The sequence below is a fragment of the Protopterus annectens genome, chromosome 15.part0, assembly GCF_019279795.1.
Source record: "Protopterus annectens isolate FY-2018-M chromosome 15.part0, PAN1.0, whole genome shotgun sequence".
Taxonomy (NCBI): domain Eukaryota; kingdom Metazoa; phylum Chordata; order Ceratodontiformes; family Protopteridae; genus Protopterus; species Protopterus annectens.
Window position 1 is genome coordinate 829,995,314 of NC_056749.1, and position 72,089 is coordinate 830,067,402.

Genomic DNA, 72,089 nt, shown 5'->3' on the forward strand with positions numbered 1-72,089 from the left:
GATCTGCTCTGAGATACAACAGAATGGCATTAAATATACTGACCCAAGGATATTGCCAATATCCTGGCAGATCGATTCAGTGCCAACTTTACCCCCCTCTCACCCCATAAATGGCCCATCTCAATACTGGAAGATTGCCAAATTCTGGTAATAATGGCCACACAAAAAAAAAACGCACTCTCCCAAGCTAAGAATACAGCATCCATGGGACCAGATGACATCCCGGGCTGTGTACTGTATGAACTACAAAATGAACTGGCACCTCACCTAAGTGTCATGTTTAATCATACCCTCACCTCAGGCTTCGTGTCCACTGAGTGGTGCACAGCTACAGTTATCCCACTCCACAAGGGGGGATCCACCTTGGATCCTGGGAACTACTGCTGCATCAGTCTGATGAGCCTGATCTGCAAGGCCATGGAACGTATTATCATGGAACTTATAAACAAAGACATTGGCAACCTTAAAACACTGGACCCCACCCAGTTTGGGTTCGTGAAGGGCCGATCTTGTCTCCTGAACCTGATTGACTTCTTTGAATCAGTCTCCAGAACCGTGGACAAGGGTAAGGCAGTCCACACGGGCTATCTGGACCTCGCCAATGCCTTTGACACCATCCCCCACTCTGGAATCATAGATAAACTTACTAATCTGGGGATTAATCCCTATGTCACTCGATGGGTTGCCAACTGGCTTACTGACAGAACCCACACTGTAAAAGTAGCTGACTCCAAATCCAGCTCCAGACAAGTGACAAGTGGAGTACCTCAGGGTTCAGTCCTGGGACCTCTCTTGTTTGGCATCTACTTCTCTGAAGTACAGGCCAACTCTAAGGGACTCTGGCTAACAAAGTTCGCAGATGACTGCAAACTGGGAGCTATTATTGAATACCCAAATGATGTGGATACTCTACAAAAGGGCCTTACAGAAACAGATGCTTGGTGCCAGAGCCATGGGCTCAAGCTCAATGCCAAGAAATGTATAGCTATCCCCTTTGGGAAAAACATGTACCAGTGAATTACCACATAGGTGGCAGTACACTAAACACCGGAAGTGTGATAAGAGACTTAGGGACACAAGTGGACAGTGGTCTCACCTTCAATAACCACATCGCCACAACAGTCAGGAAATCCTATGTGGCACACCTCATCACTAAGGGCTTTTCATCCAGGAAAAAGGAGGTAATTGTCCCACTGTACTCATCCCTCATTAGACCCATTATATAATACAATGCCCCATTTGGTATGTACCTCTCAAGACATCTGCAACAACTGGAAAGGCTGTAGAAATACCTCACTAAAAGAATCACAGACCTAAAGCAGATGCCCTATGCTGACCGCCTTAAAAAACTCCAGCTATACTCTGTCGCATATCGTCTACTCCAAGGTGATCCCTGCTTAACATACAAGGCCATGTCAAATCCAGAGCTGTTGGACATGCTACACTTAAAGAAATCCCAATCCCTCAGAGCCACACGCTCCAGGGATCTAAATCTTATCATCACAATAAATAAAACATGCTGGAGGGATAGGTTCCTGACCCAGAGACTCCCCAGACTCTGGAATAGACTGCCCATACATGTCAAGCAGAGTGCCTCTTTGGCCCTCTTTAAAAGGAACCTTGATGATTGGATGGGAGAAAGGAAATTCACCCTGGGGATCACGTCAGTCACCCTGCTAGACAGGGGTTCAGGGAAGTAAATAGTGTGGGAAGAAATAGCCAGGGAATTGTTATTGCTAGGCTTGTATAGGCCCTAGGGCCGATAGCCTAGTACCAACCTATGAACCTATGACAAAATCCGTCATGAACTACGATACCGACCAATGAACAGCTGTGAGAAAATCCATCATGCCATCTTCAGAGAGATAAGGCCTTGGCATGAGACCAGAGGGCTACAGGTGGTTTGCCGTTTAATGTAACACCACTTATAGTGATGGAGGAATTCCTGGCTTTGCTCAAATGCAGTACTACTTACTGAGACTTACATATTGAATGCATCTGTTATCAAGGTGCAACACCCACCTGCAGAAGGTATGTGCATAGTTATCCTTATTAATAGTTGTACTGCTATCACTTTCATGTGTAGTTGCCATGGTTGGACTTACTTATACTGGATATGTTTTATTTTGGTATGTTCACAGGTCCTTATTAATAGTTGTAATGCTATCACTTTCATGTGTAGTGGTGGTGGTTGAACTTACTTATACTTGATGTGGTTTATTTTGATATGTTCACAGGTGAAGCATTCTCTAGCACCAGCACTGTGGAATTACTCCATCTAATGATAGCAGGGATAAGCATGCAGAGTCCAGGGCTGCAGAGTGTGTGTCCAGAATGGGAAGTGTGATCCCCACATATCCTCCGCAGACTGTGGGCACAGTCTCTCTGCCTGTGCATACCCAGGACATGCTACCATCTGAGAGTGGACAGGTTGATGGGGACATTGTACATCATACAACAATGGTGGGCCCAGGTACAGACATGTCAGAATCTGCCCCTTGTCTTTGTGGGATTGAGGCTTCACACAGGAGGATAAATAGCAATTCTCATGGAGGTATGGTTACCACACACTCCTTAAAGTTGGTGTGTCAATAGTTCCCACCTGGAGTATGTGCAAGGTCATCATAGAGTCACAGGCAAGTTCCATCAGGGCCTTGGCAGAGGTTGTGAGGGTTATTCAGACAGTACATGCTGAGTTATAGGACTGCCTGAACCATGTGCCTGACGTATTTGACTATTCATTGTCTGTTCTGGATTATCTGTCTGGATTAAGGGACCATCCTCAAGACCAGTCATCTGCCACATCCTCAGATGTTAGCCAGCCTGGTCATGGATGGATGAGGCCCCACTCCTGCAATGGTAGGACTTCTACTGCTACATCATTTGTGAATGTATCTACACTCAGTAGAGGCTATCCCTGTGATTATGGCCATACTGACACCTCCAAATGCAAATGTCGGACATATTCAAGTAAAATGCTGGCATTTGGCCAGGGTCATTGAACAGCCAGTGTAATTCCTGGCAGAGTCACTTCTCATGGTTGGAGGCATGTACAGGAAGTTCAGTCCTCTGCCATGCATTCCTTGGGCCTGTCCAGTATGCCACAGTACAGTGCTGCCCACATGGTGATGCTGTGTCCCTGCAGACACACACAGACAAACCACCACAATGCATAGTACATCCCCAACCTCACACACACACACACACACACACACACACACACACACACACACACATGCCCTTCAAACCATTAACCTCCCCCACTCAACCTCTATACCTTCCCAGCAGTCCACCTATTATTTTTTTTAGACCCCAGCACTCACACTGACATACTTCGCTGTGAATGAGTTGCACTCCTGTACCTCCTCACTCACCTGTGCTGATAACAATTGTGCCCTACCATTTGCATACTTTGACTTGGGCTGCATATGTCTAATGCACAGAATGACCAGCCTATGCATGTGTATATATAGTATGGCATGTCTGTATGCATACCTTTTACAGTTTAAATCTGCTTAGGTCTTGTATAGCTATGTAGTAATGCCTTGTGCAATCTGCTGCTTCTTAACTAGTGCCATAAGGTATACCTTTATCTGGCATGGTCATCCCCTGTCTCTTCTCCCAGCTTCTCATTTGTCTATCATGCTGTTACCGTTGGTGCTGGAACTGCAGCATCTGGCTACTACCAGTTCTTCTATGTGTTTCCTCAGTATTATACTATATAAAATGGCACAAATAATATTTTTGCCCAAGTGATGGATTGTACTGCAGGGTTCCACCAGATGTATCCAGGTGCTGGAATAATGACTTCAACAGCCCAAACACACTCTATATGATGTTTCTGGTGTGTGATAGGGCAAGATTGTATCCTTGCTCTTTTAGGTAGTACGGATTTCTCACTGGGGTCATGAGCCAAGGTTCAAGGGCATATCTGGCACACTGCACTAGATGTCCCTGTGGAAAGGGACCTCTTGCAGACTGTCAGTGCATACACATTGCAGATGATAACTTGTGTATTAGAGACTACCTGGCATTGTGGTTCACCTACCTACTTCCCAGTTCACCAGGCGGGGCCTTTATTTTGATGTGGCTTTAAGCTATGGCCCCCCAATGTATCAGTGAAATGGGCTATAACAAGCAAATTCTGCAAGGTCTTGGCTCCATCCTTTGGGTTATGCTCCCCCACATATTGAAGCATGACCTTGAGGAATTGGTGGAGCATTGTCAAGGCAGATGCCTGAGATACACCAACTGTGTTCCCAGTTGGTCACTGAAAGGTCCCTATAGCTAATATATGTAAAGCCACACATATCTTTGTATCTACTGGGATGTGTCACCATGCCTCCCATGGGGCTGCATATAAAGCTGACACATATCCACTATTCATTGTATAGTGACCCTGTACACAAAGTAGTGTTCCATTATATCAGTGGCATGGGCAGCAGGAACGGTTAAATGTGCTCAGAAAACCCTGTGCACCTGTAGTCACATCTTGCATATACATGTTAACAATTGCTGTGACAATCCTAACATATAGGTTCATAGGTTCATAGGTAGGTACTAGGCTATCAGCCCAAGGGCCTACGTAAGCCTAGCCAACAAGGTTCCCTGGCTTATGCCACCCAAGAAAGTTATTTTCCTGTGCCACTGTCGAGCAGAGACACAGAAATGATCCCCAGGGTGTATTTCCTATTTCCCATCCACTCACCAAGATTTTTCGTGAAGAATGCTAATGAAGAACTTTGCTTGACATAGATGGGTAGCCTGTTCCAGAGTTTGGGAAGTCTCTGGGACAGGAATCTATCCCTCCAGCATGTCCTGTTTATTCTGGTAACAAGGTTTACATCCCTAGAGCGTGTAGCCCAGAGGGATTGGGATTTCTTTAGGTGCAGCATGTCCAACAGCTCTGGGTTTGACATAGCTTTATATGTTAGGCAGAGATCACCTCGGAGTAGGCGATATGCTATGGAGTAAAGCTGGAGTTTTTTGAGGCGGTCAGTGTAGGGCATTTGTTTGAGGCCAGTAATCCTCTTTGTGAGGTACTTCTGTCGCCTTTCCAGCTGCTGCAGATGTCTTGGGAGGTACATTCCAAAAGGGGCATTGCACTCTATAATGGGTCTAATGAGTGTCGAGTAGAGGGGAACAATGACCTCTTTTTTCATGGATGAGAACCCTTTTATGATGAGGTGTGCCACATAGAAGGACTTCCTGACTACTGTGGCGATGCGACTATCAAAGGAGAGACTACTGTCTACCTGGGTCCCAAGGTCTCATCACAAATTCGGTGTTAAGTAGATTGCTGCCTATATGGTAGTTCATAGGTACAGAGTTTTTACCAAAGGGGATGACACTGCACTTTTTGGAATTGAGCTTGAGGCCATGGCTCTGACACCAGGCATCTGTCTCAGCGAGGCCCTTCTGTAGGATGTCCACATCATTTGGGGACTTGACTATGGCTCCTAGTTTGCAGTCATCTGCAGACTTCGTTAGTCAGAGGCCTTCTGTGTTAGCCTGTATATCAGAGAAGTAGATACCAAACAGGAGAGGTCCCAGGACAGAACCCTGTGGTACTCCCCTTGTCACTGCTTTGAGGTCAGATTTGGAGTCTGCAACTTTTACAGTGTGGGTTCTATCAGTGAGCCAGTTGGCAACCCATCTTGTGATTTGTTATTTGAACCTTGCCTAAAAAAGGCTCTATAGGGGCAGCAAGAGCCTTAGCCAGTATCTGGAATCCCAGGGGCGACAGGTGCAGGCCATGTGTGGCAAAGCATCGTGGTCTGTCGGTCATGTCATCCCAAGCAGACACATACTGGATCCCCTTAGAATGACACCAGAAGCTTAGCCAATTGTTGAAATCAATCATTTTGTCCTTGTACTGCGATATCATTCTGGGTGATGGCAGAATGCTACTCAGGGCTAGGGTCATACCTGCCTGGGCTACAAAATTGGAGAGCTCTTCCATGTCTCTTTTCATTTAGTCCAGGGAGGTACATCTCAGGTCAGTCACACCAACATGGACAATGACAGAGTCCTATCTGTACTTGTTGTGGAGTGACCTGAGTGCATGGGTTATGTGGCGGATCCTGGCACCCGACAGGCAGCTGACAGTAACCTTCTCCTTGTTTAGCCTGGTGAGTGAGACATCAGTGTGTCTGACTATAGAGTCACCTATGACTAGTGTGTTGGGTACGTTGTTTTGCCTTATTGGCTGTGGTTGAGTGGCACACTGAGTCTGTAGGCTATGTGTCATTTGGGTTGTGTTGGGGGATGGAGGTTGCTTGCGTTTCTGCTTTGGCGGTCTCTGTTGCTTAGACAGATTATTATTGAGAGCCTCCACGAATGTTTTTGTGTTACTATGTATGGATTTTGGTGGTGTAGATTTAGTGAGACTATGTGATGAATGTGGTGTGGTGCAAATGTTTACCTTCTCCTCATGACTGTCAAGTTCAGTCTTGGTTGGAGAGAGCTTTACCTCCAGTTTGGCTAGATAAGTGCATCTCTCACAGGTTGTAGTGTTGGGTGGTGGAGAGGGTTGTCTGTGTACATGAGGCAATTTCTACATTGCCTCAAGATGCCCAGATTCATCAGACAGACAGGAGAGAACACTGGGAGCTGACCCTTGGACATGCCTGAATAAAAAAATATATTCCTCTAGATAAGTCAGGAAAGTGAGTACAAGAGCTGTGTTTCTCTAAGCAAGTGAGAAAAGTAAGTACAACTGTTTTCCTCTAGGTAATGAGGAAGGTTGAGTGCTATAGTAATTAGTAGCTTATTTAGTGCTTACAAGTTCTGAACAAGTGCTAAGCACGAATGAGCAAATTTAAGTGCTAAAACTAAGAATCTGTATCTGCACTAGACAAGTTACAGGACAGAAACAAGTTCAAATGCAGGCTTTCAAATCAGAAAGTTGAGAGATATGGAAGAGATTGCCCAAACGGCCAATAACTACAATTTCTGGGCCAGAACCACTCCTTATGTGGTAGACAGGTTACCTAGTGCTTACCACTCCCACTGATAAGCTAGAAGGCTTCCCTCCAACACAGAAAGGCTTGGGGGCTCAGAAGCTTACACACAGTCCTGGATATAGCAAATCTGTATCTGGAACACAAGTTACAGGAAAGGTCGGAAACAGGCTTAGAGTTTTTTTTTTTTACAGAAAAGTTGTAAAAACAATTCACATGCAGTGCAAGCTAGCACACTTGAGTATGTAGCAATATTAGACCAAACACAGTTTAAAAACGCAATTAAATTAAAAAGGACTAAAAGCAAGTGCAGAAAACGTTTATTAGGTAGAATGTGGTAAAGAGATGGGACTGGGGGAGTGTCCCAGATCAAATCTACAGTGGAGCGGACAACTGTAAAAGCCACCAAATTTAAACTACAAACCAGAAATAGGGAGAGTGAGTGGAACAAATCAGTTTCAACAGAGATCTATACAACAATTAACAGTACAAACTAAAACCAAAAAAATATACTCAGCTCTGTATATTTGCAGGCAGTCTCTCAGAACACAGGTTCCAGCAATTAAATGCAGGCTGTTACTAACAGGTCTAATTTTATGCAAGTGATCCTTGCGTTAGATAAAACACAAGCTGTAAAAAACAGTTATACTAACTGAAGACATGTCAGAAAATAGGGGTGGAGGGTGGGGAAAACAGTTTCAACAAAGATCTAAGCAACAATTAACAGTACAAACTCTAAAACCAAAAAATATATACTCAGCTCTGTATATCTACAAATAGATTGGAAGGCAGTCTCTCAGAACACAGGTTCCAGCAATTAAATGCAGGCTGTTACTAACAGGTCTAATTTTATGCAAGTAATCCTTCAGTTAGATAACACAGAAGCTGTAAAAAACATTCATACCAACTGAAGATATGGCAGAAAATGTGTGTGGGGGCAGTATCAACAGAGATCTAAGTGAAAATTAACAGTACAAACTCTAAAACCAAAAAAATGCCGATAGATTAGAAGGCAGTCTTTCTTTACTTGAACACTAATGCATCAGTATTATGGATGTACATCATTTATACATTTTTAAAATGCTCCACTATGTTTTTAACTGCATTAGCATACAACACAGGTCATTATATACTAATTAACATATCTCAGGTGTGTCCTTAGTTCTAGCAGGTCTGAATGTGTAGGTGTGTTTCCTGAATCACGTACATCCTGTTTCTCCACCCTCATCACACAAGATTGCTTAGCAAGACATGATGAGATCTTCAAAATGGTTCAGTTTATATTTATGGATATTTCAAGGATTGTTATTGACATATTTGTCAAGAAACTTCATTGGACTGGGCTCCTACATTTAAAGACAAAACAAGAATTTTATCTTAAATTTGAATGAAAAAGCAGTTTTAATACAATATTTACGCTTCAACACATTCAAACAATGAAAGTATCACTTTTATACAGAAACATGTTTATTTTAGGTCTGAAATAACGCCACTATATATCTCTTTCTTGATAGCTTTTGTTTATTTTATTCTGAATAGAACTGAAATTTATGCATTTGTTTTCAGCTGACTGTTTTGTAACAGGTGCACTCTGTCAGTTTACAATGGCCATCCTACCCTAAGTTCAAATGCCAATATCTCTTTCCTACTTCAAGATATTTCCATTTTTATTTTGCTTTCCACACCCTAATAGATTTTAGGAAAACAGACAGCAAATTTTAAAATGTGGGCATGCCTCTTAAAGCATGGAAACACGTGTATTTTGCTATAACATATGACAATGCTAAATCTTCAGCTTTGTCTTAGCAAAAAATATTATTTGTGGTTATCCTTTTATAAGAACACACAAATAATAGATGATTAAGATACATAATGAGTGCATCAGATAGAAAGAATGCAAATTATACATTATTTTATGTGAAATAAATGGCAAACCAGTGCATCCAAGTTGTTATTTAAGATTATTGGTGGTACCTAATAATAACAGACAATTCTTTCTATAAATATAAAATCCATTACAGCAAATTTCTCAGAATAATAGGCATGCGTCTGGAACATTTCTACCTGGCCTTTCACAGAAAATGGGCTCTGTCCCAGTTAAGACTTTCCAGGTGAACAAAAGTTAAGTAAATAAAAAATATGACTGTTATTAAATGTACAAAACTGGTGGTTTCAGTTGTAAAGACGTACACAATGTTATTTTCTTACTGTATTGTGCTTTGCTGCACAAGCATTTCAATCACTCAGCTCAACTACATTGAATATTTTCAACATTTTACACAACCAAGTTATTTCAATTTCTTACACATTTCAATAAACATTTAAGGTGAAACATTAATAGCATTTTAATTAATCCACGTAGAACAAAACTTTGCAGTTGCCATCTTTTCCATGTGAAATGTTCACCTTGTTTAACACATCTTGCTTGATTTTCTTTGATACTGAAAAGTTCTCTAATTGCCTGCTTTAACTCAAAATTCATGTGATCAGGCTATAATGTATAGCCTGAATGATGAAACTAGGCACAGTATTATCACTTAAAAAATCAGTGACTCTCTCTTTCCTTACCATATACTACAACATTTTGTTAAACTGTGGCTGTTCTTTGTTTGATTTACTCAAATATATCATTAGTTTCAACATTTTAATTAAATGTGTAATGTTACAAATTGTAAATCAAATGTCAAGAGCAAGACAAAGACAGCAGGGATAATGGAAAAACTTTGAGTTCCAATATCTAGTCACCCAGTTTATGAAATAATAAGAACATAGTACACATATTTTGAGCATTAGTTTTATCCAGTCTTATGTGCATCTGTCAAATAGCCCCTTTGGTGGAAAGCAAGCACAGTGCCTGACTGTGACAACAAAAGCCTTTGAAACATTGCATTTACTAGCTGGAATCACATCAGTTGCCTGAGACCAGTCTAGAAAAATGTGGGAACGTTTAATACAATACCTGGGTATAAAGACACACACACACACACACACACACACACACACACACACACACACACACACACACACTCTGTCCCAGTGAAATAAGCCCCTTCTGAAATGGTGCACTGCCTTTTACTGAGAATGAGTCACATAAATATAATAGTCTTGTCATTCTTTGGTAGATGCTGTTTCCATAGCAAACCATATTAATAGTCATTCAGATATGATCATGTGATTCATTTTGCTTTCATTTACAGCCTCTTCCCTCATCCACACAAACAGCCAGGCAGCCATTTCTAGCGATCATCTTTCATGTGCTATTACCAAATGTGGCACAATACCAACTACTATGATTCATTTCCATCTGCTGCTACAGTGTACCCCACTCTCATGTCAATTACTACAAAACTTAAATAAAAAAATGCAAATATGTGGTGCTACAGACAATGTGTATAGTTGCCACTGCCCATAGATATATTTAGTTTCCTGCCAAGAAAAAAGTGAAAAAAAAATAATCAAAGCAAATTATCATAGCAAATGTATTTCATATTTTGGATTTCAGAAACTATGGCTTGTCATACCCTCATCCACTCCAAGTCACAATAATGACCACTTTTTTGTGAACACTTAACTGCACTTTGCTTTTATCCATTGACTGCCTCAAATAGATAACTGACATCAAACAAATAAGCACTTGTGGTGATTGCATGTGAACTCTAAACATGGTAATAAATATAGCCCTAATAATATATTTCATCTTGCTGATGGAATAATTCCTCACCTCCCAAAGATACACATTGGTTATGGTAATAATAGACATGAAAATGAAAAAATGCACCTGTTTTCCACAGTGGTCAGTGTTCTTTATTGCCACATCCTAAAGGTCTGTCTGGTTTTCTATTCAAAATTAAAAGGAAAAACTTCCTTGAAAAGGAAAAAAATCCTGAAGATGCATATATCTACAGCTGTCTGTAGTATACAGTCATATAATTAGAGATAGTCAGTCAAGCAATCACAGGTGCTCTGAATGCATAGTCATGGGTAATAGGTAAAAGTTGGATCTCTATGTCCTATTACTATGTTTTTGGGGTAGAAGTGAGAAATTGTGCTAATAAATAGTCTCTCACTTACATCACTTATGGGTTAAATGTTGCATTGATTTTTTTGGGAAGCCATGGGGCAATTATTTGGTTAGTATACTGAATTAGTAAAATAATTACTTTGAAAATGTTCTGCAAAAAGTACAGTTGTGTACACCTACCATAAATGTAGATGTTCGAGTGTCTTCACTGTTGCACTCATGACTGTTGGGTTCTCCCCTGCCGGCAGGCAGCCCTCGGTCGGCCAGAATCCCAAAGTCTGGGTCCGGCGTCGGCTGTTCAACCATGCTCCCTGACATCAGAGCACCAGGAGTACAAAGCTGACAGCCGACACCATCTTCTCCAGTTTTTCTTGCCCCAGATGTCAGGAGTCCCAAAATGATAAAGGTCCCATACCCTTTGCAAATACACCTCAGAAGAATGGTGAAAAAAGGAACCATAAAAAAGTAAAAATAAGAGGGGACAGGTGGGAGGGAAACCCAGACTGCAACAGTGAAGACACTCGAACATCTACATTTATGGTAGGTGTACACAACTGTACTATGTTCATCGTGTTTCACTGTTGCAGTCATGACTGTAGGGTAGAATCCCAAAGCTGAAAGAAAGGAAGGTGGTCATAAAGAAGAAGGGGCGGCTAAAAGGCCCTGCAAGACTGCAGAGGCAAAGCCTGCCCTAGACTTAGAGTAGAGAGGTAGATTGTAGTGCTTAGAAAAAGTATGCACTGAACTCCAAGTTGCAGCTTCCAAAATGTCTTTGGTAGGAACTCCCCTGAGGAAGGCCGCAGAAGTTGCAGCAGCTCTGGTGGAATGAGTCCGTATACACCCTGGGATTTGCTTTCCATGGTGTGAATAACAAAATCTGATTCCATGAGCAATCCATTTAGAAATGGTCTGTTTAGAAATGGCTTTACCTTGGGAACTTGAAACATAAGAAACAAACAATTGTTCTGATTTTCTGATGTCCTTGGTTCTGTCCAGGTAAAAAAGTAATTGTCTGTGTACATCCAAGGAATGTAAGATCCTTTCCCCTTTATTTTGAGGAGTGGGGAAAAAGGTTGGCAAGTGGATAGTTTGATTTAAAGCCACTTTGGAAACCACCTTAGGCATGAAGGTAGGATTAGTCCTCAAAGACACCCTGTCCTGATGAAAAATAATATATGGTTCCACAGCCATAAGAGCTTGTAACTCTGAAACTCTCCTGGCAGAGGTTAGGGCTAACAGGATAGCTGTCTTCCAAGATAAAAACTTGATGTCAGAAGAGGCAGCAGGCTCAAAAGGAGGCAAGGTTTGTTTTTCCAAAACATAGTTGAGATCCCAAGCAGGAATGGGAGGAGATCTAAGAGGTCTTAAATTCTTAGCTCCTCTGAGAAACTGTCTCATGAGCTGGTGGGAAAAGATTGGAGGGTGTAGAACCTGACCCTGATGTTGGGACAGAAGGTTCGGAGACTGAGGTAAAATCCAAGGGGGCTCCAGACATAGGTTTTTTAGAGTTGGGTACCAAAACTGCCGAGGCCAATTTGGGGCCAGCAAGATTATCATCTTGGGCTTGTCCTGTTTTATCTTTAATAATACCCGTGGAAGAAGAGGAAGAGGTGGAAAGGCATATCCCGAGAGGTTCCTCCAACTGAATGATAGGGCATCCACTTTCCAAGCTTCTTTGTGGAAAGTCCTGGTGCAAAAATTCTGTAGTTGATGATTGAGATGGGATGCAAAGAGGTCTATATGAGGACATCCCCAGACTGCTGTTATCATCCTGAATATTTTGGTGTCTAGCATCCACTCGTGTGGATCCGAAAGGTTTCTGCTCAGACTGTCTGCCAGGATGTTTTGCTTCCCTGGTAGAAACTGAGCTTGAAGGTCCAGATTGTAAGCTAGAGCTGTGTTCCATCGATCCATGGCTAGTCTGCAAAGAGGGTAGGAATGAGATCCCCCCTGCTTGTTTATGTACCACATAACTGTGGTGTTGTCTGTCCGTATTAGTAGTTGTCCTAGTTGTAGAAGATTCCAGAAAGCCATTAGGGCTTTCTGAACGGCTAACATTTCCTTTAAATTGATATACAGGTGCTTGTGATCCTTTGTCCAAAGGCCCTGCAGACAGTTGCCCCAAAAATGGGCTCCCCAAGCATAATCCGACACGTCCATGGTTAGAGTCTGAGTGGCAGGAGGCAGACAGAAGGGTTTCCCTTTGTTTAGAGTACACGTCCTGGACCACCAAAGAAATTCCTTTTGAAGGCAAGGCAGGACGGAGATCAGTATGTCTAAACTGTGGCAATGCTGAGACCATACATTTTTTAGGTACCACTGTATTTTCCTCATGTGTAGTCTTGCATATGGTATGAGAAGGATGCAGGAAGCCATGTAACCCAGAGCCTGCAGGAATTTCCTTGCAGATAGTTGAGTTAAAGTTGCCAAGGTTTTGAAAGTTGAAGCCAGCTGTAATTGTTTTTTGGATGTCAGAAATGCCATCTGGGTTGTGGTGTTTAGAAGAGCACCCAGAAAGGTTATCTGCTGTGAGGGTGTCAAATTTGACTTTTTTATGTTTACAGAAAATCCTAAGAACTTGAGGAGGTTTTGTACAAACTCTAGATGCTGGAGTAAGACATCCTTGCTGTCTGCCTGAATTAGACAGTCGTCCAGATAAGGGTAAATTTGAATCCCCTTGAGTCTGCAGTAAGCTACTACTGGAGCCAAGCATTTGGAGAAGACCCTGGGTGCAGTAGACAATCCAAAGGGCAGCGCAGAGAATTGAAAGTGCCTCAATCCGGCCTTGAACCTGAGGTACTTTCTGCATTCCTGCCTGATGGGAATGTGTAAATATGCCTCCTTTAAATCCAAAGTTACCATCCACGCATCTTTGGATAGCATTGGAAGTAGCTGCTGTAGAGTAAGAATCTTGAATTTTGGAATTTCTAGAAAGGTGTTCAAGACTGACAGATCCAGAATGGGTCTCCATGAGATTTGCTTCCTGGGAACTAGAAAGAGCCTTGAGTAAAACCCTTGTCCCATCTCTGAAAGTGGAACCAGTTCTATGGCTTTCATAGCCAAAAGAGCTTCCACCTGGTTTAAGGCCTCTGTCCATTGATGTTTTGGAAGGTCTGGCCATCTGCTTGGTCTTGGCAGGGTATGAAAATGGAATTTGTAACCTCTTAAAACCACATCCAGAACCCACTTGTCTTGGGTTATACGAGTCCAATTTTGATAAAAAAGAGAGAGTTTTCCTCTGAGGGGGGCTTGCAGGCAAGAAGTTCCTGCAGCCCAAAAGAGGGAGTCATTGAGTTTGTTTCTTATGAGTTTGTGACCTATCCTCTCCCCCCCTAGGGGTGGAAGCAGTCCACTGTCTTGGTCTATAAGAGGCTTGTGTTTGAGGCCTTCCTCTGGAGCGTCTATATCTACCCCTTTGAGACCTGTCTGAAGTGGGAAAGGACCAATTTTTAGAAGGCCAATTCCTGCTAAATCTTGGTGGCTCCACTTGTAAGAAATCTTTAACTGTTTGCATGGATTTTGCCTTATCCTCCATCTTTTTAATCACCTCTTCAGCTTTTGATCCAAACAAAACATTATGCTGAACAGGAGCATCCAATAATTTAGCTTTTACTTGTTCTGGCAAATTTTGTTTCTTTAGCCATGCATGCCTTCTAATGACTGTACCAGCGGCAGCAGCCCTACAAGAAGCCTCCAAGGCATCAAATCCACAGTGTAAACCATGCTTTCCAACTTGTTCAGTAGCATGCAATAAGTCATGTAATTCCTTATCATCTGCACAGGCAGAAATGGAAGTAAGCTTTTGTTTTAAAACAGACAAGAGAAATTGCTGGTATTTCAGCATATGAAACTGACATTTTAAAGCCCTAATGGACAAAGTAGCAGAAGTGTACACTTTTTTGCCCCATCTTTCTAAAGATCTAGAATCCTTTTCAGTGGGAATGGGGTTTTTGGCAGAAGCGGCCTTATCTCCCTTAGGACCCTGAGAAATGGTTTCAGGGTCAGCCGAAGGGTTCTTGTATAAAAACTGGTGGCAATCAGAAATCCTGTAATATCTATCAGTCAGGGGTTAAGTTAGCCTCCGAAAAGGCATCATCCACAATATCCAAAACAGGAGGAATAGCCAGGGGTCTACGTTGGGGAAGAAGAAGAAAATCCCTTAGTCTTTTCTTAGATTCTGAATACTCTTGTCCTTCCCAGTGGAAATGTTCCCTCATTTCATGCAAAGTTTCCCCAAAAGAGAAATCCTCAGGGGGATAAGCTGAAGGAATGGATTCCTCAGCATCAGAATCCTCATAAGGAGGGAAAGAATATTCCTGGTCAGAAGAAGAAACTGAAGAAACAGAAGCCTGATCAGAGGAATCATAATAAACATCCTGCCTTGTCCTTTTATCTGGTGGGGGCTGTGAACCCCTAATCATAGTAAGTAAATCCTCCGCCATCTTGAGTAACTGTTTCTGTGACTTGGGAGCCGGTTCAGAAGAGGCCTGTGTTGCAGTCTTTGATTTAGAAGGAGTCTTTGCCTTTGTCTTCGGCTTTGCCTTTATTAGAAGCTGAGTAGGCCTGAAAACCCCTTCGGAAGCCGGTACCTGCACAGCGGCTCCGGACACATCCGAAGGTCCTGCAATAGAAATATTTAAAGGCCTGGTTGGCTCCTCATGAGAGTCCGTTTTGGCCTTCGGTTCTGAAATGGCCAATGACAGGGGCTGCAAAAGCACCTCACTGACAACGGCAGAACCTGAAGCTGGCTCTGCTTGTGCGCTATTATCAGATTTGGACCTCGGAGGCCTGTCTTTATCCTTGCGACGTTTGTGAACTCCGGTAGCGGAAACCATATCCGACGACATTTTGTAGTTAAAGCGCCTACCGAAGTAATGAAAAGCAAAATCGTACCTGCGTTTAATTGTACGTTGATTGAATCTAGTACAAAACCGACAACTAGCTACGTCGTGGTCAGGGCCTAAGCAAGGAATACAGTAAGAATGAAAATCCTTATGAGGTATTTGCTTCCCACATGAAATACAATTATTAACTTTTTCTGACATCGGAGTGGAGCAAGAAAAAAGTTTCCCCAATGGGGTACTTAGCTTTGAGAATAAAGTCTTCGGACTGAAGTTTTAGCAGGAAAAAATTGTCAGGAGTCAGCCGACTGGCACTTGCGAACTGCTATCACCGCATGGCAAGAAAGACAGGAGAAGATGGCGTTGGCTGTCAGCTTTGTACTCCTGGCGCTCTGACATCAGGGAGCATGGTTGAACAGCTGACACCGGATCCAGACTTTGGGATTCTGGCCGACCGATGGCTGCCTGCCGGCAGGGGAGAACCCAACAGTCATGACTGCAACAGTGAAACATGATGAACATCAAAGAGTTTTCTTTTTTCTTATTTTGAAACTGTCTTCATGCACATTTAAAAAAAATTGCAATAAAATAGAATTAACTCAACCATGTGGCATCATACTATCTTTTGCAACCCTCAGGCAGTGGGTTAATGCTACTCTGCTGTTACCAAATTGTATGTGATAGTAAGAGGATATGGTCTTACACTTTGTACCACTGACAACTAAAGAATATAGGAGGGGTGATTGGCCTTAAGAGAATATGGCCTATGTGAACTGCTGCATCAGGTTATGAGCAACACCTGCTACAACAACATATGCTTTATACTGTACAACTATAGAAGGGAATTCTAGTCATAACTTCCTGGGGATTTTGCATACCTAAGTATGAGCCCAATGTCTTCCAGAGCAGTCTTACTCATAGACATAGTCAAAACGATTGGGAACCCACACACAGACACAAAGATGCACAGTCACACACACACGCACGCTCACACCCAGACACACACCCAGACACACACACACACAGACACACACACACACACACACACACACACACACACACACACACACACTAGATGCAGATGCCTCTCAAGCGTCACCATCACTTTCCTGCTTTCTCATTACTTGCTGCCACAAACCAGACTAACCTGTCACCATGGTGTTAGTTACTGCACAACACTCTTATAATGTACAACTAATATATTCAGTTATGATACCTTACAGCCAAACAGTCTCTCTTTAAAAAGTGTTCACGTCAATGTTAAATTACCTTTATAAGCTAATAAATAAAACATTTTCTGTAAGTAAAGAATAAGGACACCAACAATGACAACAACCTAATTTACTATTCTAACAAGGAAATCAGGCAATGGGATTGAAATAAAAACAATCAAATATGCAAGCAAATTTATAAGTATACAGGAAAAACTGAAAAAGTAGGTCTTTGTCAGTGGAATAACTAACTTTTAATTAATCCTATATATACCACTCATTGCAGAATGCTGTGGTCTACCCATAGCTTTGTCTCTATAAATATCCAGGCAGATTATAAAAGCATTAACTCACTGACCTTGGAAAAGCATACTGCAATAATCTCCTTCCTCTATAGTTTGTGTTAAAAGGCTTTACATCTTTCAGGCTTGATTAGAGTCTATCAAGTCCATAAGCCAAAGAATTTTCTGCATTAGATTACCAGGTCTGTTCACCACTACAAAGATTCAAAGAACAACACTCTTTCACCTTTCCATGAAGGTTAGTGTTTCAAATCTAAACATCATTTTTCTTTGATTTTTTTAAACCAAGTTGTTTTCAGCATGCAGAGTTTCACCCCAAAATTAGGTAAGTCAGTTTTTGATAAAGTATGTGTGAAAACACTTCCATTTTCATATACAATGTAGTATCATTGCACAAAAGAACAATTATAAATTTCACACATCTAATAAAATATGCAACGGTTGACAGACACCACTGGTAACCTCTGTTGTTCTTCCCATTTGTGGCTTCTTGTCTTGTCGTGTTTAATATGACATGTGAAGGGACTGTAGATGTTTTACTGGCAGTCTATAGTATGGACAAGCTTTTACATGCAGGTTATTGCAAATAGTATAGATGGAATAGAGACACATCCTGGTACCCTTGACTATGTGGTAAGGCAGTCCACTTCCTGACAACTGATTTAGTTCTGTTCCTCTTAGTAAGACAGAGAACATGGAGCCATGTTGTGAGAGTCAGCTATGGATATTTCTGAAAGATTACTAGAGTAGATGTGATTGGTTCAGATTTAACTGCCACCTTTACAGTATTGCTGCATTAATAGTTGATCAAAACATATTTAACTTATTCTCTGTCCTGCAAAACAGTCTCTACATGTGTAAAACAGACTGTGTCCTTAACCCTCCTATCCTACATCTTTCTAGTACTTGGGAGAAATGAAGAGGAACAAATATTGATCTGTATTGTGCTAGTGTTCACACAAAGGCTGATATCTTTGGACCTTCCTGCGAGGAGATTACAGAAGTTTGCTTGCATGATTTTTTGCCCACTCCAAAACTGTACTACAAAGCATAATAAGTAACTTTCATTTACTGTTGAAACTCTGGCCCTGGGAATCATGAAGCTTGCGCCAGGTGCAGGCGTAGCATTGGTGTTTTAATGGTAAATATGGCCGCCGACCGATCCAGGTACGAGCTATTTCCACGTGCACTACCAGTGTACGCCAGAGCTGTGCAGCTCCCGGTGCTTGTATGCTAATTACCCCATGTACAGCAGTGTAGCATGCAAATGAAGGTATATAGCGATTCATGAAGTGGTGCAGGCGTAGCGTAAGCATGCAGAAATGTAAACCAAAAAAACGGTTTACATTTTTTCAAACAGAACATCGGAGCCATGAAAGTGGAACAAACTTACGTATTACAATGTTAACATATGCCAATGGCTAAATATACAGCCAATGGTATAAAAAAATATGCACAACACATAAAAAATAACATTAATGTCATGGCCACACTAACGCAAAGTACAACCGCAGTGCATGGGTGCACAAACGGAACACAAGGAAAATATATTTAGATGTCATAAAACTGCAATGTAGCACAAATCATGATTTCGCCATAATAGTCAATGGTACGCATGCTACACCACAACCAAGGCGCAAAGGTTGCTAAGGGCTGTGACAGTGTTCCACGCAGTAACTAGAAATTAGTAGTCAATGCCATGCAAATGAGTCAAGTAATACTGAATCGCAAACATCCCACCGGCGTAAGGATGTACCACACGGCGCAGCAGTACAACACCGAGGAGTGGCCTGGAGGTAAACATGACATCATGAGAGGTGTGCGCCGCCGTAGCTGTAAGCACATTGGAGCATGGGCAATCCGGGTTGCCTGTTGCTAAGCAAAGCTGCAGGATAGGGGTGTGTACCTAGCCACAGCTATGCTTAGCTGAGAGCACACAAGGTGACTAAAAGTGCATGTGAACATGGATGAAAATGTGCTCAAAAGCCGGAAAACGGGCGCGCACGGTGTGCAACTTAGCTGAAATAGGAAGGTTATGGGAAGACAATAAGGAAATGCTGCAGCATGGTAATATGAGTACAAATGAATAATTAACACCTAGGAACTCACAGTGGGCCACTGATGACAACTAGCAAGGCTGCCAGCAGCTACCTGCAGAATAGGAAAGTAAGTTGCCATACTGCTAAGAAAAGAGAACTGTCACATCAGAACAAAGCAAACCTGCAGTATATCAGCTACATAACACATTTTGTAACACATTTCTGGGATGGGAAATTACAAAACATGAAAGCAGGCAGCTGGATGTGTGCCTGACAATTGGAGGGGAATCAGGTTGAAAAGTGAAGTAAAGGGCATTAGATAAATCATGGCAGCCAAGTGTAATTCAACACCACAGGCATCAGTACCTGCTGTGAAACCCACAAGTAAGATACCCTGCAGCTGGAATTGCACATATGCACCCAATGACATCAGCAACTTCCAAAGCACAATAGTATAAAGTGTGAAAGTACTGCACACACTTGTGAATTCCCAAACACGCTGCACCATTGGAGTAAACAGATGGGGAACTTTTAAAATGTACATGGTAGGGGCCACCATAGCTTTGATTCATCAGCATGTGTTGGAGACTGAAGGTGGTGTGAAGGATGAGGCTGACAACCACCTCAGGAACCGGAATAGGAGAAGAGTGTTCAGACCAAGGGTAACCTACCAGGGGCTAAATGATCTGGAGATAGTAGAGCGTTACATGGTGGACAGAGACACCATACAGCAAATCGTTAAGCTGTGCCGGCCACGCCTCAGAGCCAGAAATAATGGAGGGGAACCCATCCCAGTGGACACGAAGGTATGTGTAAGCTTGAGAGTACTAGCCACAGCTACTTTTCAAAGGCCAACTGGGGATATCATGGGGATCTCACAGACATCAGCACCCAGGGTACTCCGCTAGTTCCTGGATGCCATGTTACCATATGCCAATGAGCATATATACTTCCCCTGAACGCAGGAGGAGTTTTCCAGCAATATGCGCTTCTGCCACCATGTGGCAGACTATCCGGAGGTACTGGGTGCAATAGACTGCATGCACATACACATCAAGTCACACACGGTGAGCATGGTAGGCACTACATAAACCGCAAGGGATACCACTCCATCAACTGCCAGGTCATGTGCAATGCCCAGGGCATTATCATGGATGTGTGTGCCAGCAGCCCTGGAAGCTACCACGACTCCCACATCTGGCATGCCTCACAGCTGTACCAGGTATTTGCTAGGGGGACATCCCATATGGCCACCTTGTGGGGGATGCTGGCTATGCACTGGAACCATGGATGATGACTCCCATCAGAAATGCACACATACCCATGCAAGAACGCCATAATGAGGCACACGCACAAACCAGAATCATCATAGAGCATTTGTTTGGGATGCTGAAATCACGGTTCCGTTGCTTGGACATATGCCTTGCAGTACTTTCCAGGCACATGTGCCCACATCTTCATAGTATGTGCCATGCTACATAATATGATTCTGTGGAAACAGCTGCAACAGGGACATAATGGTGAAGGCCCTCACAGCCCAACACAATTGCCAAGGGCACCACAGGCACAGAGGGATTCAGACAACGAACATCCTGTGCCAGCCCCAGTAAGCAGATAGAGGCATGCCCAGTATGCCCATGTTTTGGCAAAGAGGGAATGTATAGCACATACACTGACAGTGTAGGCCCATATGGACTGACACACTTCTCCACCTGCACACACAGTAAACATGGATGGCACACACACACGAACACCTGTAGATTGTCATGTATAGGTGGTCTACTGTGTGCATCCTACATAGGCAGCCCTCAGCTATTGCACACACAACTGCTATTGGCACAAGGTAAGTCAATACCTGAACAGTAAATTAAGCTATCAGCATGTGTTGATACTGTATGTATAGGTTCCTAGGTACATCGGTAGGTACATGCCTAACTGTCAGAGGCCATTCACAAGCCTAGCCAAAATGTGTCTGCTGTCACCACCCCATTGATTAGCTAACTGTACCTCTGTGGAGCAGAGCCAATTGCAGGATCCCTGGGGTGTAACCACTGTTCCCCACCCACTCTGCAAGGATTCCCTGGTGTGTTATTGAGGGGCTCCATATAATGTAATCAGGGATGTAGTTCCAAAGCATGAGGAGTACCCATGACAGGTATTTGTCACCCCAGCATTCTCCAGTTATGGTTGTGGAAAGGTATAGCTCATTACAGTGTGTGACTCACTGTGACATGGATTCCCATAGCTGGAGCATATCCATTAAGCCTCACTTGGACATACCATTAACAGGTATCATCCATATGTACACCAACTGAGTTACACATTTGTTTGCAGTATTGAGGAACAGCCTTAGTACACTCTACATACTAAACACCATAACGCTTGTACATATCCCAGATGCCTCAGTGGTAAAGCCAGTGACTGTGTTGTTCATGGTCCCGGTTCCACGACCTGCAAGGGCTGTTACGTAATTCTGATGTCCCGAATAAGGGATGTTGGATGCAGGTCATTAAAGCATGTTTAAGCACATGTTAGCAGGTTTTTGCACCGGTAAGCGGTGTTTAAATATGACTACATGGATATACGCAACACAGGTCTAAACTTTGCTGAATATCACCCAGATCATGGGCAAAGCTGCCCAGAACCGTTGAAATGTGCGTTATTCACCCTTGTACTAATAGTGCCTGCTCTGAGAGGTAAAACAACCACTGCCAGGAGTAGAACACTCAACCATGTACACAATCTTCACAATAACCTACCATTAAGCTACCTGAGATGTACCAATGGCAGTTTGTATTGTGACAGGTTAAAACACAAAAGGGTGGACTTCGGGAAATAGTATAAACCACCATGTACCCAATGAAAGGTGTATTCTCTCTCTATCTCTCTCGCTCTATATATACATATATATATATATATATATATATAAAATATAGAGAGAGAAAGGGTGATAGAGAGATATATGTCAATATATATGCAAATATATAGATAGGTTAACAACATCTACACAACCATGGAGGTACATATAAACAGGATAACTACCAAATACCAAATGCTTTACATACCGACGTGCGTAATCACGAGGCTTAAAGACTGAAAAATGACAGTACTGAAACACCAGAACCGTGAGTACTACTATCACAATGTTAAGGGACATTTAGTTAGTGCTTTTAGTGCTGCGATTACATTAGGTACTGTGTGTAAGTATGTTTCTGATTGCTGTAGTGTGTGCAAGTGTGTGTTCTGAGTGTGGTGTGTGTTTCCGGGGGACTGTAATTTGTGTGTGTGGGTTTGCTGCATGTGTCTGCTTGTGCTATCTCTGAGGTAGATTATTAAAGTAGGTGTGGTGTGGGGTGCATGGGGGCATGGCCACCTGCCCAATATGTAGTGAAGGATGGTTTGTTTGGATGTGATGGGTAGCAGTGTGTTTGTGTGTACATGTGTGTTCTGTATTTGTTTTACTTTCGGGAATTTGACTGTCGCGATTTTGAGTGTTCGGTATTGTGGGGTTTGGGAGTCTGGGAACGGTAATGTGGTTGTTGTAGCAGTGTGTGCACTCCTGAATCTATGGGTATGCTGTATACAGCAGTTGAAGTCTTCAAATATGTGTATAACATGTACCATAGCAATCACACATTCTGCCACGACCGAACGTTATGAACAAAGGATATGGAGAGTATATGCCTATACATGATTACAAATATGTGCTATGGACATGAGCCAAAGATAGGGTTACCACCTGTCCCACCTTGCAAGGGACAGTCCCTCTATGTGCGGTAGTGTCCTGACCAAAATGAGTACAAATACTAATGTCCTACAATCTCGAGACATTTGGCATGTTCAATATTTAATGTAATTGTTGCATAAAATAGTCATGTTTGTATATAAAATACCTACATGTAACAAGAAACAGGATAAGCAAGTAAACCACTACAAGAATAAGCTTTTATATAGGCATATATGTAAAGTTTTATACTTTGTACTGACCGTGGGTATGTGTCAGCCTCAAAAATCTGATATGTGTCCTGCAAATGTCCCACTATGGCCATTTGAAAAGGTGGCAGCCCTAGCCAAAGAGGTTCAGTCACCAACACAACTCCAATGAGTGCAAATATCTGTGACAGAAATACACGAGACAGCTTTCATGTAGCAACATTTCATTACATATCAATGTATTTCTGAAGGGATTGAAGGACCAACATCACCTGCATGCTATACAGGAACCAATTAACAATGGCTTAATGAATCAGCCTGCAATTACCATAGTATTAGTCCACTAAAGGATAGGTCTTCAAATAGGGAAGGAGCCCTCACACACATATCGAATATGTATAAATGCAGTTCCTACACACCTGCATCTGCTATGTACACCCACCTACATCTCCCCTACACCCAAAACAATTGCAATACATACTGTAATAACATCACAAACATCCACTCACTCGATGACATCTGCAGAAGCCTTAACATACCTTGTCAGAGACACACTAAAATGGCCCTATGTGAAATAGTTGCTGTTGTACAATGGAACAGCCGCCGATGTTACAGGGTTTTGTTGCAATAATCCCGAATCAGACTGCTATGCATACACCAGGAAGTGTTACCAATTACTGATTAACAGCACAGTATGATACACATGTACAGTATACCAAAGATGTTAGGTGAGCACAGTTCAAAACACCTAATGTTCTGTGCATAGCCACACAGCCTTAAGCTGCCCAAACATACTAGCTAGACCTAAACATTTGCAGATGTATCAGGTACAAACCCTGCAGAAGTAGCAATGTTCAGAAATATAACAGCTAGACTCACATGTAGAACTACATCCTCTAGCCGTTACACACAATTCACGGGGGCCATGAAGGTAATATATCTCTGTGTGTCTCCATATAGCTGTTGCAATTCATCACAAACAACACATCCAGGCCATCTTCCTCGAAGGTAGGGCAAAGGGACAACGCCCAAGTGGAGTATTCAATTATACACCACTGTTGCCATGTCATTGGCTAATGGAGTAGCTGCACAGCTGATGTGCATGTAATCATCTACTCTGGAACACCAATTGGTGGCAGGATACCACATGTTACTGATATCCAAGTATAAAAGGATGGCTTGTCATACATTCAAACCGTCTGTATATACCAGCAAAATGTTACAACGAGGATTGCAACACAAACCAAATAGGATTTAAATTATCATCAACAACAACTTGGGTTACTAATAAGGTATGTAGAACACTCAATATGTCAGTGTATGTAGTATCTGTTCTGTAATAATTAAAGTGTACCCAATGCATATAGTGGGAAAAGGTATTATGTAGTGATGCACTGTTGAGCATAGTAATGTTCGTAGAAATCGTGTGTACTGCTGTAGGCCACAAGGTAAACACCTCATACACCACAAGGGATGCTATATAAGGACTTTGAACACAACAATTCCACTCCAGCCACTGTCAGTGGCAGGGTTGGTCCAACAAGTACATGCCATAACAGGGGATAGTATATGATGATATACTGTAACAGTAGGCATATGTATGGGCATATAACTGAGAATAACATGTCTAAGGTGGTCCTGCTGTGCAATTATAATTTGCATTGTGGGATATTGTGCCAAAAGATGTGTAATGTACAGTATTGTAGGTAGATATGTTTAACATTTTACATAGCATTACTGTTATGTTATGCAAACATCAGGTATGTCTATTGGCATGTACAATACACAATAACAGGATACATATGACTTGTAGTCACCAGACAGTGTATCAGCATGATAGCTAATTGAAATGGAAGAGCTAGTTAATTATCCATGCACAAAGGACATGTAATAGGTTCATAGGTAGGTACTATGCTGTCTGGCCAAGGCCACTTATAAGCCTAGCTACAGTGTTTTGGCTTGCACCACCTCCCTAGGTTAGTTTCCTGTGCCTGTGAACAGCAGAGCCATTAGTTTCCTGTGCCTCTGTACAGCAGATCCACTGCAGTGATCCCTGGTGTACATATCTGTCTCCCATCCACCCATCGAGGTATCTCTTGAGGAGTGCTTGTGAGGGTCCCTGCCTGATGTACATAGGGATCATGTTCCAAAGCATGGGGAGTGTCCGGGTCAGGAATGTATCTCTCCAGAAAGTCCTAGTCATTGTTGTGTTTAGGTACATATCCCAGAACATGTGGCTCTCAGGGGCTTTTGCTTATGTGGTGCATATCCATCAATACTGTTTTGGACCTAGGCCTTGTATGTCCAGCAGAGATCACCTCTGAGCACGCGGTATGCAAACGAGTACAGCTGGGGTTTCTGTAGTTGGGCTGCATACGTCATCCTTCAGAGGTCAGTATTCATCTTGATGTGGTAATGCTGTGGTGTTTTAAGCCGTTGCTGTTGTCTTGTAAGGTACATCCCAAATGGGGTGTTGTACCCTTTAATGTGTTTCATAAGTCATGAGTAGAGAGGCACAATGGCTGCCTTTGTTCTGGCTACAAACCCATTAGAGATTGGGGGGCCATGTAGAAGGATATCCACACCACCTTGCCAATATGGTTATCAAAGGAGTGAATGCTATCTACTTGGGTTCTAAGATCCCTTATTACATCTTATGTATGTAAGGGACTATCACCTATGTGATAGTCCATGGGTGATTGGTGTAATCCAAAGGGGATGTCTATGCACCTTGTGGCATGCAGCTTGAGGCCATGTTATTGACACCAGGTATCTGTCCCAGTGACACCCTTATGGAGGGTGTCTGTATCAGCTGGGGAATCAATCATGGCCCCTAGTTTGCAGTCATCTGCAAACCTTTTCAGCCTAAGTCCTCCTGTGCTAGCCTGTACCTCAGAGAAGCATATACCGAACATGAGGGGCCCTATGACCGAGCCCTGGGGGACGCCAATTGTAACTGATTTACAGTAGGACCTAGGGTATGCTACCCTCACTGTGTGGGTTCTGTCCGTGAGCCACTTTGCATAACATCTCGTGATGTAGAGGTTAATGTGCAGGTGGATGTGCATGTTGATTATACCAGAATGGGGAATGGTGTTGAAAGCCTTTGAGAGGTCAAGGTAGGCTGTGTGGACCTCCTTACCATCATTTAATGCCTTTAACTGTCCCAAAGGAGTCCACCAGATTTAGGAGGCATGGTCTGGCCCTAACAAATCCAAACTGGGTGGGATCAAAGGTTTGGAGGCCACCAATGTCTCTGTGAATGAGATCCATGATGATGTGCTCCATAGACTTGCAGAACAGTCTAGTCAGGCGTATAGGGCAATAGTTCCCCTGGTCTGTTGTGGCGCCACCTTTCTGGAGTGGGATAACTGTTGCTGTGTGCCATTCAGGGGCCACAATGCCTGATGCAAGGCTATTATTGAATATGGTGCCTAAGTGGGGAGCCAGTTTGTTCTGAAGTTCGTGGAAATTGCAGCCTGGGGTGTTGTATGGTCACATGGATGCGGTGTTCCTGGCTTTAGAGAGTGCAGCTTTGAACTGCGTAGTTGAGATCGCAGGGACTCTGCATAGTTCCTGTACAGATATGGGCCCTTTAGGGTGTGAAAGGGGTGTAAAGTTAGCACTGAACCTATCTGCCAGGATGTTGCCAATATCAGTCGGTTCTGTAATATTTGTGCCTTACTGCTGTATGTCAGAGCAGATGTGGGTTTCGCCATCGAGAGTAGTGACATACCTCTAGAATGCTTTGTGGTAGTCCTTGGAATTAGTCGCAGTTATGTTTACATAGCTAGCTTTGGAGGATGTGATAAGGGATCTCAGATTCTTACTGAGGCTGACCAGGGAGCTCCTCCACTCATGGGATTGTACTCTAATTTGCAACAGTCTCCTCCTTCTGTTGTACATTATGTCCATGGCAGTGGACCACCAGAGTTGCTTCCTTTTTCTGGAAGGTAGCGTTATGGTTCTGTTTGGGATAGCATGATCCATACAGTCGTGTAAGTACTGATTAAGTGCAGTTGTGTATGATTCAGTGGTTGTAACTGTATTGTCCATTTGCATGGATGTCATGACGTTTACTACTGCTGTCATAAGAAGCCTGAAGTTGGCTTTGTAGAACTATTGTACTGTAGTTTCCGTAAAGGGTGTGGTGCCGGGATGTGGATAACAAGGGTGATTAGCGTACGTTCGGATCTGACCAACGAGGAGATAACCCCAGGTGTGGAACACCAGTCACATATGTTGATAATGACCAGGTCTAGGATATTGTTGCCCCTGGTGGTGATGTGGACAGGTTGATACAGGCGATTGGAGTTTATGAATCCCAGAAAGTGTTGGCCTAATGTGTCAGTACATGAGTAGGTATCCCAGTTAATGGTGGGGTAGTGTCAGTCGCACATTAGTAGTGTGTCGGGCTGAACCCTAATTTCCAGTACACCAAGAAGAGAGGACCGTTAACTGTGGGGTATGGTGGGGGTCTGTAGCAAGCTTCAATTTGTATAGCAGTTATGGCCAGAGTTAGTTGCGCTTGGATAACCTTTGATGCATTATGCTAAGCTACTAGCTTGGAGGTGTGGATATCCTTAGGAAATAAGGACACACCTCTGCCTTGGGTGTTCCGGTCCTGGTTACATGACTGAAAGGTGTGGTATGAGTAATAGCCTGGTAGTACAGGGGTGCTCTAAGGAACCTAGAAGCAGGTCCCAGTCACTGTACAGATATCGAAGTGGTCCATTACAAGGAATGCCTCGGGTGAGTGCGTTTGAGATTAAGACGTCAAGCATTGAGTAGCATTACCTCAGGTTTTGCTTGCCTGTTCCTGTCATAATGGTGAATATGTTATTTGAACCATGCCTAAAACAGGCACTATAGGAGCAGCAAGAGCCTTAGCCATTATCTGGAATTCCAGGGCCGACAGGTGCAGGCCATCTGTGCCAAAGCATCGTGTTCTGTCGACCATGTCATTCAAAGCAGACAGATACTGGATACCCTTGGAATGACACCAGAAGCATAGCCATTTGTTGAAGTAAATCATTTTGTCCTTGTACTGCGTTATCAGTCTGGACAATGGCAGACTGCTACTCAGGGCTAGGGCAATACCTGCCTGGGCTACAAGATCGGAGAACTACTCCATGTCTCTTTACATGTAGCCCAGGAAGGTACATCTCAGGGAATTTACACTAACATGGACAATGACATAGTCATATTGTACCTGTTGAGGAGAGACCTGAGTGCATAGGTTATGTTGCGGATCCTGTTACTTGACAGGCAGCTGACAGTAACTATCTCCTTGTGTAGCCTGGTGAGTGGGACATCAGTGTGACCGCCTATAGAGTCATCTATGACTAGTGTGTTAGGTACGTTATTTTGCCCTATTGGCTCTGGTTGATGGGCACACTGAGTCTGTGGGCTATAAGTCATTGGTGTTGTGATGGGGGCTGCCTGCATTTCTGCTTTGGAGTTCTGTTGCCTAGACAGAGTAGTATTGAGAGGCTCCGCAAATTTTGTTGTGTTACTATGTGTGGCCTGTGGTGGTAGAGATTTAGTGAGACTATGTGATGAGTGTGGTGTGGTGCAAGTGTTTAACTTCCTCACATGATTGTCAAGTTCAGTCTGGGTTGGAGAGAGCTTTACCTCCAGCATGGCTAGATATGTGCATCTCCCACAGGTTATAGTGTTGGATGTTAGGAGGGGAGGATTGACTGTGTACATGAGACAATTTCTATATTGCCTCAAGATGCCCATATTCATCATATAGACAGGCGAGAACACTGGGAATTGACACTTGGACATGCCTCAATATATAACTATTTCCCTCTAGATAAGTGAGGAAAGTGTGTACAAGAGCTGTTTTACTCTAAGCAAGCGGGAAATGTAAGTACGCACAGTGTTTACCTGTAGGTAATGAGGAGGATTGAGTGCTATAGTAATTAGTAGCTAATGTAGTGCTTACATGTTCTGAACAAGTGCTGAGCATGAATAAGCAATACAGATAGGGTGTTGGATAACATAAACACACTGCCTCCCCCCCAACAGGTACACAATCATATATCCATGTACACTACAGAGACCATGTAACCATAACTATGATGGTACAAGGTGCACTCTGGCTGCATGGGACCTGTCCACATCCCTGGTTGTATCATACACATATGGCAAAACAGTTTGCTCTACACATACACATCATGTAAAACATAGCTTCATGTCAGTCTGTGAAAACACTGAATGGTGCACACCAACAGTTATCACAACCCACAAAGTGGAGACACCACTCATAATGGGAGGCACTGCTCTACTACCCTGCTGAGTCTGGTCTGAAAGGCCATGAACCTTAATCAATGTATATGTTGTCAGCAGTACAGATGTAGATGACAGTAAGGATGATTTCACACTGCATATCATACCTGTGACAGGTCATAGGACATCATTGCCCATATTGTGTTCCACCTACACTCAGTATACTAGATGTACATTTGTATGTCACAGGAGTGTTTTTCCAGTGGACTGTTGACAGAACCAGCACTACAGAAGGTGTCTGATTAATATGTGCATATCACACCAGTGCCAGCTACAGTAAGACAGGGTTAATTCATTGTACTTCCCCTCATTGTAGACCATACCACACAGACAAATGGGAGGCATCTGCCTATGTAAGTATGTGAATGGCTATGACCTAGGAGCAATAGCTGACTCAGTGTTGTGGACAACATACAAAAGTGGCTTTGTGGGTGAGGGGTGTGACATATGTGCACAATCTGACAGCTGCATATTGCATTGTCACCGCTAGGTTAATAAGCCTGTACCCATGAACTACCACCTAGGCAGCGGTCAACATAATGGACACTGGGTGTAAGGGATGCTGCTGTACAGTTTTCCTCTCTGAGATAGTGACATCACCAAGCCTTTTAGGTAGTCATAAGTGGCAACCCTAGTCATGACAGGGTGCCATCCATGAATATAGAGATCATTGTTCAGCCATACTCATCACTCAAGTGACTTATATCGGATCACATATCACCTTTAAGGGGTATTGGCCATGTTTGGATGGCCAACACCAGCCTTCACAATCCTCATCTCCACTATGTAGCATGATGCCTACCCTGCATAAAGCCATGTCCAACACTGTGATGTTGGACATGCTACACGTACATATCCTGATCTCAAATACATACGTCATGGACATCCACCTTCCTAGTACAAGGATCGCTGGACAGATCCTTGTGCCATACACGTTACATACTCCTGCCATACTATGCATCCCTGTCCAGCAAAGCTGCATATTTCACCTCTGTCAGACATGGTGTGATGACCGCATGGTAGATGTATCATTAACCGTGTGGATCAGTTACAAGGCACTGCTTCACCTGGCGCTGGAAACATGGCTGTCAGCTACAGCTAGGTAACCTTACATCCTAGGCTCATACATGGCCCAGGGCATACAGACTACTAGATGACCTTGGCCGTACATGCTATAGTTGATAACCATCCCTGCAAATATCATCAGGCTAGCCAGTGTCCTATGTGTATCACATGTGCAACACAGGCGATATGTGGCAGGATGTTGAACTCTTGTACAGTGCCGTGTAGATGTATATGGCAAAACACATGCATGTAAAACCTTCCATGTGCATGTCTGCAGTGTCACAGGTCATGTCCGTTAAGGCAATGTAAGTGTTTATATTTATTTTATTTTTTATTTTATTTTACATTTGTTGACCAGGCTAGTCTAACTGGATACATGTCCATTTCCAGTAGAGGCCCGGGGAGAAAATCTCCAGGAAAACATACAAAATTAATAGAGGATATAACAGAAACAATGTAAACAGCAGTAATTGTTACATAAAAACATTATACCAAAAATTGATTAAAAATTTTTATAATATACTTGTAAACATTGAATTTATATACAAAACTTAGTATATAGAAGCATTATAGGAAGGTTGTAGTAGATGTAGGTTGAAAATTAGAGTCAAGAAAAAATGTCATTCAGGGTTGGTACAGGAGCATAACCAGTGGTTATTGAGAAATGTGACATATACACAGCATCAAGGTCGACTGCATTACTGTGGACACATCCAGGCATGTGCTGATCGGTAAGAACACCAGTACAGGCAAACAGACATGCCCACATCAAGACAGCATCCACATGGAGTATGAGCAATGTAATCAGGTGACACACACATATATGGTGATAATATCCAATCCCCATTGAGTGTCACATGTGTGTGACACAAACATGTCAGTGGTGTCAGTGTCATGAAGATTTGCAAAGACAACTATTTATATGTAATAAATGTGATACACATGTATGTGCAGCTGCATCTCTGTGCATCTCTGAGATACTGTGACCTGTCTCCATCATTATGTCTTCCTGGTAAGCCACGAGCAAGGCTACCAGCCTATACACTCTTGGAGGATGAGGCCCTCATACCTTACCTCCAAGACAACTATGATATCCTGTTTAGCCATGTGCCACAGGATGCACAGAAGTGGGATGACCTGAGGCAGGAACTTCGCAGGAGGATTAATGATGTGGGTGAACATAACCGCACATACCAGCAGGTGCGCAGACACTGTACAGACCTAATCAGATGGGACAAACAGCGTGCAAATGCAAGCGCTAGGGAACAAGGTGCAACAGGTGGTGGGCCACCAACCCAGCCCCCACTCACACGTACCGAGGAGCTACTGGCCAACCTGGGGACACCGGCAGAACAGCATCCACAAACCTTAGCTGACATCGTGGAGGTGGGTGTCTCTCAACCACCAGCCTGGAGTTGCCTGGTAAGTCACTACTGCACATATAACTATTATATCCCATATAGTTGCATGTGTCACTATACAATATGTAATGTAACATATGCAAGGCATGATTACACACATGCCGCATACTATAGTATGCTACTCTGTGTATGCACACATGTGCATACTCCATAGTATATCCTATTGTACTGGCAAATGTGTTAACATGCACATTGCACCCTGTAGCTGTCATACAGGCATGGATAATGATCCTACTGCTGTGTCACCCCTATATAGGTACCTCTGGCATTCCACTAAGACAGCAGCCCATTGCAGGTGAGACAGTTATAAGTATCAGGCATGTTAATGCATAGATCTATTCACCATGTGGCCATTTAACACATGTACACATAATGTATGGTCCTGTCACAATATACAGGTTGCATCTGCAATCCATCACAATGGCTACCCATGTGCAGTACTTACAAACTATGTGAAACACCGACATGAAACCTCACAAACTGTCATTGCTAGATGTGTGGACAGCTGTGCATACAACAGTGGAGGTGTTGTTCAATGTAGGAACATGTACTACACATCAGAACTACACATGTGCGGTACACAAACAGTACTACACAGTGAGCTGGAGTATGGGCAGCCCACAGGATTCACCAGTGTGGATTATGCCCCTGCTATGAGTGCACACATTGTGATGTGCCATCTGACATATCCATGACATGTAGTGGGCCGGCTACAACATTGTCTCACTATCCCCATAAAACATACCCCACATGCCAAACATACAACCCTTTATCTGGATAACCCTGTGGACAGTGGAATATATGACATCTATGGGTGTATGTCATATGGGACAACACAGACATACAAGATAGATGGCCATCACAACCATTTGGCCAACACAAGTTCACACATGGCCATGGAGGATGGCCAGAGACATGTAGCAACACACAGTAGATGTGATGTGTTTGTGTGTACATCCTGTTGTACATTGGCTCTACATGGTCCAACTATAGCCTTTGTTGAATGGTAATATTGCAGATGTGGAACACTAGACACCCTACAGGCCTGTGCACAGCTTGTGGAGGCGTAACATCATTCGACCACATAAGATGTGTTGAACATCATGACTGTGTCACAGCATGACAGTAGTCACCTGTACAGCATCCACATACATACACAGACAACCACATCAGGCCATAGATACAGTACATTTCCCTTGCTGCTGTTGGACATCACTGTCAGCCGTGCACCTCATGTGTGTGGTACACAAATGTCATGTGGGACATGGTGTATTGACAAGTCTGCCATGTGTGGACATGGTTGCCAGGCAGCTAAAATATGTTTGTAGATGTGCAGGGGTGTCATCCGTATGGCCTTCGGTGACCTGTGTCACACATTCCACATCATGGTTTAGTGTGTATACACCTCAGCAACGTGGGTCACAATCCACAGTATATATGTATTGTGTATGCACACAGTAATGGCTATGCACTGTGTCTGTACTTCACACTGTATAGCAATATAGACGCCTCATAATACCCTGCAATGGTCATGCACATCTGCTAAATGTGCATTTTATCTGTAGGGTGGACAGACAACACTGCAATGTGACACCATTACCCCACTGTATATGTGACAGGACACCATTCTGTTAAACATGTATGCATGTCAATGCACATGTCAGCAGATTACATGTCATACTACATGTTAATGTCAAGGTCATATGCCACATATCAGCCATGTGTACTGTTAACCTGTGCTGGTCCACATGGTGTAACACAGGGATGCATGCTTACTACCATGATTGTGTGAAATGCATGGCTTCTGCTATGACACATGCATGCTGTTGTGTGCAATCCAGGGATGTATGATAACTACCACTATTATTGTCTGAGCTGCATGCCGTCTGCTGTATCACATGCATGTTGCATGCCTTCTGTCATATCACATGCATGTTGTGTGTCTGTGTGTGTCTGTATTGTAATGTAGAGTCTTTGTCTGCCCTCACAGGTGATGTAGGTGTGTTACCCTCCTGCGGTCCATCTGATGTTAGTGTCCCCAGAGACTCTAGCAGTGATGATGAACACATGCTTGAGGGGGGCTGAATCTGTGCCATTGGTTGCCATTCCAGCTATATTTCCCTCATCCCTGCACACAGATCTCATGCCAACATATACCCCATCACCAGTGGCCATAGAGGAAGAACAGTTGGCGTGTGGTAGCTTGGAACAGGAAAGTGTGGTGGCTATGGAAGGTGTGTATTCACACCATGGTGTCAGGCAAATGACTGGAGATGGCCCACACAGGCATGTGGCCAGTGCTGCTCAAAGGAGGACCTCTGGCCGACATGCCTCTGCAGGACAGAGTGCAGCAGCTGCTGTCACCAGATGCATGTTTCAGGCTGTAATGGCAGCACAGGCACATGCTGAATGGCAGAACAGAGAAAGGCAGAGGCTTCAGAGGGCTGCTATCCATTCTTTAAACAACAACATCCAGGCAATGGCAAATGCTCAACAGCAGATTGCTGAGGTTTTGGGCAGACAATTGGGTGACATGGTTGGAATCCTTGACCGTGGCATGACAATCCGTGAGTGTGAGCTGTCTGTGCTTGAACATCTGGTAGGAGTGGGGCATGGGGCACATGGACGTAGACCTGCTACGTCACCTGGTGCAGGTCTACATGAATGAGTTACCTCACATGGCCACTCCCATAGTGGTGGTAGCAGCAGCAGTGCAGCTGGTGCTGCGCTGATCACACCAGGACACAGCAGGCCACATGCACGTGGCCCTGTACGGTCTCAACAGGGACACGGTTCCAGTGGACATGTGCCATCGGACAGTAGCCAATCTGCACCACTGTCTGGTATTGCCCGTGCAACCCCTGGCAGGCACAGGTCACGTGGCCGTGGTTGGACACCATGAGCTGTAAAACCTGGTTTGTACAGTCTGGAGCTGTCAATAATACCCCTGTGTAGGCCAGGTACATGGCAGAACTGTGTGCACACATACACGTACACACCAGAAACATCTGTAGGCACCGCCACACACACATGCATAACAACCACACACAGCCAATTAGATCACAGGCCCTAACCCACACACATTATGTCACCCACTGGTGCAGCCTAGGCCCCTGACAGACATTATCACCCTGTGCATATGATGATGCCTGTGCCGCATCCCTGTCATCCACACCATCGGTGCAGGGACATGCTCATGTGGTGTGATGCACAGTGTGAACAGAATAGGGAGATAAGTGTAGATTACAATTGCTGTGTACTGTTGACACGCAGCAGACATACCATGTAGTACAGGTTTAGAATGCATTGTTTTCTGTTCATATGTGTCTTGGTAACAACAGTAACAGCATGTTGGTCATGATGTCCTGCTTCCCTCCTTCAGGTCTAACTGCATGTGCCATTGAGTGTCAGTGTTTGCAGTTAGTTTCTTGTGTGTAAATGTGGACTACTCACAGGTATGTATGGCAATACCAGCATGCTATTCGTAGCCTCAACCTCACTGTTAGGAAGGCTGACATTCCAAATATGTCTACACATCTACTGATTCCAGGAGCATGGGAGCTGTGTACTAAGCTACAGTGGCTAGAGACATGACATCCATACCGGGTGACATCACAGGTAGAGTTACATGGGGCGGGGAGTTTACATAGCAGTCTAGCTGATGACAAGGGTAGAGGCCAGTTGATAGCGTGAGGCCTCACAGTGTAGCAGTAATACACATTCACAGTACAGGATGCAAACACACAACTACACACACACACACACACACACACACACACACACACACACACACACACACACACACACACACACACAGGTATTCACACACATGTATTCAGACACACAGTAACACACCCACACTCACGGGGTCAACGACACTGTAACACACATACACACACACTTGATAGTGTTGAGGTGAGGACCCCTGCCTATGTGGTAAGCACCATTACAATACTGTGCACCTACATGACGTGACACAGAGAATATACATGTACAGGTAGTCAGTAATGCCTAAGATCAATGGCATCAACAGGGTAGTAGATTGCATCACCTGGAGGGGTTAGGGGTCCTATCTGTTCACTATGGTAACATACATCCTCACTCCATGGACCAGACAGCCATACATACACACACACACTGTGGAGTACACAACTGAATGTACCTATGTCATGCACATACAGATAGCACACGTGTGTGATACACACCCCACTACTGCCTATGTCTTGCTTTCTACAATGCAGTATGCACAGATCGCTACAACAGTGTACAGGAAAGTGAGTAACAATTGGGATGTATTCCCCACCATACGTGACATATATGGACACACAAGTAATCACACATGGCAGTACTGTGAATCAAACACCTGCTATCTTATGATACGTATGACAGACATGCAGCAGTATTGCCTGCATTACGTGTACCAATGCTACCTTTGGCAATTGTGCTGATATATGCACACGGCAGGTCTTAAGTCTTACAGGTGTCAAGTGATTTACAATCAGTGACACTCTGATCGCTGTGTAGGTTGTGTGTGTTCCCCTTCAATTAACAGAACCATAGCTTAGTGTTTCAACATGTTATTGCAGGACTGCTTGTGACACACCTGTGAGTTGTCCTCAGGAAACATCCATCTGCAAAGATGCCCCACAACTTAGTTATGTCCACACATCCGTCCATACCTGATGTACATCTTACTGTACTGTCAGCATATCACCATATACAGTTGGCAATGATGGGGCTGCATTGCAACTGCATGTTGTAGTAAGACACACATCACCTGCAAACATCAGCTACTGCACATGTATGGTAGCTGAATGCACACCACTACATGTACATGTGTGTAGGTTCTACATTCCTAGATATATATATATATGTATGTATTTCCTATTTCCCATCCACTCATCAAGATTTTTTTTGGAGTGCTAATGAAGAACTTTGCTTGACATAGATGAGTAGCCTGTTCTAGAGTATGGGAAGTCTCTGGGACAGGAATCTATCCCTCCAGCATGTCCTGTTTATTGTGGTGACAAGGTTTAGGTCCCTAGAGTGTGCAGCTCAGAGGATTAGGATTTCTTTAGGTGTAGCATGTCCAGCAGTTCTGGGTTTGACATAGTTTTATATGCTAGGCAGAGATCACCTCGGAGTAGGCGTTATGCTACAGAGTAAAGCTGGAGTTTTTTGAGGCGGTCAGTGTATGGCATTTGTTTGAGGCCAGTAATCCTCTTTGTGAGGTACTTGTGTGGCTTTTCCAGCTGCTGGAGACGTCTTGTGAGGTACATTCCAAAAGGGGCGTTGTACTCTATAATGGGTCTGAGTGTCGAGTAGAGGGGAACATTGACCTCTTTTTTCCTGGATGAGAACCCTTTTATGATGAGGTGTGTCACGTAGAAGGACTTCCTGACTACTGTGGCAATGTGACTATCAAAGGAGAGTCTGCTGTCCACCTGGGTCCCAAGGTATCTCATCACACATTCAGTGTTAAGTAGATTGCTGCCTATGTGGTAGTTCATGGGTACAGAGTTTTTACCAAAGGGGATGACACTGCACTTTTTGGCATTGAGCTTGAGGCCATGGCTCTGACACCAGACATCTGTCTCAGTGAGGCCCTTCTGTAGGATGTCCACATCATTTGGGGATTTGACTATGGCTCCTAGTTTGCAGTCATCTGCGAACTTCATTAGCCAGAGGTCTTCTGTGTTAGCCTGTACTTCAGAGAAGTAGATACCAAACAGAAGAGGTCCCAGGACAGAACCCTGTGGTACTCCCCTTGTCACTGCTTTGAGGTCAGATTTGGAGTCTGCAACTTTTACAGTGTGGGTTCTGTCAGTGAGCCAGTTGGCAACCCATCTTGTGACGTAGGGATTTATACATAGTTTAGTGAGTTTAGCTATAATTCCAGAATGGGAGATGGTGTCAAAAGCCTTAGCAAGGTCAAGATAGGCTGTGTGAACCACCTTACCCTCATCTACGGCTTTGGTGACTGCCTCAAAGAAGTCGATCAGGTTCAGGAGGCATGATCTGCCTTTCACAAACCCGAACTGGGTGGGATCTAGAGTTTGGAGGTTACCAATGTCTTTGTTTAAGAGTTCCACAATGATACGTTCCATGGACTTGCAGACCAGGCTCGTCAGGCTAATAGGTCGATAGTTCTCAGGATCAGTGGTGGCTCCCCCTTTGTGGAGATGGGTAACTGTTGCTGTGTGCCATTCAGTGGGCACAAAGCCTGATGTGAGGCTATTATTGAACATGTTACTTAAGTGGTGAGCCAGTTCGTTCTGAAGTTCATGTAAAACGCAGCCTGGGATGTTGTCCAGTCCCATGGATGCTGTGTTTTTGGCTTTACAGAGTGCAGCTTTTACCTGCATAGTTGTGATTACAGGGACTCTGCATTCTTCCTGTATAGATATGGGCCCTTTAGGGGGTGGGGAGGTAAAGTTAGCACTGAACCTATCTGCCAGGATGTTGACAATATCAGTTGGTTCTGTAATTTTTGTGCCGTTGTGCTGTAACTCAGAGCAGATCTGGGTGTTGCCATCGAGATTCTTGACATAGCTATATAGAATGCTTTGTGGCTGTCCTTAGAATCAGTGGTGATTTTGTTTTCATAGCTAGCTTTGGAGGATCTTATAAGGGATCTTAGCTTCTTACTGAGGCTGACCAGGGAGCTCCTCCACTCATGGGATTTTATTCTCTTTTGCAACAGTTTCTTCCTTCTGTTATAGGGTTTGTTTATGGCAGGGGACCACCAGATTGGCTTCCTTTTTTTTGGAGGATAGCATCTTGTGTCTGTTTGGGATAGCACGACCCATGCACTCGTGTAAGTGCTTATAGAGTGCATTTGTGTAGGATTCAGCAGTCGTAACTGTATTGTCCATCTGCATGGGTGTCATGAAGCTCACCACTTCTGTCTTAAGAAGCATGAAGTCAGCTTTGGAAAAATTTTTTTACCATGGTTTCCTTAATGGGGGGTGGGGGACGGGATGTGGATATCTAAGGTAATTAGCTTATGGTCAGATCTGACCAACAAGGAGTTGACTTCAGGTATGGAACACTGGTCACTCATGTTGGTAATGACTAGGTCTAGGATATTGTTGCCCCTGGTGGGGGTGTGGATAAGTTGATCCAGGGCATTGGAATTTATGAATTCCAGGAAGCATTTTGCGAAGGAGTTGGTACATGAGTAGTTTTCCCAGTTAATGGTGGGGTAGTTGAAATTGCCCATTATTAGGGTGTTTGGTTGAACCCTAATATTTTCCACTATATCAAGAAGAGGAGTGGGAATCCTGGAGCATGGTGTGGGATCTGTAACAAGCTACAATTTGGATTGCAGTTTTGCCCAGAGTTAGTTGCACTTGGATAACCTCTAATGCATTATGCTGAGCAACTAGCCTGAATGTGTGGCTATCCTTATTGAATATGGACACACCTCTTTGGTGTTCTGGTCCAGGTTAGATGGCCGAAAAGTGTGGTATGAGTTATAACCTGGTAATGCAGGGGTGCTCTCTGGAGCCTTGAACCAGGTCTCATTCATTGCCAGATATCGATGTTCTCCATTTTAAGGAGTGCCTTGAGGGAGTGCATTTTGAGGTTTAGACTTCTAGCATTGAGTAGCATTACCCTCAGTTTTTGCTTGCCTGTTCCTGTTACGGTGGTGAATTTTGTCATTTGAACCTTGCCTAAAAAAGGCACTACAGAGGCGACAAGAGCCTTAGCCAGTATTTGGAATCCCAGGGGTGACAGGTGCAGGCCATCTCTGGCAAAGCATCATGGTCTGTCGACCATGTTGTCCCAGGCAGACAGATATTGGATCCCCTTAGAATGACACAGAAGCTTAGCCAATTGTTGAAGTCACTCATTTTGTCCTTGTACTGCGGTAACATTCTGGGCAATGGCAGGATGCTACTCAGGGCTAGGGTCATACCTACCTGGGCTACAAGATCGGAGAGCTCTTCCACGTCTCTTTTCATGTAGTCCAGGGAGGTACATCTCAGGTCATTCACACCAACATGGACAATGACAGAGTCATATTTGTACTTGTTGTGGAGTGACCTGAGTGTGTGCGTTATGTGGCTGATCCTGGCACCCGACAGGCAGCTGACAGTAACCTTCTCCTTGTTTAGCCTGGTAAGTGGGACATCAGTGTGCCTGACTATAGAGTCACCTATGACTAGTGTGTTGGGTATTTTGTTTTGCCTTATGGGCTGTGGTTGAGTGGCACACTGAGTCTGTGGGCTATGTGTCATTTGGCTTGTGTTGGGGGATGGAGGTTGCTTGCGTTTCTGCTTTGGAGGTCTCTGTTGCTTGAGCAGATTATTATTGAGAGCCTCTACAAAAGTTTTTGTATTTCTATGTGTGGATTTTGGTGGTGTAGCTTTAGTGGGACTATGTGATGAGTGTGGTGTGGTGCAAGTGTTTACCTTCTCCTCTTGACTGTCAAGTTCAGTCTTGGTTGGAGAGAGCTTTACCTCCAGTTTGGCTAGATAAGTGCATCTCTCGCAGGTTGTAGTGTTGGTTGGCAGGAGGAGAGGGTTGTCTGTGTACATGAGGCAATTGCTACATTGCCCAAGATGCAAAGATTCATCAGATTGATCATCACGTGTTTACAGTGCTGAGGAAATCATTATATGTTGCGCAACTTATAAACAAAGGTATGGCATCTAAGTCCAATGAAGTCATTGTTCCACTGTATTCGGCATTCATCAGACCTATCATTGAGTGAAATTCCCCCTTTGGTATGTACCTAACCAGGCATATCCAACAATTGGAATGTCTACAGAGGTTCCTCACTAAAAGAATACAGGGCATAAGTAATATGTGCTATGCTGACCACCTCAAGGCCGTATCCCTGTATTCTGTCTCTTACAGGCTTTTGAGGGGAGATCTATGCCTGGCATACAGGGCATTGTCAGACCCCACTCTAATGGACCTTTTGCATGTCCACAAAATAAACAGTACCAGAATAACCCATTCTAAAGACTTAAACCTTGCCTGTGACATAAAAAGGACCTGCTGGAGAGATAGGTATGTATCCCAGAGACTACCCCATCTGTGCAACAGGCTGCCCATCCATGTGATGCAGAGTTTCTCCCTAACCCACTTCAAGTGCAACTTGGACAATTGGATGGGAAACTGGAAATTCATCTCTGGTTTGGCATCTATGTCTCTAATAGACACAGGTAACCTGTAAATGGTTCAACTCCCAGGCCCATGCTTACACTTATCAAGGGTGTCAGAACTTGTCAGAGATTTGGGATGCATGGCTAGTCTTAAAAATGTCCTTGTGATCATTAGCCTAGTAAATACCTATGAGCCTATGAACCAGAGGGTGGGCCAATATGACTCAATATATAGCCCTGTGGAATGAATTAGTCCGCAACATAAATGATAGTGGGTGACACAGTCGCACTTAAGAGCAGATGCATCACAGAGACACTGATATGATAACAGCTGCAAGGAGGTGTGCAGCTCCAGTGGCACATGATTGCCAGATCACCAGTGGTGGGCCTGCTGTAGAACTCCTTCTCACTGCCACAGCGGAATTCTTGGCAAATGTCACCACACAGGAAAGCGGCCATCATCAATGACCCAGTACATTCTGGAAATGGGTGCCACTCTCCTGTGTCTTAAGAAGAGCTTCAAGGTATTAATTAATTAAGTTATTTAACATTTGTTTGCTAACTGGGAAAGTTCAACTAGGACAGAGCCTATTTTTAGCGGAGGCCCTGGAAGAAATGCTCCAGACACATGTCTTTGGAAAGTGGGAGGAAACTCAAGCAAACACAGGGAAGACATGCAAACTCCGCTCAGAAGGCGCCCCATCTGAGAATCAAACTGGAGAACCTCTTGCTGTGAGACAACAACATTAACCGTTGCACCACTGCACAGCCCATGCTTTGTTAGATCATTAGATTACTGTGGCATTCTGAAATAGTGTCAATAGTTTATACGAGTGTGTCAAGTTGTTTTTTGGGTGGAGGAATTTAAGATAGCTGCAGTTTTAGGCTTATTTTGAAATTGTCAGTCACATTCTTGTTAACATTTGAGTTGCTGCAGATATAGATGATTAAAGGTATTACCCCCTGTTATACTGTTAAATGTGGTGCTGTTGCCATTACCTCTTCCTTTACATATTTCAAAACCAACAGGAATTCAGTGACATAATCCCCCTGCAGTTGTTAAGGCCAATACATTTATGTCATTACTGTAGATAAATTCCAAGATATCTCATAATGTGTCCTCTCAGGCCTTCGGTATGTATTGCTGTACTGTTTGCATACCTGTCAACTGTACCGATTTTTGCTGAATGCCCAGATTTTTGACTCATATTTTTGACCCATAGTTCATATAGTGATTTTCTGGCAAATTATTGACAAGACATTAAAGATTGAAGGCATAAAGCAATGACAGAGCTCTGAGTTTCAGACTTCATACCATTCAGAACTATCATTCTAAAGCAAAACCTGTTATTCTATCAACTTTCTAAGTTTGTAAGAGCAATATAATATTTCAAAATTGTCCCTATTCTTGGGCCTTTGTCCACCTATTATTCATGGCTCTGTCCAGATTTCTTGCTTTAAGAGGTTGAAAGGTATGTTTGTCTGTAGTAGCAGTGTAAATTGTTTAGCATATACTGCAGCATAGTAGTGCAGGTATTAATGTATTCCTGTGTTTCTTCCTTTTATCACAGGTGATCATGAAAGTGGTTCTGTGTCTCCTGTGCCACCTGATGTCAGTGTCTCATCCAACTCTGATGATGGTGGTGGCCAAAGTGAGGCACAGCTGGGAGTTGCAGAGGCTGAATCTGGACACACAGGTTGACACTGAGCATCCCCACCACCCCCATTTTCCTCATACACAGCCAGTACACCTACTCATCCTCAGTTCATCAAGGCCACAGATATTGGACAGGTGGAGGGTGAGGACATAAACCAGGGAAGTGTAGCTACTTCTGTTTCAGAGCCTGTTGACTCTGACTGTAGCAAAACTTTTGGTGAGGTGCCACACAGGAGGTTTAATAGGGGTGCTCAGAGGAGGCCAGCTGTCCCTTCTCCACCTGCGGCAAGTGTCTCTTCATGTATAATGCAGTGTATGTTAAGGTCCATCATGGAGGCACAGGCATGTTCAGAAAGGTGCTCTAGTCAAATGCTCAGGGTTCTAGATGTGGCACAGTCAGACATTCATGACTGCCTCCACTGTGTTGTTGATTCCATGGATCGGATGGATAACACATTGGACTGAGGTGTGTCTGTGATGGAGTGCAGAGTATCTGTCATGGAATGCACATTGTCTATGATGGAGCATCTACTGGGAGGGGGACATCGGCCTTGTGGGCATAAGTCAGCAACTACATCTGCTGTGAGCCAACATGGCTATGTCTGATCACACTCCCATAGTGGCAGTACTTCCACTGCTATATCAGGGATTGTGTTGTCCACATCCAGACATTGCAGGCCATGAGGTCATGGTCCTTGGCATTCCCATGAAGGGAGCATGCCCAGCAGACATCACTCTCCTGCAGGTAGTGGCCCTGCATCTGCCCTTGGTCATAGAGGTGCTAGTGCAGCTCTGGACAGAGCCAGTTCTTGTGCTCAGGGGTGACAACAATGAACTGTCAACTCTACTATGCATGTCTCACATTTGTCCACCATACAGACAAGTAGAGGTAGCACTAAGATTGGCTGTGCGCATGCAGACACTCACACACTAATGTTACGCATCTATAGACACGTAGGACTAGCACTGAGATTGGCTGTGCGCATGCAGACACACACACCAATGTTACGCATCTACAGACGTAGGACTAGCAATGAGATTGGCTGTGTGCATGCAGACACTCACATACCAATGTTACACACCTACAGACACGCACGCATTTTCATGCTCCATCTTGCCTACTTCCCTTCCTTACTTACACACACTCACACACCTTTTGTGTTAGCCTAGGCCTCCTGATCCATAAACAGCACGCTGTGCAAGTGATGATAACTGTACCATATCCCTGATTTCTATCTTTTGGATTCAGGGATAGTAAAGCTATGTGTCTGTTGCACAGGGTGACTATTTACTTAAATGATGATTACATCTGCATGTGTGGTGTTGAACTGATGATTGCACCTATCAGTTATGTTGTACCTGGCTAGTTATACAGATGCTACCATCATCATTTCACTACTTTATGGATGTTGTTGTAAGCGTTGTGAAGTTAACTGAAATTATCATACAATTTGAAATTTTCCGATTTTCCCTGTAATTTTTTTTATTACATTTAATTTGAAATATAAGAGATGTCATACTGTGTTATATTTGACCCTCCTGTTAATATAGACTGACAAACCATACAATCTGAAAATCCATATACATATATACACATCTATACAAGTTCACCCAATGTATAAGCATACCAGCTAGATATAACATATTGACAGCCAGAGAATCAACCCTTGTTCGGATACCAACATCCTCTCCAAATAAAATATCACATGGAACTCTGTCAGATAGCTTAAGCGATCACTTGACAATCTACACTATAAGACAGCAAAGTAACAACCCCAAAACACATAGTTAGAGCCTGGTAAGAAACCTTACTACTTTTCATGAAGACAATTTTATTAATACACTATATCTCCTTATTAGTAAAGACTCATCACATAAATAATGCTGTCTCTGAGTTCAACACAATCTTCCTAGGTGTTCTAAACAATAAAAAGAGGTAAAGCCATTCTGCCCCATGGCTATTCGTAGCAACTAAATAACTCATGAAACAAAAAAGACAAACCATGGAATGTCCAGACAAAAATAAAACAGCTCATACTCTACTAGTAAATAGAGAACTAAAAAACTTAGCAAAACAGCTTATCAACAAAGATAAGAAAAGTTACTTACTCAGCCAGTCAAAACATACACTAAAACTCCAAAACAGTTCTGGGATTCAATCAATAAACTTTTAAATCCAGGACAAGCTACACAGCCAACATCAAATTCACAGAAACAAAATAAGGCAGGCACTCACATACCAATGTTACGCACCTACAGACACGCACACATTTTCATGCTCTATCTTGCCTTCTTCCCTTACACACACACACACACACACACACACACACACACACACACACACACACACCTTTTGTGTTAGCCTAGGCCTCCTGCACCCCCAAACAGCACCCTGTGCAAGTGATGATAACTGTGCCATATCCCTGTTTTCTATCTTTTAGATTCAGGGATAGTAAAGCTATGTGTCTGTTGCACAGGGTGACTATTTACTTAAATGATGATTACATCTGCATGCGTGGTGTTGAACTGATGATTGCACCTATCAGTTATGTTGTACTGGGCCAGTTGGCCAGTTAAACAGATGCTACCATCATCATTTCACTACTTTACAGTGGATTCTCTTGTAAGGGTTGTGAAGTTAACAACAAAATTATCATACAATTTGAAATTTTTCAGTTTTCCCTGCAATTTTTTTTTATTACAGGGTTATGGTACACATCAGAAGTCGTAACATCACCATATCAAGCCACAAGTCTGATGTATGTAGGACTGCAGGTGAACTTATAGTAGATGACATCAGCAAGCCATGATGGGAACAACAGCTTGAGGGGCTTCATAGGCACATCACTTCTTAGTGTCACCATCCCCCATTCTGGAATTATAGCTAAACTCACTAAACTAGGTATAAATCCCTACGTCACAAGATGGGTTGCCAACTGGCTCACTGACAGAGCCCACTATGTAAAAGTTGCAGACTCCAAATATGACCTCAAACCAGTGACAAGTGGAGTACCACAGGGTTCCGTCCTGGGACCTCTCCTGTTTGGTGTCTACTTCTCTCAAGTACAGGATAACACAAAAGGCCTCTGGCTGACTAAGTTTGCAGATGACTGCAAACTAGGAGCCATAGTCAAGTCCCCAAATGATGTGGACATCCTACAGAAGGGCCTCACTGAAATGGATGCCTGGTGTCAGAGCCATGGCCTCAAGCTCAATGCCAAAAAGTGCAGTGTCATCTCCTTTGGTAAAAACTCTGTACCCATGAAATACCACATAGGCAGCAGCAATTTACTTAACACCGAATGCATGATAAGAGATCTTGGGACCCAGGTGGACAGCAGTCTCACCTTTGATAGTCACATCACCACAGTAGTCAGGAAGTCCTTCTATGTGGCACACCTCATCATAAAACAGTTCTCATCCAGGAAAAAAAAGAGGTCAATGTTCCCCTCTACTCGTCACTCATTAGATTCATTATAGAGTACAACCCTTTTGGAATGTACCTCTCAAGACATCTGCAGCAGCTGTAAAGGCCACAGACGTACCTCACAAAGAGGATTACTGGCCTCAAACAAATGCCCTACACTGACTGCCTCAAAAAACTTTACTCTGTAGCATATCACCTAATCCAAGGTGATCTCTGCCTAACATATAAAGCTATGTCAAACCCAGAGCTGTTGGACATGCTACACCTGAAGAAATCCCAATCCCTCCAAGCAACACACTCTAGGGACCTAAACCTTGTCACCACATTGAAGAGAACATGCTGGAGGGATAGATTCCTGTCCAGAGACTCCCTATACTCTGGAACAAGCTACCCATCTATATCAAGCAAAGTTCTTCATTGGCTTAAGTATTGGTGTCATTCAAAGGGGATCCAATGCCTGTCAGCTTGGGATGACATGCTCGACAAGCCACGATGCTTCGCTAGGGATGGCTTGCACCTGTCACCCCTGGGCTTTCGGATATTAGCAAAGGCTCTTGCTACCCCCATAGTGCCTTTTTTAGGCAAGGCTCAAAAGACAAACCCACCTCCATAGGTATCACAAGGGATAAGAAACTAAGAGTAATGCTACTCAACGCCAGAAGTCTAAACCTCAAGATGCACGCACTCGAAACTCTCCTTAGCATGGAGAACATCAATATCTGTGCAGTAACAGAAACCTGGTTCAAGGCTCCCGAGAGCACCCCAGCACTACCAGGTTATACCTCATACCATGCTTTTCAGCCCCAAAACTTGGACCCAACCACAAAAGGAGGGGGAGTATCAATATTTGTCAAAGATACCCACACCTCCAGGTTGGTGGCACAGCACAAAGCATCAGAGACTATCCATGTGCAACTAACAGTGGGTAAAACTGCCTTCCAGTTTATAGCCTGCTACAGACCACCCTCCCAAACACAGGAACCCCACTCGGCCTTCCTGAGAATACTGGAAAATATGAAGGTCTCTCCAAACACCATTATATTGGGCGACTTCATCTACCCAAACATAGACTGGGAGCATTACTCTAGCTCCAACACCCTAGCCCAAAGGTCCCTAGAATTTATAAACTCAAATGCTATGGAACAACTTGTTACCACTCCCACAAGAGGGGAAAACATACTGGACCTGATCATCACCAACATGGGGACACTATGCTCCAGACCAGAAGTGTATCCCTCACTGGTAAGATCAGACCATAAACTAATCTCACTGGATATTCACATCCCGACCCCACCCCCTGCCCAGAAAACCACAATGAAAAACTTCTCTAAAGCAAATTTCACACGCCTCAAAACCGAGGTGGAATCCTTCAAAGCCTCCGGGTCTGTGGAAAATACGGCCCAGACCGCAGAATCCTTTATAAACGCATTCTATGGACACCTTCAGGAATGCATGGATCATGCAATCCCAAATAAAACCAAGACCCAATCCTCCAAAGGCAGACGTCCTGTCTGGTGGACCCCAGCCATAAACAAACTATACAATAGAAGGAGGAAGCTACTACATGATAGAGCAAAATCCCAAAAAGGAAAGGCATCTCTGATCAGTATTAGCAAAAAACTACAGGCACTCATAAAATCGTCTAAGGCCAGCTTCGAGAGAAAAATTGCACAGGACACTAAGGATAATCACAAGGCTTTCTTTAGTTATGTTAGGAACCTGGGTGGGAATTCCCAGATATGCTCAGAATTAGTCCAAAATGACAAAAATACACGAGCCCACAGACATTGCCAACATCCTAGCTGACAGGTTCAGTGCAAACTCCCCTCCCCACCAAAAGGGCAAATATCTATCCCAACAGAGTGCTGCCCCTGACATCTCAGATGCTCAGGTAAGAGCCGCCTCTCCAAAGCAAAAACACAGCATCAATGGGACCAGATGGTGTCCCGGCTGCGTCCTACATGAACTCCAAGAAGAGTTAAAGCCAAACATAAAACTACTGTTCAATCTTAGCCTTACTACAGGATATGTACCCAAAGAGTGGCGTACAGCAACAGTGGTCCCTCTCCACAAAGGTGGTGCCTCAACGGATCCTGGAAACTATCGCCCCATAAGCCTGACTAGCTTGGTCTGCAAAGCTATGGAAAGGATCATCATGGACCTCATAAATAAAGATATTGGGGACCTAAAGACACTGGATCCTACTCAGTTTGGCTTTGTTAAGGGCAGATCCTGTCTCTTAAACCTGGTCGATTTCTTTGAAATAGTCACCAAGGCCATTGACGAGGGGAAGATGGTCCACACAGCCTACCTGGACCTCGCAAAAGCCTTCGATACAATACCCCACTCGGGCATTATAGATAAGCTCACCAGCTTAAATATAAACCCCTATGTCATTAGACGGGTTGCAAACTGGCTCAAGGACAGAACCCACATGGGTAGAATTGCTGGAGCCATGTCAGACTCCAAACCAGTTACAAGTGGCGTCCCACAAGGCTCAGTCCTGGGACCTCTCTTGTTCGGTATATATTTCTCGGTGGTACAGGCCAACACGGAAGGACTGTGGCTGACTAAGTTCGCAGATGACTGCAAACTGGGCGCCATAATCAACTCTCCAGCCGACACAAGCATCCTCCAAAAGGGCCTCATAGAAACAGACAACTGGTGCCAGAGCCATGGCCTCAAGCTAAACGCCAAAAAGTGTATAGTCTTCCCCTTTGGCAAAAACAAAGTGCCCACAAATTACCACATAGGTGGTAATCCATTAAGTACAGAAGAAGTCATTAGGGACCTGGGGACCCAAGTTGATAGCAATCTCTCATTTGACAACCACGTGACCAAAGTGGTTAGAAAACATTTTATATAGCCCACCTAATCATGAAGGGATTCACATCTAGATCAGGAGGTCATCATGCCTCTTTACTCATCCCTCATCAGGCCCATAATTGAGTACAATGCCCCTTTTGGGATGTACCTTACCAGACACCTGCAGCAACTGGAAAGACATCAAAAGTACCTCACCAAGAGGATCAAAGGGCTCAAACAGATGCCATATGTTGCCCGGTTAAAGAAACTCCAGCTCTACTCAGTGGCATACTGCCTGCTCAGAGGCGATCTGTGCCTGACGTATAAAGCCATGTCCAATTCGGAATTAATGGACATGCTGCACTTCAGAAAATCCAAATCCCAACGAGCTACGCACTCGAGAGACTTGAACCTCAGCACTGAAATAAATAGGACATGCTGGAGGGACAGATTCATAACCCAGAGGCTCCCTTCACTCTGGAATAAAATCCCAGTCCAGGTTAGGCAGAGTCCCACATTGACTCTCTTCAAGAGGAATCTTGATGAGTGGATGGGAGATAGTAGGTTTACCCCGGCTATCGCTTCTGTGTCACTGTTAGACAGAGGCACAGTATACTAACCTCAAAAAAAGGCATAGCAAATTAATTTAAAATGGGTGGAGAAAGCCAAACACACTCTGGCTAGGCTTATAAATGCCCTAGGGCAGATAGCCTAGTATGAACCTATGAAACTATGAACCTATTAGCACTCTTCAAGAAAAATCTTGATGAGTGGATGGGAAATAGGAAATACACTCCGGGGATCACTTTGCTCTCTCTGCTGGACAGTGGCAGAGGAAAATAACTTTCTTGGGCAGCGTAAGCTATGGTACATTGCTGGCTAGGCTTACATAGGCCCTTGGGCCGATAGACTAATAGCCTCAGGTTCATAGGTAGGTACTAGGCTAACAGGAGTATACTGTTTAGAAGCCTAGATGTATAATAAAACAAGTAGGCTTACTGAGGATATTTGGCTGTTCGAGTTTGGAACAACAAGCTTGTGAGCACCACCAAATGGCCTGTCGATGAGGGAGCACATATTATATATTACACTTTGTATTGTGGTTGATATATGTGTAAAAAAATTAAGGAGACTCCAGCGTTGCACCGATTGTTGGCATGGTTGCTGGTGGGGAAACAGATGGATAGATTGTAAATATATGTACATACAATTATATTGCGCCTTCAGTTTGCAATGTTTCCACATGTAGTTTTAGGTCAGACAAAGGACTGAGAAATGTAGAGCAATAAGAACATACTATATCTATATTTATATGTATATATATATATATATATATATATATATATATATATATATATATATATATATATATATATATATTTTTTTTTATTTATTTATATACATATATATATATATATATATAAAGAGAGAGAGAGATAATAAAATGGCAAAAAGAAAAATAGTACACTTTATTAAAACAACAAGCACGTATATAACCAGTAAGCATTTCCACTCAAAAATGAACTTCATCAAACCAAGCTGAATATTCAATTATTTTTCTCTAATACATTGAATTCAACAGTCATATCCACCTTGGAACATGATTGGCTGACTTCAGAGGCTTGCCCTTTTTCTACAAAAGAATTGATTGGACCCATCAACATACTATGCAAAAGATTGTCTATAGCTCCGTAAACATTAGAAGCCACTTTATGGCTCTCAGTACTAATATTTCTTTTTGGAACTGCTCCCAAAGGAATCCCTGTAACAGAAAAATCTTTGTGAAGTGATCCTTCTACTTTATTACTATCCACAACAACTTTTTCAATGATTTAGATTAGAAAGAATTTTGTTGGCAGATCAGGCCTAATGCTTGTGTTTATCCAGGCATTAACAGAGAATTTTAAGGTTGTTTTAAAGAGGAAAGGGTTAAATCACTGAAGCTAATGAGTCATGTAATTTTTAATTAAGGTATTTATTGACTGTTTAATTGAATAATCAACTTGGTCTGATGAAGTTCATTTTTGAACGAAAGCAATTACCGGTTGTAAATGTGTTTGTTTAATAAAGTGTATTTTTTTTTGTGAAGCCAGTTTCTTTTTAGCCATTTTATTGTATTTTTGCTTCTAGTTGGTTGTGTGTTGTTATTTTACAAGTCTTTAGTTTATATATAAATATATATATATATATATATATATATATATATATATGTTTACATATATATATATATATATATATAAATATATATATATATATATATATATATATATATATATATATATATATATATATATATATATATATATACATATATAAAATATATATATAAAAATATATATAAATATATATAAATATATATATAAATATATATATATATAAATTATATATATATAAATATACATATAAATATATATATACAAATATATATATAAATATATATATAAATTATATATATATATAAATATATATACAAATAGTATATGTATACAAATAGTAAATGTATAGTTAAGCAGTTAGCAAACGCATGCCACATTGCTAACATCTAAGACGTACTATTATTTAATATATATCTGCTATTACGGTGCACTCCTATCTCTACTCCATGCCTGAATTTCTCAATGATTGAGACCAATAATTGGTTATTGGCTTATTGCCATGGGGTTCTATAGGTTATCGCCACTGACTCCACCTATACAACCCATCACTGCCAGAACCTGAAACAACTAGGGTGGCTAGAACTGCCCAGCTTAATTTAATTCAATCAACTCTTAATAGTGCACAAAATTCTATACTACCCTGAGGATACCCCCTCAATTATAAATATTATTAAGCCATATAGCAACTTGAGATCCCTACGATCAACCAACAAACTACTGGTCCAAACCCACAAAGCTAGTAACTCTCCTGGTGAATCCCTGTTTGCCAACTTTGTTGGCAAAACCTGGAATTCGTTGCCAAACTATATAACCATACAATCCTCCATAAGTCTATTCAAAAAAAGCCTCAAACAGTATTTCAAAGTGAACTGGCTTTGCCCATTTACCAACCCTAATTAAGTTACTCTATAGTCAGGCACACGGACGTCCCACTCACTAGGCTGGACAAGGAGAGGGTTACTGCTAGCTGCCTGTCAGGAGCCAGAATCCGCCACATAACATAAGCACCCAGATCACTCCAGAGCAAGTACAAATATGACCCTGTCATTGTTCATGTTGGTGTGAATGACCTGAGACGTACCTCCCTGGACTACATGAAAAGAGACATGGAAGAGCTCTCTGATCATGTATCCCAGGCAGGCATGACCCTGACTCTGAGTAGCATCCTGCCCTCACCAAGAATGATACTGTAGTATAAAGAAAAAATGACCAATTTCAACAATTGGCTAAGCTTCTGGTGTCATTCAAAGGGGATCCAGTGTCTGTCAGCCTGGGACGACATGCTCGACAGGCCTCGTTGCTTCGCAAGAGACGGCTTGCACCTGTCACCCCTAGGCTTTCGAATCCTGGCCAAGGCTCTTGCTGCCCCCATAGTGCCTTTTTTAGGCAAGGCTCAAAAGTCAAACCCACTTCCGTAAACAGCACAAATAAAAAAATGAGGGTTATGCTACTCAATGCCAGGAGTTTAAATCTCAAAATGCATGCACTCGAAGCACTCCTCAGTATGGAGAACGTCGACATCTGTGCAGTAACTGAAACCTGGTTAAAGGCTCCACAGAGTACCCCAGCACTACTGGACTACAACTCATACCACACATTTCGGCCACAGAACATGGACTGAAACACAAAAGGAGGGGGTGTATCCATATTCATCAAGGATACCTAGACCTCCAGGTTAGTGGGGCAGCATGATACCTCAGAGATCGTCCATGTGCAACTAAAATCAGGCAAATCTTCAATGCAAATTGTGGCCTGCTACAGATCACCCTCCATGATCCAGGACCAGCACTCCGCCTTTCTGGAGACACTTGAAAACATGAAGGTCCTACCGAACACCCTGATATTGGGCGATTTCAATTACCCTACCGTTAACTGGGAAAACTCCCAGGTCCAGCACTTCCTGGAATTTATCAACTCAAATGCCCTGGATCAGCTGTTAAACTCCCCTACCAGAGGTGAAAACATATTGGACCTGGTCATCGCCAACATGGGCGACAGGTGTTCCACACTAGAGGTCAACCCGTCACTGGTTAGATCAGACCATAAACTAATCACTTTGGATGTCCACACCACACCACCACCTCCAACTAAGGAAACCACAGTGAAAAAGTTTTCTATAGCAAACTTCACCTTACTTAAGACAGAGGTGGTAAGTTTCATAGCCCCCACGCTAAAGGATAACAGTGTCCAGGATGCAGGAACCATTACAAATGCACTCTATGAGCACCTACAAGGATGCATGGATCGTGCCATCCCTAGCAAAACCAAGACTCACTCTCCTAAGAGAAGGAAACCAGTCTGGTGGACCCCTGCCATAAACAGGCTATACAACAGAAGGAGGAAACTAGTTCAGAAAAAAGCAAATCCCAAGAAGGAAAGACATCCCTGATCAGTATCAGTAAGAAACTAAGGTCCCTCATAAAATCCTCCAAGGCTAACTTCGAAAGAAAAATAGCCAAGGATTCAAAAGATAACCACAAAGCCTTCTTTAGCTATGTCAAGAATCTAAGTGGCAACTCGCAGATATGCTCTGAGCTAGTGCAAAATAGCACAAAATATACTGAACATCCTGGCAGATAGATTCAGTACAAACTTCACCCCCAAAAGGCCCACAACAATACCAGAAAAGTGTAGTGTCCCAGAAATCACAGACGCACAGGTGAAAACAGCCCTTTCAAAAGCCAAAAACACAGCGTCAATGGGGCCAGATGGTGTCTCAGGCTGCGTCTTGCACGACCTACAGAATGAACTAACCCCCCCACCTAAACACACTGTTCAACCTCAGCCTCTCCACAGGCTACGTGCACATAGAATGGCACACAGCAACAGTTATTCTGCTCCACAAAGGAGGGGCCACAACTGACCCTGGTAACTATCGCCCCATAAGCCTGACTAGCCTGGTCCGCAAGGGTATGGAGCGCATCATCATGGAACTCATTAACAAAGACATTGGGAACCTCCAAACACTTGACCCGACCCAGTTCAGCTTTGTTAAGGTCAGATCATGCCTGCTAAACCTGGCTGACTTCTTCGAGATAGTCACCAAGGCCATAGATGAGGGGAAGGTAGTTCACACAGCCTACCTTGACCTTGCCAAGGCTTTTGACGCCATTCCCCACACGGGAATTATAGAAAAACTCATCAGCCTGAACATAAACCCCTATGTCACGAGATGGGTTGCCAACTGGCTTACAGACAGAACTCACACGGTAAGAATAGCAGGCTCCAGGTCCGACTCTAAACCAGTCACAAGTGGTGTCCCACAACGCTTGGTCCTGGTACCTCTACTGTTCGGCATATACTTCCCTGAAGTACAGGCAAACACAGGAGGACTATGGCTAACCAAGTTCCCCAATGATTGCAAACTGGGAGCCATAACTGACTCTCCGGCTGACACGGACATTCTCCAAAATGGCCTTACTGAGACGGACACCTGGTGTCAAAGCATTGGTCTCAATCTAAATGCCAAAAATGCATAGTCATCCCATTTGGGAAAAACAAAACACCCATGAATTACCACATAGGTGGCAGCCCCCTTAATACAGAAGAGGTAATAAGAGATCTGGGGACCCAGGTAGATAGTAATCTCTCCTTTGACAATCATATTGCCAAAGTAGTTAGGAAATCCTTCTATGTCACCCATCTAATTACTAAAGGGTTCGTATCTAAAAATAAAGAGGTTATAGTGCCCCTCTACTCGTCACTCATCAGACCCATCATAGAGTACAATGCCCCGTTTGGGATGTACCTCACAAGACCCTTCCAACAGCTGGAAAGACCACAAAAGTACCTCACCAAGAGGATTACTGGTCTCAAACATATGTCCTATGCAGCCTGACTGGAAAAACTCCAGCTGTACTCAGTGGCATATCGCTTACTCAGAGGTGATCTCTGCCTGACTTACAAAGCCATGTCCAGGGTGCAGGCACCTAGGCAGCGAGACATTTCCCTGTGCTATATTTGGTTGGGACACATGACTGAAGTGACATTCAACTGAAGAGAAAGATGGCTAATGTGAATTCCCTGTCGTCAAAAAGAAGAATGCAGTGCCATGCCCACAACGTCAATATCCAAATGCACAGGGGGAAATAATGTCCATGACCCCCAAGGCAGCATGAAACAGCAGGCAGTACAGCAGGCATCAGCAACAGGCTGGCCAGTGGGCATATCAGTGGCAGTAAAAATGCAGTGTATAATGTTCAGTGCCTTTTAATTGGTGTTTGTGGACCACAACACCCATCACAATATCTACAGAATATTACCTAAAATGCATACTGAAGCATAAATGTGATTATAGTAGCATGCAGGATTTCCCCCATGCTGTAGCACACTTGTACATGTTGTAGTTACATAAAAATGTGCTGTACACAGAGCACAACACTCATTACTTCTTCTGCCCCCATGCACTTGATTATTAAAGGTGTGGGCATGGCAGTGTGTGCTTCTCTTTGCCTACAGGGAATTTATAACAGCCATATTTCCCTGCAGCTAAATGTCGCTACAGCCGTGTGTCCCCAACCAACTGTACCACAGTGAAATGTCTTGCTGCCTAGGTGCCTGAACCCCATGTCCAACTCAGAATTGATGGGCACGCACCACCTAAAGAAATCCAAGTCACTGCGAGCCACTCGTTCTAGTGAGCTAAACCTCACCACAACAATAAATAGAACATGCTGGAGGGATAGATTCCTGTCACAGAGACTCCCCATGCTTTGGAACAAAATTCCTAACTACATTAGGCAGAGCCTCTCACTAACACTCTTCAAGAGAAACCTTGACGAGTGGATGGGTAACAGAAAATACACCCCTGGGATCACTTCATTGGCTCTTCTTGACAGAGGTTCAGTTAATTAATCAATGGGGCGGCGAAAGCTGACACACTCTGGCTAGGCTTATAAATGCCCTCGGGAAGATAGCCTAGTACCTACCTATGAACCTATAAACTGAAAGCTTAATCTGTAAATATTGTAACATGTAATTACTTAACCAAGCTCTGTTTCCAGTCTGATGTCTCTTGCTTTTAATTGTGTCTGGCCATGAGAATTGTGAGTCCCTATTTGGAAACATTACTAAACCACTGTACAAAACACTTTGTCTTATATTTTCTAATGTTATCTAACTTCCTGTGTAATCTATGTAATTTTTGTCTATTGGAGCTTTTCTCCCCAGGCCTCTGCTGCAAATGGACATGTATCCAGTCAGACTATCCTGGTAAACAAATGTAAAATAAAATAAATAACAAATAATTGAATGTATCCACTTTCTGTTGTTCTGACATACATCCTATCTGTTTTTTTCCCGTTTCTGCAATGCTGTGCTTTGCGCAAACTAGATAAGCCTTCTCAAAAATGTTTTCTAGAAACAGTGCATTGTGCAAATGTGGAATTAAAACAAGCCAAAGAGGATAAATATTAAAAGTATGGGACACATAAGCAACGTCTGAAAACTGTAAAAACACACTACCAACTGATAGTAAACATCCCTAAAGGAATTAGAACCCTCACACGAACACAGCTTCAGCAAACAAGATGACTGCCCTAGTCCTTTTGCCACAGAAGCAGCTTGCCAGCACTAAACTGGGGTCATTCATCACACAAACAACTGTATAAGAATATACACTGCTATCAAACCATGGACTGTATATTGTACAAGTAATTCTCTATATTATATTTTGAAATAGAGCAGTTAGTAGTCACACAACCTGTCATAATTATTGCTACAAATATACATTGCTCTGTCTTACATGTTTTAGGTAACTGATGAATTACCAAAAAACAAACACATGCAATGTGCAAGTAATTCTATACAATTGTCCTTAAAATGTGGGAGGATATTAACTGTGGCATAAACACACATATAATGTGGGTTGGGTGTAGTGTAGCTGAGTTACTGTTATGGCAAGTACAAGGGTACACTCCTCTTTTGGGGTATGGAGGAACAAAGAGCAGTTACTATTAAGACACAAAACAAGTCTGAAGTCAGAAACTGCAATGTGTAGCCTCACTTTCTAACTTCTCTCTTGAATAATTAACCAGTACTCTGCAGAGGTATGACTCTGTGAATGTTTCATGTCTAAGGCCTACTAATTACAAATGGACACATATTAGTAAAATAAGTGTGTTTAGTCCCATGTTAATGTAATTTATATACAAATCCACCAATATATACTTGCTTTCTGTACCAAGTTAAGAGATACAAGAATATAACATAATAATCTTCAAGAATACTGTCTAGGTTCAGGAATTTCCTTGTAAATGCAGCAGCTGACACACTTTTAGTTCAGGGCTGACTCTGTCTGATGCAAACAGAACACAGCCAATATATGGGGAGGTAAAAGTTGTGTGAGTTGCCTGGCATCAGTTGTAATATATGTATGTGAGTAGGAGAAAGGTATTAGGCCTCTAGATGGCCAGTGAATGTGCTATGCATTGCCTTGTAGCCAAAGCAAGGGCATGCTGAGCATGCCTACAGGGACAGCAGCTTGTGATTCCTCCTCAGAGTTCTCCTCTGACTGTAGCTGTATTAACCTAGGCATTGGTGGGGGGATGTGTGGCCCTTCCACTTGCTGATCCTGCTGCAGCGTTTTCCACAGGATCAGATTGCATAGCACATACTGTGAATATCTGTGTACATGTGCATGGATTGTTTCAGGGCTCCACCAGATATATATATATATATATATATATATATATATATATAGGCACTGGAACTGTGACTTCAGCAGCCCAAGCACATGCTCTGTGAGGATTCTAGTTTGAGCATGTGCCTCATTATGGCATTCTTCCAAGAGTGTGTGTGCACATCTGATGGGTGTCATCATCCAAGGTTTCAGGGTGTAGCCAGCATCCCACAGTAAATGGCCCTGTGGGATGTCACCCCAGCAAACATCTGGTACAGCTGTGATGTGTGCCAGCTATGGGAGTCATGATAACTGCCAGGGTTGCCAGCACACACATTCATGATAATCCCCTGGGCATTGCACATGATTTGACAGATGATGAAGCGGTATCCCTTGTGGTTAACATAAATTCTACCCTACTCACCAGATGGTGCAGTGATGTGCACACGAGTGTAATCTATGGCACCCATTTCATCAGGGTAGTCAGCTACTGCACTACATGATAGATGTGTTGCATATTGCTGGCCCTCTCCTCAGCAAAAGGGGGGAAATATATGTGCTCACTGGCATGTATGAGGAAAGCATCCAGGAGCTGCTGGAGGATCCTGGATGTTGACACCTGTGACACACCCATTATGTCCCCAGCTGGTGTTTGAAAACTAGCTGTAGCTAATATTCTAAGGGCTGCACACTACACATACCTTAGTTTCCTTTGGGATGGGTTCCCCTTGGTTGGCTCTGGTTCTGAGTTGAGGGCGGCAGAGCTCACAGAGTTCTTGTAATTTGTCTCTGTCCACCTTGGAGCACTCTACAGTCTCCATCTCATGTTGCACCTGGAAGTTTACTCTGGGCCTACTGTCAGCAGCACCAGCACCACTGACTTCAGCATCTAGCACATACAGATGTAGAAGAGCTGCAGCAGCCTCTAGCATTATCTCAGTTAAAATTTCCAAGTCTCTACCCAAACAGTATTGAAGTATTGATGGAAAATAAGAATGTAAACTACATGCATACTTTATGCATTTATTACATAGGTCCACTGTGTGGGATTGGCTAATTAAAATACAATTCACCTGTTTAGGTTGCAATTAGCATGAGTTCAATATACCTGGTAAGTGCTCAGTAGTGCACTATGTGCACCTTTGTGCAGCTCCACACATTGTCGCATAAATAAGGTAAGCATTCATATTTTTATCTGTGCTTTCCTGATATCATGCAAACATGGAACATAAAACGTGAAGAAAAGCTTGTACATCCTACACTCAAACAAGGACCATCAAGGAATATAGCTCTACACATACACGTGCTGCCTCAAGAATAGTTACATAACAAGTGCTATAAAACTAGCCTTTTATTGCTTCTTTTCCCATGGGTGCACTAAGCGCATCAATACAGAGACATGTTAAGAAAAAAAAAAAGGAAGCTGAAACATCCCCTGATGTCATCACTCACTGTTGACATCCACTGGAAACAAAAACACCGTGCAGGTGCCTACATGATGTGAACATCCTTACAGGGTTACTCTTTTTTGTGATTCAACAAATATACTGAGTTTTGTCTTCATTTGCATAATGACCATGCTGACAACCTGGAATCTGCACGGTTAGTAGCCGTGTAAGCATGGAAACTGCATGGGAGCACAGTGTTGTAAACACAAGGCAGGGTATTACTTTACCTAAATACATGATACATACTACATAACGGTTACAGTCCATTACAATACTCTTTCTCATGCGTTTTGAACATTTTAGTAGACTGCATTACATACAAGTTTATTCTTCATTTGTGGGTGGGGGTCCAAAGGTGCTTTTATGTCATGGCAGTTAAAGTGGCATTTTTTTGGAGATCATTTTCTAGCATCTACAGTGTGGACTTGACCCATAATATATGCAGTGTTACCTGTTAGGATCAGTTCTGTCAATATTTCAGGACTTTTACTTGCCCTTGTTTCTGTGTAGACTCCTGTACTGAGAAATGTTTTGAGTACACTGCTGACACGTACACAGAGTTTACAGTTTCATTATAGGTTGTTGGATCACTCAATTGCGTTGATTTGCTTCAATAGCATACATTTCAGCTACTTATGTTGAAATTTGCATTCCACGAAAGTTTTCGTATTTGTGCATGAGTACATGTGATTGCTCGCTGCTACACAGAAATTACTGAATCTAAAAAGTACAGTTGTGTACACCTACCATAAATGTAGATGTTCGAGTGTCTTCACTGTTGCAGTCATGACTGTAGGGTTCTCCCCTGCCGGCAGGCAGACCTCGGTTGGCCAGAATCCCAAAGTCTGGGTCCGGCGTCAGCTGTTCAACCATGCTCCCTGATGTCAGAGCACCAGGAGTACAAAGCTGACAGCCGACGCCATCTTGTCCAGTTTTTCTTGCCCCAGATGTCAGGAGTCCCCAAATGAGAAAAGGTCCCATATCCTTTGCAAATATACCTTAGAAGAATGGTGAAAAAAGGAACCACACAAAAGTAAAAATAAGAGGGGACAGGAGGGAGGGAAACCCAGACTCCAACAGTGAAGACACTCGAACATTTACATTTATGGTAGGTGTACACAACTGTACTATGTTCATCGTGTTTCACTGTTGCAGTCATGACTGTAGGGTAGAATCCCAAAGCTGAAAGAAAGGGAGGTGGTCATAAAGAAGAAGGGGCAGCTAAAAGACCCTGCAAGACTGCAGAGGCAAAGCCTGCCCTAGACTTAGAGTAGAGAGGTAGATTGTAGTGCTTAGAAAAAGTATGCACTGAACTCCAAGTAGCAGCTTCCAAAATGTCTTTGGTAGGAACTCCCCTGAGGAAGGCCGCAGAAGTGGCAGCAGCTCTGGTGGAATGAGTCTGTATACTCCCTGGGATTTGCTTTCCATGGTGTGAATAACAAAATCTGATTCCATGAGCAATCCATTTAGAAATGGTCTGTTTTGAAATGGCTTTACCTTGGGAACTTGAAGCATAAGAAACAAACAATTGTTCTGATTTTCTGATGTCCTTGGTTCTGTCCAGGTAAAAACGTAATTGTCTGTGTACATCCAAGGAATGTAAGATCCTTTCCCCTTTATTTTGAGGAGTGGGGAAAAAAATTGGCAAGTGGATAGTTTAATTTAAAGCCACTTTGGAAACCACCTTAGGCATGAAGGTAGGATTAGTCCTCAAAGACACCCTGTCTTGATGAAAAATAATATAAGGTTCCACAGACATAAGAGCTTGTAACTCTGAAACTCTCCTGGCAGAGGTTAGGGCTAACAGGATAGCTGTCTTCCAAGATAAAAACTTGATGTCAGAAGAGGCGGCAGGCTCAAAATGAGGCAAGGTTAGTTTTTCCAAAACATAGTTGAGATCCCAAGCAGGAATGGGAGGGGATCTAGGAGGTCTTAAATTCTTAGCTCCTCTGAGAAACTGTCTCATGAGCTGGTGGGAAAAGATTGGAGGATCTGTATTATAATGAGCAGAAATAGCAGAGGCATGTATCTTAATGGAAGAGAAAGAGAGACCCTTATGTAAGAGATCTGTAAAGTAAAGCAAAATTGAAGGAATGTTCGGAAGAAGAGGATCAGAATCCTGGGCCTGCATCCAGGAACAAAATCTTTTCCATTTTCCTGCATAAGATTTTCTAGTGCTAAGACGTCTGGCTTCTAAAATGACATCCATAACCTGCTTGGGTAGGAAAGAAGAAATCAAAGGCCCCGGATTAAGCAGGCCACCAGGCTGAGAGTTCTGACATGAGAGTGTAGAACCTGACCCTGATGTTGGGACAGAAGGTTCGGAGACTGAGGTAAAACCCAAGGGGGCTCCAGACATAGGTTTTTTAGAGTTGGGTACCAAAACCATCTAGGCTAATTTGGGGCCAGCAAGATTATCATCTTGGGCTTGTCCTGTTTTATCTTTAATAATACCCATGGAAGAAGACGAAGAGGCAGAAAGGCATATCCCGAGAGGTTCCTCCAACTGAATGATAGGGCATCCACTTTCCAAGCTTCTTTGTGGAAAGTCCTGGTGCAAAAATTCTGTAGTTGATGATTGAGATGGGATGCAAAGAGGTCTATGTGAGGACATCCCCAGACTGCTGTTATCATCCTGAATATTTTGGTGTCCAGCATCCACTCGTGTGGATTCGAAAGGTTTCTGCTCAGACTGTCTGCCAGGAAGTTTTGCTTCCCTGGTAGAAACTGAGCTTGAAGGTCCAGATTGCAAGCTAAAGCTGTGTTCCATAGATCCATGGCTAGTCTGCAAAGGGGGTAGGAATGAGATCCCCCTTGCTTGTTTATGTACCACATAACTGTGGTGTTGTCTGTCCATATTAGTAGTTGTCCTGGTTGCAGAAGATTTCTGAAGGCCATTAGAGCTTTCTGAATGGCTAACATTTCCTTTAAATTGATATGCAGGTTCTTCTGATCCTTTGTCCAAAGGCCCTGCAGACAGTTGCCCTGAAAATGGGCTCCCCGAGCATAATCCGAGGCGTCCGTGGTCAGAATCTGAGTGGCAGGAGGCAGACAGAAGGGTTTCCCTTTGTTTAGAGTGCATGCCCTGGACCACCAAAGAAATTCCTTTTGAAGGCAAGGCAGGACGGAGATCAGTATGTCTAAACTGTGGCAATGCTGAGACCATACACTTTTTAGGTACCACTGTATTTTCCTCATGTGTAGTCTTGCATATGGTACGAGAAGGATGCAGGAGGCCATGTAACCCAAAGCCTGCAGGAATCTCCTTGCAGATAGCTGAGTTAAAGTTGCCAAGGTTTTGAAAGTTGAAGCCAGCTGTAATTGTTTTTCGGATGTCAGAAATGCCATCTGGGTTGTGGTGTTTAGAAGAGCACCCAGAAAAGTTATCTGCTGTGAGGGTGTCAAATTTGACTTTTTTATGTTTACAGAGAATCCCAGGAACTTGAGGAGGTTCTGTACAAACTCTAGATGCTGGAGTAAGACATCCTTGCTGTCTGCCTGAATTAGACAGTCGTCCAGATAAGGGTAAATTTGAATTCCCTTGAGTCTGCAGTAAGCTACTACTAGAGCCAGGCATTTGGTGAAGACCCTGGGTGCAGTAGACAATCCAAAGGGCAGCGCAGAGAATTGAAAGTGCCTCGATCCGGCCTTAAACCTGACGTATTTTCTGCATTCCTGCCTGATGGGAATGTATAAATATGCCTCCTTTAAATCCAAAGTTACCATCCACGCATCTTTGGATAGCATTGGAAGTAGCTGCTGTAGAGTAAGGATCTTGAATTTTGGAATCTCTAGAAAGGTGTTCAAGACTGACAGATCCAGAATGGGTCTCCATGAGTTTTGCTTCCTGGGGACTAGAAAGAGCCTTGAGTAAAAACCTTGTCCCGTCTCTGAAAGTGGAACCAGTTCTATGGCTTTCATAGCCAAAAGAGCTTCCACCTGGTTTAAGGCCTCTGTCCATTGATGTTTTGGAAGGTCTTGCCATCTGCTTGGCCTTGGCAGGGTATGAAAATGGAATTTGTAACCTCTTAAAATCACATCCAGAACCCACTTGTCTTGGGTTATATGAGTCCAATTTTGATAAAAAAGAGAGAGTTTTCCTCTGAGAGGGGCTTCCAGGCAAGAAGTTCCTGCAGCCCAACAGAGGGCGTCATTGAGTTTGTTTCCTATGAGTTTGTGACCTATCCTCTCCTCCCCTAGGGGTGGAAGCAGTCCACTGTCTTGGTCTATAAGAAGCTTGTGTTTGAGGCCTTCCTCTGGAGCGTCTATATCTACCCCTCTGAGGCCTGTCTGAAGTGGGAAAGGACCAATTTTTAGAAGGCCAATTCCTGCTAAATCTTGGTGGCTGTACTTGTAAGAAATCTTTAACTGTTTGCATGGATTTCGCCTTATCCTCCATCTTTTTAATCACCTCTTCAGCTTTTGATTCAAATAAAACATTATGCTGAACAGGAGCATCCAATAATTTAGCTTTTACTTGTTCTGGCAAATTTTGTTTCTTTAGCCATGCATGCCTTCTAATGACTGTGCCGGAGGCAGCAGCCCTACAAGAAGCCTCCAAGGCATCAAATCCACAGTGTAAACCATGCTTCCCAACTTGTTCAGTGGCATGCAATAAGTCATGTAATTCCTTATCATCTGCACAGGCAGAAATGGAAGTAAGCTTTTGTTTTAAAACAGACAAGAGAAATTGCTGGTATTTCAGCATATGAAACTGACAGTTTAAAGCCCTAATGGACAAAGTAGCAGAAGTGTACACTTTTTTGCCCAATCTTTCTAAAGATCTAGAATCCTTTTCAGTGGGAATGGTTTTTTTAGCAGAAGCGGCCTTAACGCCCTTAGGACCCTGAGAAATGGTTTCAGGGTCAGCAGTAGGGTTCTTGTATAAAAACTGGTGGGAATCAGGAACCCTGTAATATCTATCAGGCTTAACAGGAGCAGGAGGAAAAGAGTCAGGAGTTAAGTTAGCCTCCGAAAAAGCATCATCCACAATATCCAAAACAGGACGAATAGCCAGGGGTCTATGTTGGGGAAGAAGAAGAAAATCCCTTAGTCTTTTCTTAGATTCCGAATACTCCTGTCCTTCCCAGTGGAAATGTTCCCTCATTTCATGCAAAGTTTCCCCAAAAGAAAAATCCTCAGGGGGAGAAGCTGAAGGAATGGATTCCTCAGCATCAGAATCCTCATAAGGAGGGAAAGAATATTCCTGGTCAGAAGAAGAAACTGAAGAAACAGAAGCCTGATCAGAGGAATCATAATAAACATCCTGCCTTGGCCTTTTATCTGGAGGGGGATGTGAACCCCTTATCATAGTAAGTAAATCCTCCGCCATCTTGAGTAACTGTTTCTGTGACTTGGGAGCCGGTTCAGAAGAGGCCTGTGTTGCAGTCTTTGATTTAGAAGGAGTCTTTGCCTTTGTCTTTGGCTTTGCCTTTATTAGAAGATGAGTAGGCCTGAAAACCCCTTCGGAAGCCGGTACCTGCACAGCGGCTCCGGACCCATCCGAAGGAGCATTGTCCGAAGGTCCTGCAATAGAAATATTTAAAGGCCTGGTTGGCTCCTCATGAGAGTCCATTTCGGCCATCGGTTCTGAAATGGCCGACGATAGGGGCTGCAAAAGCGCCTCACTGACGATGGCTGAACCTGAAGCTGGCTCCGCTTGTGCGCTATCATCAGATTTGGACCTCGGAGGCCTGTCTTTATCCTTGCGACGTTTGTGAACTCCGGTAGCTGGAACCGTATCTGACAACATTTTGTAGTTAAAGCGCCTACCGAAGTAATGAAAAGCAAAATCGTACCTTCGTTTAATTGTACGTTGATTGAATCTAGCACAAAACCGACAACTAGCTACGTCGTGGTCAGGGCCTAAGCAAGGAATACAGTAAGAATGAAAATCCTTATGAGGTATTGCTTCCCACATGAAATACAATTATTAACTTTTTCTGACATCGGACTGGAGCAAGAAAAAAGTTTCCCCAACGGGGTACTTAGCTTTGAGTGGAGAAGAAAGTCTTCAGACTGAAGTTTATCAGAAAAAATCGTCAGGAGTCAGCCGACCGGCACTTGCGAACTGCTATCACCGCACGGCAAGAACGACTGGAGAAGATGGCGTCGGCTGTCAGCTTTGTACGCCTGGCGCTCTGACGTCAGGGAGCATGGTTGAACAGCTGATGCCGGACCCAGACTTTGGGATTCTGGCCGACCGAGGACTGCCTGCCAGCAGGGGAGAACCCTACAGTCATGACTGCAACAGTGAAACACGATGAACATCTTGCTGCGCCCATGTACATATCGTGCCACACCGCACTCAAAATTATAGTGCAAGCTTTTCTGAATTCCCACCCTTAAGTTTTTGCAATATAAAAGAAAATTGATGCATCCTTCCTTTTTGTTTGGATCTCCTGCCATAGTGTTATTCATATTTGTTATATAGTACTCCTTGACTTACTAATGTTATGAGCTAAGTGTTTCTATTTGGCTGACTGTTTACTACAAATCTTAGCTTCTAAATGTAGGCTTAGACATGAAATAGTGATTTTTATTTCGATTTGTGAACTGAGCAAAATACTTACACTGAAAATCTATAGGAGGATACAAGCACATTAAGGGAACCACGGTTCCCAAGAATAACGCAGAATTTCTGGTGTAATAATCTTTTTTTTTTTTTTTGAACACTTCATGAATATAGAAACACTGTGACTCCAGTTGTCACAAACCACAATTTATTGAAAAGTTTGAGTGCTTTCATTCAGATAAACAAGAACTTCATCGGAAACTAATAAAATATTAATTTCCCATTTATTATATATAAAAAAGGCGCCAAATTCAGTAAACAGGTTTAAAGTGGTACGCACAAAAAAAATCCAAGTCACTATAAAAGCAGTATATTGACACTTTAGAATACACTGAAATGCTAAGATATATAGTAGCTATAAAATGCATGTATTAAAATGCATATATTAAAAATAAGTATGCTAAAAATGTATATATTAAAAATCATAAAAATGTTGCTTTATTTCTCAAGACAAGTTTGATTGAAATAACATCATACAAACCAGGTGAGACACTTGCATTGAGCAAAACTTGCCAATAATATTCCCTTTGCTCAGCTAAAAGTTCCCAATCCCCACCTCTGCTAGGGATGGTAACCTTTTCTAAAGCAATAAAAGTGAACTTCCTAAACTCATTATATTTAACAGAGTGTTTGTACAAAGCATTAGTTGTGTTGACTTTGCTAATGGCATAAACATGCTGTTCGATTCTAGTTTTTAAAGGGCCAATCATTTTCCCGACATAAAATGCTGGGCAGGAGGAGCAAAAGGCGATATGCACAACCTCTTTGGTATATCAGTCATATCTTCCCCTAACTGAAATTAACTTGGGGTACCCAGGAACTGAAAAATGTGATCCATCATGTATGTACCTGCATTGTCACCCCAACTTTTCATACCAACATTTTTACTGGTAGTTCCTTCTATGCAGCTGTTCCTCTCAAATTACTGCTATTCTTACACACACCCAACTGCTGCACCATACCAAATGTGCCAAAGATGGGATTCCAATGGGTATTACTTGAACATTTAAAAGAGTAAATATCTCTGTTATGTCCCATCACTTCATGAATAAATAATGACTGCCATAAATGTGTTACTGTTGCTTGCTGGTGATGATCTTACAATATCCAGGTGATGTGAGTTTGATTGCTATGTTTCATTAACAAGACTAAAGCATAGGGTCCAATTAACAAATATATCAACAAGTCATGTGAAAGGGAAGGATTTCAGGCTATTAATATATCACTTGTCAAGATACAGAGACCAGCTGCATCAGCCACTAAAAAAATAAAATCAGCATTTCTGCATAGGTTTAGGCTTCAGTTGCTCAGCAGAAGATTGCATGTGTCATAGCCACATAGCCACGTGAGTACTGCTGTTCATGGTAGTAGCTGATTTTGTGTTGTTACAACCTAAATGGAAGTGATGCATTGGTCCTTCTAATGTATTCATCATTATGTTCTTCAAAGATGTAGCCTCACAGAAAAAAGTGTGAGGCAGGCTTTTCTTTGTTTGCTATTGACCACTTTGTCCCAGAGATGTCCTGACCATGTAGGGGAAATATTAAAATAAAGGTGATGTTTTTGTACGGGTAACACCCCCCCCCCCATACAGGGACTATACATGTATTTTATTTTCATTTGTACAGCATCTATGCTATTAATTGCACAGCTATGAGCACAGATATTTTCAGGGATTACATTGCTCGCATCAAAAGCTAACTTTCATTAATGTGATAATCATCAGACCATTTTATCAATTATTCTTTTGGCAAACAACTGTACATATAGGCCTTTTTCAGACCAGCCTGAGATGGATACAGAAAAAAGTAGAATTATAATTAGTTAAAACACTACATATAAATAACAAAATAAATATATGATAGCTAAAACACCAGTGTTCAGTGTGTAACATAGCTAAACAGGTAATTAGTCATTATTTCACTAGAGAACTAAGATAGCTAATAGAAATACAGACTATTATATGCTATAGTAGGTACATTGTTTTATAGTTGTGAAAGTTCATAGGTTCATAGGTGTGTACTAGGCTAATGGCCCTGGAGCCTTTACAAGCCTAGTCCATAGGATTACCCTAGCATCATGGCACCCAACCTTAGTTCCCAGTGCCTCTGTCGAGAAGAGCCACTGGAGTGATCCCCAGGGTGAATTTTCTATTTCCCATCCACTCATCAAAATTTCTCTTGAAGGGGGCTAGTGAGGTGCTCTGTTTAACATGTATGGGAAGTCTATTCCATAACATGGGCAGTCTCTGGGCTATGAACCTGTCCCTCCAGCATGTTCTGCTGATTGTGGTAATGAGGTTGAGGTCTCTGGAGCATGTGGTGTGGCAGGATTGTGATTTCTTTAGATGTAGCATTTCTAACAGAGCTGGGTCTGACATGGCTTTGTAAGTCAAGCAGAGATTGCCTCTAAGTAGGCAATATGAGACAGAGAATAGTTGGAGGTTTTTGAGTCTGTCCATATAGTACAAGTGTTTAAGGCCTAAGATCCTCTATGTGAGGTACTTTTGGGGCCTCTCCAGTTGTTGCAGGTGTCTAGTGACGTACATGCCAAATGGGGCATTGTACTCGATGACTGGCCTAATGAGGGAAGAGTAGAGGGAGACAATGACCTCTTTCTTCCTGGATGCAAAACCCTTAGTAATGAGTTGTGTCAGATAGAAGGACTTTCTGATCACAGTGGCAATGTGGTGGTCAAAAGAGAGGTTGCTGTCAACCTGTGTTCCCAGATCTCTTATAACGCCTTCTGTGTTTAGTGGACTACCATCGATGTGGTAATTCATGGGAACTGGGTTTTTCCCAAAGGGGATGACGACACATTTTTTTGGCATTGAGCTTAAGGCCATGGTTCTGACACCAGTCATTGGTCTCAGTGAGGCCTTTCTGTAGGATGTCAACATCACTTGAGCTGTTAATAATGGCTCCCAACTTGTAACTGTCTGCAAACTTTGTCAGCCAGAGTCCCTTCCTGTTGGTCTGGACTTCTGAAAAGTATTATAGTTGAACATCTGAGGTTATTTAGACAGAAAAAAGAGCTAAGATAATTGTAGTATTTGCAAAGTATTACAGAGCATTTGGATTTATAATAATTGCAGGCAGGAGAGAAAGAACGAGTGGTGGGGATAGTGTGGAAAACAATACTTAGAATCCCCCCCCTTTTCTTATTATGTAAAATGTCAAAAATATTTATTTACGTCTGGGGTGTGAGAGTATAAGAGTTCAAGTCCCCTGCAAAATATATATTTTTCTTTCCTTTTTCTTTAGAAAGCTGATAAAAGTTGTTGTCCATCAAAAGAGTTCAATGATGTGAATTCAGTCACGTTTCCTCCATGGAAATGGCATAACCCAATATATAGGATTTGCATAGTTGTGTGATCAGTTTCACACAGTTTTGCTTGTTGTGAATTTGGTCATTTAATATTAAAGAAAAATACTAGATCCTAAAAAAGTATTTAAGTTGTTTTAGTTACTTTGTGTAAAGATGCATAAAATACAGCAGGCAAGTGACAGAATGTCTAATCTACATTTCATTCATGAAAACATAAATATTGTTGCTGTCACAGCAATCAATACTTATGGATATGTAGTTAATGTGAGTATAAACTAACGTATATAAATAAAACATTACTTAATTAAAGTTAAGGCATTATTTACTGCATTTTTCATTATTTTAATTACTATTGTCACTCAAGAAACCAATACTTCACACATGTTCTAATCTCATTTCTTCGTTAAACACAAAACATGATGGCTTAGAAAATAAATCTAAGGGAAATAGTATCAATCTAATTGACTTGAGAACTTCAAAATAAAGATGGTATAACATTTCTTCAAACAGATCTATTTTAAGCCTTAATTTTAAAGCTGCCCATGATTTTAAATATTAAAAGAGATTCCAGACCTAGAACACTTTATTTAACTTAGAGTGGTATGCCAAGGCAAATAGTAATTAAACTTTTAGATTACAAAGAAGTCCAATTTATGCTTCATACTGTCAGTTAAGTAAGACAAGTACGAGCATTAAACTGTCCTATCAGTGCTGGTTCTGATTATTAAAAAAGAGCCAAACAAAAGAAAACCTTCAGCAGCATCAAAAGCTATACAGAAAAGACGTGAAATATGTTAGCACATCTGTCTAAATTAAGCTGCACAATCCTTAAGAAGTACATGGAATTCAAAGTATAATGAATATTAATAAAGAAAAAAGTGAAATACAGAAGAGCAAATTTATAACAAACAGCACAGTTTAAATAACATTCTGCAAAGAGTTCCTCATACCAAAGGAAGCATTCCTGCCAAATCTTCAAAACAAAGACTTTGGCCACACCAGCAGCATTACCCTCCCATTTTCAGCGTACTTAAAATCTGCAGTATCTGGGGCAAGACTATTAATCTTTGAAGTACCTGCACCCTGCTTCACAGGAACCAGCTTACAATTAATGCTAATGCTTTGATCCTGGTGATAGAAGGAGGCAAAGGATATTGAATTTTATACTTTTTAGAACCTTCTTGTAGGTGGAGAGCCTGTGACTGTCTCTCAGCACACAGCTTGGGACTAATGCTATTACCTAATGTGAGAATCAGGAGAGGGGAATCAATTCTTAGCTGCCTTTGACTGGGAAATATCGAAGTATGACTTTCCCAAATCACATTACTGTTTAGGTGGGAACCCTTTCAGTTTATGTTTTGGACCATTGCACAGCCCAGTTCCCCATTGTTCTGAGATGCATAGTGCATTACCCACTGTATCTTCCAAGTGAGGACTCCAAGACTGTGGAGTCCATCACTATCTAGGAGGAGACTACTAATCACAACACAGTCTGTGGCCTATTCAGGAACCAGCCTGGGATTGGTACTATTGTTTTCAGCTTGTGACCTGCTCAGAAGCCAGCCTGGGATTGGTGCTATTGTTTTCAGCCTGCAACCTACTCGGAAGCCAACCTGGGACTGGTGCTATTGTTTTCAGCCTGCAACCTACTGAGCAGCCAGCCTGAGATTCGTGCTACTGTTTTCAGCCTGCGACCTACACAGAAGCCAGCCTGGAATTGGTGCTATTATTTTGATCCTGGAGACAGAAGGAGCAGAGTGACACATTTCTAGCTGCAGCCAGTTGCAGTGAGACAATCACTAGTAACAGACAGATAGTAGCCAATAGCCAGATCACTGACACTTGTTTAATTCCTTAAATAAAACCAGTACTACTGCTGTCATTATGGACTCACAGTTTTCTCACACCTCTTCTTTTGTCTAGGAGTTTTGAGATAGTGTAGCAATGTCCTCATGCTTACTGACAAATATTTACTTCTGGACCATTCTTTTTCCAGATACAAGTGATGCAGATACTTAGTTTGGAGGCCTTTCTTTTTACAACATCCTTTGTCAATAAACAGTAGCAATAACATCCTACTAATATATTGTGAAGTTTTAAAAAAAAACTCTGCTTAAGATTCCCAGGCACTCACACAAGTCAAAGCCATCCAGGTACTCGCTTCCTCTCCCTCTCTGTCCATATTTACTCTGTTGTGAATCATTAAAACTGCTAGTCTGCTCCTGTAAAGTCTCATATTCCTTTAGGCTGTCATAAGGTCATTATTATTTGTGACTCCATTATTAGGCTCACTGAAACGGCATTCACCATACTGGACAAGGAGAAGATTACAGTAAGGTGTGTGTTTCTCACTCTAGTACTAGAATAATGGATATTATAAAGGACTCCAGGACCAATCGTAGTTCTAAGTATAAATATGCCCTTGTAGTTGCTCATGTAACAGTGAACAGCTTAGGAACTCCACCCTGAAGGAGATGCAGAGACATCCTCCTCCTGTGTCACCAAGGAAAGAGGAAAGTCACTCATGCTGAGCTGTATTTTACAATCACCAAGAATGACATTTATATTCAGATATAAAATAATTGGTTTCAGCAGTTGGTGTCATCCCATAGCAATTCAACCTGTGTTTGTCTGGGACAAGATATTAACAAATGTTCCTGCTTTGGCATACATGAGCTACACTTACTCCTCTTATTGTATGAAATTTTCTTACTGGCTAAAACCACCCTAAGGCCTTTTTTAGGCAAAGTTCAGCTCATGGACGTACCCACTTGGCAAACACCAATTCAGACAATATCAAGGTAGCACAACTCAATGCTTGAAGCTTGAACAGTAAAATATCCAAGCCTGAGGCCTTCCTCAGCCTTG